Genomic DNA, 72,089 nt, shown 5'->3' with positions numbered 1-72,089 from the left:
CAAGCTGAAGAGTTCCATAAAATATTCCAAGAGAAGATGGCAGATTTTCCAAAAGAGCTGTTCCCATGGGAATAATGTTCAGAACTCTCCAAATTTTGTAGAGATCTTTTATATGTTCTGTTGTCTTTCAACTTGTGTATGGCTTAGGATCATAGCATAAAACCTACTGTTTCATCCAGATCCATTAATTATCAAATCTTGAGTTGGTGAGATGGCTCAGTAGGTAAAGGCATGCCGACCAATTCTGTGTACATAAATTCAATCTTGACAGCAACATGATTGGAGAGAATCAACAAGATAAAGTGGTCCTCTAATTTCAGTAGATACACTAAGATGGCACTCCCTACAAAATAAATAAATTAATGTAAACTTAAAATATTATTGTTATTTCAATAATGATGAAAGAATGATACAATTATTAGTCCTAATTGCTTCAAAAAATTAGACAAGAAATAAAATAGAGAGGAAATGAAGGTGTTTTTCTACTCATTCACACATGATTTTACAACATTTGTTGAATGCTCTTCTGAGGGACGTAAGTCTCTCAGTTACTTTTATTCTCTTACTCTGTGATTTTTGAGATCAGTATGCATTTTGCCAGAGAATTGGCAGAGACAATCCATGCATTCCTGTTGGTAGAGATCCAGGAGTATCAATGGGGATGACCCTGTCTTCCTACAGAGGGGACACATTTGTACTCCATATTGAGAAAAGGATTTGGCACATGCAACTTAACAGCTTCCCATGTGCACACCAGTAGTGAGTTGTATGAGGCTTACACTTTAGTTTTTGAGTAGAGTATTCAGGGGCAAAAGTATTGGGGGACCAGTAGGAGATGTGGCCATCTTGGAAAAGAAGTCACTGGCTGTTGGCTTAATGTTTTAAAAGGCTAGTGTCAATAAGTTTCCTCGCTCTCTGACTTGTTGGATATGAAGACATGAGCTCTCAACTGTCCATACTCTCTTTCATCAGTTTTTCTAGCACTTGTTACATCAGCCAAATTATATCCTCTCTTATATAACTTGCTTGGTCATGCTGTTTTTACCTCAGCAATAAAGATTAACTGAAAAATTACCCAGTTACAGAATCAATGTAAATTTGTGGCAAATAAATAGAAAAATAAAATACAATATTTTTATCTATCTCTCTCTCTCTATATATATATATCTATTGGTTATTTACCTACGATTACTTCATCCATCCATCTTCCTTTCCATCCATGAGTCAACCAAAATCTTGGGAGATTGCAGAGCAGTGACACTGATACCTTCAGACAAATTACCAATATATTGTCTCAAAAATTGTTATAAATAATAATTGAGTATGAATCAATTGTATAGCAATGCCCATCATATGTGGGGACATGAGATCCATTCACACAATGAAAAAAATCAGCCACCACCTGCTACCAAGGCATCTTTCTCTCTTAGCTAGCAATAGGACTCATATTGCTGACACACCCACAGAAATCACCCTCACACTTGCTACCCTCTGTTGGGTATTTTGAAACACAGACTTGTATTCTTGACTTCCTCTTCCTTCCTCTGTGAGCACTTTGGTTCAAAAAGTCTGTTAAATGTTGACCTGAAGAGTTACTCATCTAATAATAAAATGAATAAATTAAAAATCCAAGTGAAATTCTTGGTTATGGAACAAGAAACAAAATTAGAATAAATCAGGCTGGAAGCTGAGGCTGAGTGTCCTATCACCCACATAAAGAAGAATAAAAGTTCAATTATATGCAGTATATTGTGTCTTTAAGAACATACCTTACCACAGACTAATTTCACAGGGCAACTTGCCATTCATTACCTTACAATGAAGTGTTCAAATTTATATGTGAAATTACCTTTCTTATCCACTTGACACCTTTCTTCTTTGTGAGACCTTATCAATCAGTAAATAAAAAGATAAATTAATTCAGAGAAAGTGTTCATTGTACAATACCATTCCTAGCATCAGTTGCTGAGGTCTTACTGAAGATAAACAAGATGCTATATACAATGTCCTTAGTCTGACTGCTATCTGGTTTCCTTTCTATTGCTGTGCTAAAATTCCTGACAGCAACAAAGAGGGGGAGTTATCAGGCTATAATTCCATGTTACAATTCATCATTATAGGGGGAGAATCTAAAATAGCTAGTCATATTTGGATGCAAGAGGAAAGCGAAATCTATGAATAAATTGATGTTTGCTGCTCAGCATGTTTTCAATTGCTCTACGCAGTCCTGGATCACAACTCCAAAACTGGTGCCACCTACTTTCAGGATCAATCTTCTATCATCAATTAATGTGATCTACATCATCTCAAGTAGGCATCCCTATGGGATAAACTGATCTACAAAATTCCACATTCTTCTCTCCATGATATTCCATATTATGTTATCCTGACAATTAAAATTAACCACCACTGAATGAGCCCCTTTCTACACATGGTTGTTTCTTATTTTATTGCACCTCATTTTACTGTATTACCAGATCTTGATTTTTATGATTTCAAAACATGTTCCTGTCAATTCCCAAGTAAATAACTCTGTGGACAATAATTTTCCACATAATTAATATTTATATTAGAAATTTATGACAATGTATTTTTAAAAAAGTGAAGGATGATTATAGACAATGCTGCTGCATAACAGATGAACAGTGTAAACTTGTCTTTTACATGCTCCAGGAATCAGAATCTTGTGACCACTTGTATTGCAGCATTGGCATTATTGTAATGTTCTTACACTGACAAATTATGTTTCCATGGCTGTCCTGAAACCAGAGTATTGCTTGTTTTGCTTCTATTGTCAGTTTTCTAGTGGAAATACACCACTGTTTTTCATCAGGCTTGGTTCAAGGACTTATCACCCAAGCCCAAATCTAATGCCAGCGTACAGAGCAAACCCAGGTTTGTCTACAGTCACTGGATGAATGATCTCTGGCATGAATGTTTTTATTTCACCTTGGGGAAAGAGGGGGACTAAATTACAGGATACTCAAACTTTTGGATTCATAGATAAAACTAAATTGGAACACAGCAATTCTTGTGCATTTCTGTCTGATTGCTCGCTACTATTGCAGTGAAGTTGAAACAACAGGGTATTCTGAAAGGGACTGGATTTTCCAACTGAGATAACCTTAAGGCTTCTGCCATCAGAGAGCTCACTGAGAGACAACATCTTCAGGATTTTAATGTATTTCTTCTTCATGGGAATACTCTCATTCTCTAAAAGTCTAAAACAGAATCTTCCTATTATTATCAATATCACAATGGAAGAATTGAATATTCTTATGGACTGCATGGCTTGCTAAGGTTTTACTTGTTATTAGTTCCTTGCTGAGAAATGCTTTACCACCTCTAATACAAGTCATAAGCTGACATTTGAGCTTCCACTATTCATCCAAGTCATCCCTTATAATATTCAGGACTTGGTCCATTCTTTCTGGATGATCTGACTCTGCATGGGTACATTATTCTCATTTCCATTTTATTATAATTGCTGATTCATTAAAACAGAATAAAGAAAGAATATTAAGAGCAGCCAAGGAAAAAGGCCAAGTGACCTATAAAAGTAAACCCATCAGAATAACACCTGACTTCTCAATGGAGACTTTGAAAGCCAGAAGGACCTGGACAGATGTAATGCAGACACTAAGAAACCATGGATGTCAACCCAGACTAATATACCCAGCAAAACTTTCAATCATCATAGACGGAAGGAACAAGACATTCGAAGACAAAGCCAGATTTAAACAATACCTATCCACAAACCCAGCCCTACAGAAAGCACTAGAAGGAAAATTCCAACCGAAGGAAGTCAGATACACACTCGAAAACACAGGCAATAGATAAAGCCACAACAGTAAACCCCAAAGAAGGGAAGTACACACACACTACCACCAAAAATGACAGGGATGAAGAATCACTGGTCGTTAATATCCCTTAATATCAACGGACTTAATTCACCTATAAAAAGACATAGACTTACAGAATGGATACGAAAGCAGAACCCAACTTTCTGCTGCATACAAGAAACACATCTCAAATTCAAAGACAGACACTACCTAAGAATAAAAGGCTGGGAAAAGACTTTCCAATCAAATGGTCTTAAGAAACAAGCAGGGGTAGCCATACTGATATCCAACAAAATAGACTTCAAACTAAAATCAATCAAAAGAGATAAAGAAGGACATTACATATTCATCACAGGAAAGATCCACCAAGATGAAGTTTCAATTCTGAACATTTATGCCCCAAACACAAGGGCACCCACATATGTAAAAGAAACATTACTAAAGCTTAAACCACATATAAAACCCCACACATTAATAGTGGGAGATCTCAACACCCCACTTTCACCACTGGACAGATCTCACAAATCGAAACTTAACAGAGAAATAAAGGACTTAACTGATATCATGACCCAATTGGACCTAATAGATATCTACAGAACATTCCATCCTAACAAGAAAGAATATACATTCTTCTCAGCACCCCATGGAACTTTCTCTAAAATTGACCACATACTTGGCCACAAAGCATATCTCAACAGATACAAAACAATTAGAATAACCTCCTGTGTTCTATCAGACCACCATGGGTTAAAGTTAGATCTCAACAACAACAAAAACTACAGAAAACCTACTTGCTCATGGAAACTGAATAATGCTCAACTAAATCACCAATGGGTTAAGGAAGAAATAAAGAAAGAAATTAAAGACTTCCTAGAGATCAATGAAAATGAAGACACCACATACCCAAACTTATGGGACACTATGAAAGCAGTGCTAAGAGGGAAATTCATAGCACTAAATGCACACATAAAGAAGTTGGAGAAATCTCACACTAGTGACTTAACAGCACTCCTGAAAGCTCTAGAACAAGAAGAAGCAAATTCTCCCAGGAAGAATAGACGCCAGGAAATTATCAAAGTGAGAGGGGAAATTAATAAATTAGAAACTAAGAGAATAATACAAAAAATTAATGAAACAAAGAGTTGGTTCTTTGAGAAAATCAACAAGATAGACAAGCCCTTATCCAAACTAACCAAAAGACAGAGAGAGAGAATCCAAATCAACAAAATCAGAAATGAAAAGGGTGACATAACAACAGACATTGAGGAAATCCAGAGAATTATAAGGTCATATTTCAAAAACCTCTACTCCACAAAACTGGAAAACCTAAAAGAAATGGACATTTTTCTGGATAAGTACCACATACCTAAGTTAAATCAAGACCAGATAAACTATTTAAATAGCCCAATAACCTCTAAGGAAATAGAAACAGTCATTAAAAGTCTCCCAACCAAAAAAAGCCCAGGACCAGATGGTTTCAGCGCAGAATTCTACCAGATCTTCAAAGAAGAGTTAATACCAATACTCTCTAAATTGTTCCACATAATAGAAACAGAAGGAACATTACCAAACTCCTTTTATGAGGCTACAATTACCCTGATTCCTAAACCAAACAAGGATACAACAAAGAAAGAGAACTACAGACCGATCTCCCTCATGAACATTGATGCAAAAATACTCAATAAAATATTGGCAAACAGACTCCAAGAACACATCAGAACAATTATCCACCATGATCAAGTAGGCTTCATCCCAGGGATGCAAGGGTGGTTCAACATACGAAAGTCCATCAACGTAATACACCATATAAACAAACTCAAAGAAAAAAACCACATGATCATCTCACTAGATGCAGAAAAGGCATTTGACAAAATCCAGCACCCCTTCATGATAAAAGTCTTGGAGCGATCAGGAATACGGGGAACATACCTAAACATAATAAAGGCAATATATAGCAAACCAACAGCCAACATCAAATTAAATGGAGAGAAACTCAAAGCAATTCCACTAAAATCAGGAACGAGGCAAGGCTGTCCACTCTCCCCATACTTATTCAATATAGTACTTGAAGTTCTAGCCAGAGCAATAAGACAACATAAGGAGATTAAGGGGATACAAATTGGAAAGGAAGAAGTCAAGCTTTCCCTATTTGCAGATGACATGATAGTATACTTGAGTGACCCCAAAGATTCCACCCAGGAATTGATAAAGCTTATAAACACCTTCAGCAACATAGCAGGATACAAGATCAACTCAAAAAAATCAGTAGCCTTCCTATATACAATGGACAAAGAAGATGAGAAGGCAATTAGAGATACATCACCCTTTACAATAGCCAAAAATGACCTAAAATACCTTGGGGTAACACTAACCAAGCAAGTGAAGGACCTATATGACAAGAACTTTAAGTCCCTGAAAAAAGAAATTGAAGAAGATGTCAGAAAATGGAAAGATCTCCCATGCTCATGGATAGGCAGGGTTAACATAGTAAAAATGGCAATCTTACCAAAAGCAATATACAGATTCAATGCAATCCCCATCAAAATACCAACACAATTCTTCACAGACCTGGAAAGAATAATACTCAACTTCATATGGAAAAACAAAAAACCCAGAATAGCTAAAAGAAACCTGTACAATAAAACAACTTCTGGAGGCATCACAATCCCTAACTTCAAGCTCTACTATAGAGCTACAGTAATAAAAACAGCTTGGTATTGGCATAAAAACCGACATGTGGACCAATGGAATCGAATTGAAGACCCTGACATTAACCCACACACCTATGGACATATAATTTTTGACAAAGAAGCCAAAAGTGTACAATGGAAAAATAAAGCATCTTCAACAAATGGTGCTGGCATAACTGGATATCAACGTGTAGAAGGCTGCAAATAGATCCATATCTGTCACCGTGCACAAAACTTAAGTCCAAGTGGATCAAAGACCTCAACATAAATCCAGCTACTCTAAACCTGCTAGAAGAGAAAGTAGGAAGTAATCTTGAACGCATTGGCATAGGAGATCACTTCCTAAATATAACACCAGTAGCGCAGACACTGAGACAAACAATCAATCAATGGGACCTCCTGAAACTGAGAAGCTTTTGTAGAGCAAAGGATACGGTCAACAAGGCAAAGCGACAGCCTACTGAATGGGAAAAGATCTTCACCAACCCCACAGGTGACAGAGGACTGATATCCAGAATATATAAGGAACTCAAGAAATTAGACATCAAAACGACAAACAGTCCAATTGAGAAATGGGCTTTAGAATTAAACAGAGAATTCTCAACAGAGGAAACCCAAATGGCTGAAAGACACTTCAGGTTAAAAACACTGCTTTGCTGGATACTGTTGTTTATATGAACTTTTTGAAAGACAATGTCCTGGGACAGTATCTCTAGAGAGAGGGTGAAAGAGGGGGAAATTATACCCTACAGCTCAAATATTGGTGAATCCATTGCTGATCATGTTTTTTCTTTTCTTTAATATAACAAGTGTTGTTTTATTATTTATGTGTTCATGTTTTTTTCATAACTTTTTACATTTGTGAAGATGCCCATACAGTCCAGAAGAGTGCATTTAATCCCCTGGAGTAATAAGAGTAAAATTGCAATAGAAAATCAATGTGTGTGTAACTGTTCATATGTCCACCTCACTGCCTGTGTCACAGTTGGTGTCCTATCATTCTCACAGCAAAGCATATCTATCCTCTCTCGCTGTCCTGCATGTGAAGAACAAAAATAAGCGCATATCTAAGGAAGGTTTGCACCAACTCAGATCTGCCCACAAGACAGAATTATTTGCCTTTAATAAGTTAGCCTTGAACAGTGATGTGCATTGTTTTCCAAAGTCCCAATTTCAGTTTTCTTCCTATGGTCTAATATAAAGTCTCCAGCTTTAAATTGTTTAATAGGTTCTTAAATACAATCCTTTATATGCTTTTGAGAATTTCCTACGTAAATATTGTAGTTGTGGCACTCTCTTTTGCCACTTGTATACTTTTTCTGTTATCCAACTCTCTCAATTTCAGAACTTCCTCTTACTTAATTATTGTGGCATACATGTTATACCTCTGTCTATGTATCTATCTATGTATCTATGTATCTATCTATGTATCTATCTGTCTATCTATCTATCTATCTATCTATCTATCTATCTATCTACACATACACATATATACCTGTATCTAAATATATAATGTTATATTTGTATTTATATGTAGATATATAAATATATTTATATAAATATATAAGTATTATATATATATATATATATATATATATATATATATATATATTCATGTGGAGATTTGAAAGAAAATGTTCCTCACAGACAGTGGTGCTATGAGAAATTGTGGGGTTTTTTTTTGAGTAGGTATGGCCTTGTTAGAGAAATTATGTTATTCTGGCAGTAGGCTTTGAAGTCTTATTATTGGTTATAAATGATTGGCCTTATCTTCTGATTGTCCCCCTATCTCCTATAACTTATTTAAACCTTGTTCTCTTCATCTACATTTTGCCTAAGGGTTTTTTTACCTATGTTTCATTCTATACATACTTTTGTGCTTCATCTGTGTCTGGCCAGCTGGCAGCTGCCTTGCTGGCCTGGGCATTACCTTCTTTTTCTCCCTCATTCTCTTTTCTCCTTTGAGCCTAGATTCCTCCTCCTACTTATTCTGTCTGCCTGGAAGCCTTGTCAATGCCTCTACTGCCTAGATATTGGCTCTTCAGCTTTTTATTAAACCAGTCAGGTACGTTAGGCAGGCAAGGTGAAACAAATGCAACACATCTTTACATAGTTAAAAATTATTCTGCAACACAAACAAATGCAACACATCTTTACATAATTAAACAAACATTCTATCCCAAAATACAGATTAGCAGACTTCAACTCTAGTGTTCAGTAGATTATTATAATTTTCTTATCTTTGTAGTTAAGAAGCCAGTATTAGTTTACAGATACATCGTGCCATGTGCGTGAATCACCCAAAGCAGAGTTTCTCATAGGAGAAGCAGCTTGTCATTTCATTAGTGCTCAAATCATAGGTATTTTTCTACAATCATGGCTCATATGTAACCACTGTTTCTTGCTGTGTCGGTCTATTGAGATCACAACCACATTATTCTACCATGTCACTGATAGAAGTTTACTAGAAGGGATCAGAGATATCCAGGTTCTAAGCTCACAAAGCTCCTTGTTAGTTTGAACATTTGAAGTGGCTCAGCCATGGAATCTAAAACTATTTAATGCTTAATCTACAAATTCAAAGAGAAAATGATCTCTCTTGAAAATGTCACATGAACTTATGAACATTCACCAATTTGCACATATTTTATTTATACTTAATAAATGCTTGAATGCTGACATTAAGGCCTAAAGAGCTCTAGAATAATGTCAAAAAGGGCATGGATACAAAACATAAAATTCCTTTTATTGAAAACACTTATTTTTAATTTATATTTCTTTAATTTCTTAAGATTGTAATTACATCATTTCCCATTTCCCTTTCCTCCCTCCAAACCTTCCCATATATGCCTTGTTTCTCTCTTTCAAATTTATGGCATTTTCCCTTTTATCTCTTATTACAAACATATATGTATATTAGTGTTTGTCCCTGGAACCTTAAGTACAACCTACTCAGTCTGTTCAATGTTATTTGTATGTATGTATTCAGGGCTGAACATTGAGTATTGGAAACATAAAAACTTGTTGTGCTTTTCCCAGGGGAAGTCTATGTTTACTACTCTCAGAATTATTTATTTACCTTTATGTCTTTGTGTTCACCACTATGGAATGAAACATTGACTTTAAGCTTTTCATCATGATTCTTTTGAAAGCTGTATTTGGTAGTTACAGTTACAGAAACCGATCAGTTTGTCCTTTTGCAGACAGATTTAGTATAGTCCTCATCACCCTGGTTATATAAGATGTTCTTTTATACTGGGTGGCTGGTCTGTATAAATGTAAGATACTGATCTTTAAAACTGTTGAATCAGTTCTATTTTCATTAGTTTGTTACTGTTTTGTTTTGTTTACATGATTAGTTACCTCAGTCATTTTGCAGTTCCATTTTTGTAAATAAAATGAAAGTATAAAAGAGGAATTGGCCTATTTGCATCATATATATATATATATATATATGTTGTTCAAATAAAACTAATAAATATTTTAAAATATCCCATTAATGGCCCACTAATCTCTTCTTCTGTTCCCACATTTGCTGATCCTTTTAAACTCCCAAGTCGCTCTCCTTTCTTCTTTCATGTTCCTTTTATTATGTGTGTTTGTGACTCAAGAAGTTCCATTGGTGTTGCTACAGGAGCAGAAAGGAAGAGTCATTTACAGGAACATGGTCAACGTATCATTGTCTACTCTAATGAAAAGTTACCTCTTTTACACTAGCAACCAGTAACTACCTAGAAACCTAGGAAGGATAGGGTCTCATGAGCCCTTCCCCAAACTTCTATTGACTATTATTGCTCAAAGAATAGGTGGAAGTTTGGTAGCACCTCCCCACTATATGAGAGGTTATTGATAGGTCCAATTTTGTCCACGCCTTGTGCAGCAATCACAGATACTGTAAGTTCACGTGGGCTATGGCCATGTCATGTCTAGAAGATAATACTCCACATCATTCTACCTCATCTTCAGGCTAGTACATCATTTCTATACTTTCTTCATTGATAATTCCTAGACATGGATGTGGGGGAAATGTTTCATTTACTGTGAGCATTGAACAGGTACTAATGCTCAGCACTTTGTCAAGATTTGAGTATCATTAATTACCACTGCTCATTGAAAGAAGAATCATCATTGACCATGATGATTGTAGTAGTATATAAGGACAAAGATAGCCATTGAGAAGACAAATTAATATATACATCATGCCCATTTACCAGAACAACAGCAATGGCTTTACCACTGGGACCTTTTCCTTCCTCTGTGTGGGCTTTTGACCATGTTGTCAGCACCAGATTTGAAGTCTTCTCATGTAGAATGGATCTCAATACCAATCACGAAATCATTGGTTACTTCCATACCATGATCGCCATTATTTCACCAATGACCATATCTTGTAAGGCTGAAGTATAGATCACATTTTCCAAAGTTGAGCAAGATTATTATCGGCAATATTCCACAGGCAGCCTACATAACACCTTCTAAAACTATGAGGGTTTTTCAGTAGATAGGAATATTTTAGATCAATCTCAGGTTGTTTTCTTTATATTTTGTACCAAGTATATAAGGAATCATTTAACAATCAGCTCTTACCAACTAGTTTCTATGGAAAATTGAGAACAGTTTCAATCGCCTATATTATTTGGATCCTCAGGTACTTTCCAGGAAGAAACTTCTACGGTGGCCTCTAAATCCTAGCATTGGAGTTCTCATTTAATAGCCTATGATTTCTGGAAGCAGTATTGTCCACCCATGCAAAGACTTAAATTCTTTTACATTTTTTAAAGAGCTTTACAACTAGTTAGTTTCAATAAGGCATTTTTATACACCCTTGGTTTTAATTAATTCCACCGCTCACCTTCCTGCTCTGTGTTTGTGTAGACACTCTTACTGTCATATTCTCTTCCTCGATTTTCATATCACAGGTGTTTTATAACTTCCTTTCCCATAACATCATTAAGAATTTTTAGTACCCCTCTAATGGCTTCTTTCTAGCTTTCTGTGCTCTTTATGAACTTCAAGTTAGATGCAAGATGAATTTGGATAGGATACACATATGAGATAAAATATGTAATGAAACATATTTCCTGTTCCATACATTTCACTATGAATTAAAGAGTTTCATTTTTGTAGCTAAAGAAAATTCCATTTTAATATATTTTATAATTTAATTATCTATTATTTAGTTGATAGGCAGCTAAGATCAACCTATTTCCTGCGTGTTGTGAATAGAATTGCAATGAAGACACATGTGTACGTACATATATAGTACTATATACTTAAGAAATATATATATATATGTATATATAATATACATACATACACACATATAGCACACACACACACACATACAAATAAAACTACATAGTTATTAAATACCTAAATCCATATTGGTATATACATAAGGAGTTTGAGTATTTACCTAATAGTGGATAGCTGAGTCATATGTAACTTTTGTTTTTGGCTTTCAGATAAATTCCACAGCGATTTCAATAGTGTCTGTGCCAGTTTGCACAGTCACCAGTGGTTTGTTTTCCTCACATTTTCTTCTTTAAATTTTAAAAATTAAGCTTTATACTAAGAAAAAAATCCCTTGCAAATAAATAAAAACAAGATGCACCAAAAACAGTGGACTCAAGGCCTAAACAACTTAAAACACTTGTATACAGTTAGAATTGATATTCAAAAGGGAAGCTGTGAAGCTTCACATTAAATGTTACACTTTCAATATCACTTATGTTTTAGCCACTTACCAAATGCCAAAACCAAATCTTCATGACATGACAGACTTAGAACCAGAGCAATAATTAACCTTAGATTCCTTAATCACTCTTGTCAATTAAATGCATCTACTTCTTTCTTAATTCTTTATATGACTTTCTTTTGCACACATTTTCAACTTTTGTTGTCATTTGTTATCTTGATAATGCCCATTCTGACTGAGGTAAGATTAGCTCTCCAAGTAGTTTTTATTGATATATTCCTGATGGTTAATGATATAGAACACTGTAAAAATGCATATGAGATATTTGTCTTTATCTTTTGGTAACATGGTTTAGTTCTTTAGCCCAGGTTTGGCTCCATTTGTTTATTTTCTTAGTGTTGAATTTTTGTTTTTGAATTCTTCATAGGTTTTGGGGACATACTGTCTCTTAGTTTATAGCTGTTGGGGATTCTCCCCCCACCCCAGCTAGAGTTTTCCTGCCTTGCCCACCTTGCCCACAGTTAGGACAAATCTCTTTCACCCGCCAGTCCCACAGCTGCTCAGACTCAACCAAGTAAACACAGAGACTTTTGTTGCTTATAAACTGTATGGCCATGGCAGGCTTTTTGCTAACTGTTCTTATAGCTTAAATTAATCCATTTCTATAAATCTATACCTTGCCACATGGCTTGTGGCTTACTGGTGTCTTCATATGTGGCCTGTCATGGTGGCAGCTGGCAGCTTCTCTGACCTAGCCTTCCACTTCCCAGATTTCTTCTCCTCCTTGTCCCACCTATACTTCCTCCCACCTGGCCACTGGCCAATCAGTATTTTATTTATTGACCAATCAGAGCAACAGATTTGACATACAGATCATCCCACAGCACTTCCCCTATTTTTTTTTCAAAAAGGAAGGTTTTAACTTTTACATATCCCCAAAGCCAGCTTGGTATATTTGGGAATTTGGGCATAGCTTCTCTTACTACTTCCTGCTGGAGGGTGGCACTGTATCTTATGGGGACACAAAGAAAATTTAAGGATCATGGAGTAGTCCATGAGGCTGTATCGTCTGAGCCAGTTGCCTTGAAATGATTCTGGATGTTGGATCATCTGGGCCATGGTGTCATCAGAGACCTTTCAGGGGATCTCGGCTGGTCAAACCTGATGTATCTTAATCTGGAACAAATCCATAGCCTCTGGCTTTCTGTGGAGACAAAAGCAGAACCTCTTTTCCAAAGCAACATATCCTTACATCCAAATTTTAAAGTCAAGATACCTTTAAAATATACATTTTGACATAACTCAACAGCTTTTGCAATCAAATGTTTTTCTTCAGTTACAAATATCAAAGAGAACATAATCCAGATTCTCTATGTGATAGCCATCTTTATGTGGCTTATTTTTTTAATATTACTTTAAGCCTATTGCTTTAAACTGCAGCCTTTTAAGCCTGAAACGGGGCTGTGGCTGCTGGATCCGCCCACTTTAGCTTCCCAACATGGCAATGGTACGTTTTCCACCAGCTCTGGGAGCCATCAACTCTCAGAAATAGTGGGTCTATGCTTCTATCAAGGCAGCGTGTAGCCCAGAAACCTCTTTTTTTTTTTTGCACTAGCAAAGGCTAAATCCACCATGCAGCTTAATGTGCCACTTGCAGAGGCCTCATTTCCTCCATACTGCAGGTCGAGCGAACACACCAGGAACCCGCCATAGTAGCTAGTAGCTCAAACACGCATGCTGCCGTTAACTTGAAAGAGACAACTAGGAACTGTTTTTAGCTCCATTTTAGAATCTTTTTACTCAGGTTTTAGGTGGAAACTCTTGCCAACACGTTGGGCACCATTTGTAGCTAGAGTTTTCCTGCCTTGCCCACAGTTAGGACAAATCTCTGTCACCCGCAAGTCCCACAGCTGCTCAGACTTAACCAAGTAAACACAGAGACTTATACTGCTTACAAACTGTATGGCCGTGGCAGGCTTCTTGCTAACTGTTCTTACAGCTTAAATTAATCCATTTCTATAAATATATACCTTACCACATGGCTTGTGGCTTACCGGTGTCTTCACATGTGGCTTGTCATGGTGGCAGCTGGCAGTTTCTCTGACTCAGCCTTCCACTTCCCAGAATTATTCTCCTCCTTGTCCCACCTATACCCACCCCCCCATTCTGTAAGATGCTGATTCACATGATTAATGATTTCCTCAGGTCTACACAAGCATTTTAATTTCACAAGGTTCCACTTGTTGAATATTGGCCATATTTTTTGACTGAAATAATTTCTATTAAGCAAAGCCTTACCTCTATTTCAACGTGTAGTCCTCATTTTTCCACTGGGTGTTTTAAAGTTTTGCATGTTCTGCTGATGTTCTTGATGTATTTGGTATTGGTGGTGGTGGTGGTGGTGGTTGTGTGTGTGTGTGTGTGTGTGTGTGTGTGTGCGTGCATAATAAGGTATTAAGATATAAATTCCGATAGATGGCAGTGGTGGATGCCTTTAATCAAAACACTCGGGAGGCAGAGCCAGGCAGAACTCTATGAGTTCGAGGCCAGCTTGGTCTACAGAGTAAGATCCAGACAGGCACCAAAACTATGGCAAAGCCCTGTCTCAAAAAACAAGAAAAAAAAGATAAATTGCTTCTTCAATATTAGCTATCCAAATTCCAAAGTATCATTTACTAGAGATTCTGTGTTACTTGAATTAAGGCACATTTTTTTTTCACTAAAATACTGTGTGAGTTTGTGTGCTTTCATATAATTTATTACTGAATTTGTTCTTTGCAAATTTGATATACGTATATGAAAAATGTATAAAATAGATTCTGATTATGGAAACCTTCACTCTGTAATTCCCTTCTCATTTCTATTAACATCCATTCTCTTCAGTGCCCATTTGAAACATTTATGTCTCTATTTGTGATGCATTTGGTTTAACTGTAATTAAGATCATTTGAAAGACTGTGATTTTTAAACTACTTAGTAAAACCTGGTACATACCTAAGTGGGTATACAACTGAAGACAGTGACTGCCTATTTATCACCCAGAATACTTAAGTATCCAGCTCTTCAGCAGGGAGTAGTAAAGTCATATTAGTCTCTTCCACAACCCGTGATTGACTGGTGATGGGCCAGTATTGTCAAGGCCAGTTGCAGGCAGGCTCAGTCAGTTTGACATCATGACTACACTAGTGACTACATTAGCTCTATTATGCCCATAAGTCATCATTTAATTTCATACCTCCTCTCTTTGTCTCCCTGTCTCTCTGTCTCTGCCTGTTTCTCTCAGTCTCTCAATCTCTCACTCTCCCAACTCTTACATTCTTTACTCTCCTTTATCTACAATAATCCTTGAGCCTTAGAGGTGTTTGCATAATGTCCCATTCAGGACAGTGAAAAACCATCTTGTGGAATCTGAAATTCTTTGTTCTGTGAATATGACACTGAAATGTTCAGGGTGAATTTGCACACTGCTTTTGATAGGATACCCATTATCCTCACATCAATTATTCTAGTACATGATCATGAGAAGACTTTACATCTCCTTATGTCTGTTTCAGTTTCTTTCTTCAGTGTGTTGAGGTTTTCATTATATAGGATTTCCCATCCTTGGTACAGATGTTACTTTTCTCTTGCTGTGATAAAACATCATGAAAAAGGAAACTCATATAAGGAATTATGTTTGACATTTGCAGTTTCATAGAGGTAAGAGTACATCATCATCATGGCAGGAATCATGCATCCAGAGAAATAAACAGGGCACTGGAGCAGCAGCTGGGAATTCACACCTCAATCCACACACAGGAAGCATAAAGAGGGCACTCAAAATGTTGTCAGCCTTCTAAACACCTACAGAAAAGACACCTCCTTACTTTTGTCAAACTTCCACCAACTTGGAACCAAAGATTCAAATGCCTAAAACACACAAGAGACATTACACTCTAAGTAGCACACTTATTTCTCTGATTTCTTTCTCAGTTTTTTGAGATTATTATATAGTAAAAGTGCTGGTGGTTTTGTGTTAATTTTATATCCTGCTGCATTAATAAAAGAATTTTATCAGATCTAAGTGTTTTCTAATAAACTGTTTCAGATATCTTATTAACAGAATGGTATTACCTAAAAATAAAAGTACTTTGACTTTTTGTATTCCTTTTGTCTTTTTGCTCATGCTTAGATTCTAATACTGTGTTGGAAAAGAGTACAAAAATGTGTATACTTGCCAGGTGGTGGTGGCACATGCCTGTAATCCCAGCACTCGGGAGGCAGAGGCAGGTGGATCTCTGTGAGTTCGAAACCAGCCTGGTCTACAGAGCTATTCCAGGACAGGCTCCAAAGCTACAGAGAAACCCCGTCTTGAAAAACCAAAAAAAAAAAAAAAATGCATATACTTGTCTCCTTCCTGATTTTAGTAGAAACGCTTTGGATTTTTTCTATGTAGTGGAATATCAACTATAGTTTTGTTTCCTATAGTGGATATTATGTTGAAATATGTTCCTTCTGTTCTAAGTTCTTCAAGGCTTTGTTCATGAGGTGGTGGTAGATTTTTTCAAAAGAATTTTGTGTATTTAAACAGAATACAATGTGCTTTCTGCTCTTGTGTTAATTTATGCTATTTAATTTACAACATTTACTGATTTTTGTGTTTTAAGTAGTCCCTCACTCTATCTCTGGAATAACATCAACTTGATCATAGTGAAGGGTTGTTTCATTTGATGTGTGTGTGTGTGTGTGTGTGTGTGTGTGTGTGTGTGTGTGTGTGTGTGTTTGTACATGTGTGGGGTTTGAATGAAATTGGCTCTTTTAATCTTATAGGGAGTGGCACTATTAGGAGCTGTGACTTTTGGAGTGCCTATTGCCTTGTTAGAGGAAATGTATCACTGTGGGGGCAGAAATTGAGATTTTCTATTCTCAGGATTCCACAGAGTGATAGTTGATTTTCTGCTGTCAGTAAGATCTAGGATTACCAGCTATTATCATGGTGCCTTTTCATAGCATTAAGAACCCTAACTAAAACAGAAGTTTATACCAGTGCCTGGGGTATAGCTGTAAGAGGCCTGACCATGTTTTGGTTTGGAGGAATAAGAACTTTGGTACTTTGGATTAAAAAAAGCAGTGAAATGCTTTAAGTACTGCTCAATGGGCCATACTAGTAGGAGTGTGGAAGCAGAGGTGCTAAGTGTTATTTGAATTATTGAGTGAGTCAGGGACTCACTCAAGAAGTTTCAGAAGATTGAAATTTTGTGTGTTGCCTATAGATCATTCTTGTGATATTTTGGTGAAAAAAGTGGCTGTCTTTTCCCCTTGTCCTAAGAGTCTGTGTGAGGCTAAAGTGAAAATTTTGTATGAATTCTATTGACCAAAGAAATCACAAGAGAGCCTAATATAAACTCTGTAGTATTATTTCTAGTGGTAAATCTAATGAAGATTTATAATGAAAAAGATCAAGCTGAGCAGGGTAAATACAAAAAGGAAATATTGAGGATAAAAAGGAGTGCTAAGGGGTAGAATGGAGCTAAATCCTTTGTTCAAGGAGATGCATGGATTAGGAAACAGAATAAAGTAAGTGGTGACATCAGGTCAAGATCCCATCCAGCTAATTTTGCAGCTTGTGCAAAGAAACTAAAGAAAAGCTTAGAGTCAGGTGTAGTGGAGCACTCCTTTAATCCTAGCACTTGGAAGACAGTAGCTGGTAGATCTCTGAGACTGAGACCATCCTTGTCTACAGAAAAAGTTCCTAGACATCTAAGCTCAGGCAGTGAAAGACAGAAAGCTGGTGAAGATGTAACTGAATGAAGGTCCATGTTCTAGCCATAGTAAACAACAGAACTTGGCAGCTTTTCCATGTGGTTATGGTTTTAGAGTTAAAGATATAAGTAAGGATTATGGAACAAAGCTGCCAAGGCTAGGCATGTATCAGGGATGTCCCTGAATGAAGGCTTAGTAGAAAGGCCATTGTATGAATCCATGGAGTTGAAGCCTAGATTGCCTTGGAATACCCAATATGTTAGAGATGCCAGAGTCATGGGGAACTTCCTGAATAGAGCTGCAAACAGCAAGGGGAACCTACCCAAGAAAATTAAGTGTGTTATAGTCAACAAAGCTAAACAGAGTTGTAGATCTGAAGAATGCTTTGAAATCATATATGGACATGCAGGGTTTGGAATTTGCCCAACTTGTTTTCAGTCTTCCTTTGTTCCAGTATGTCTTCACTATGCTGACTTCTCTATGTTTTGTAATGGCAGTGCATATCCTCTGTCATTGCATGATGGAATGATGTGATTTTTTAAAAAATTTATTTTCTAGGGGATTAGTGTTAAAAGATTGCCTGAATCCCACAAGATACTTTGCAGTTTAGAGTCCAAAACATTGTTGAGACTGTGAAAGACTATGGGGACTGTTGAAGTTGGACTAAATACATTTTTATGTATGATATTGTCACGAGCTTATGGGGGCCAGGGAGTGGAATGTGGTGATTCAAATGTAATTGACCACCATAATCTCATAGGCAGTGGCATGCTTAAAACGTGTGGCTTTGAAGGAGTGGCTATGGCCTTGTGGGAGAAAGTGAATTACTGTGAGGGTGGGATTTGAGATTTCCCACCTTCAGGATGCTGCCCAGTGACAGACAATTGACTTCCTGTTTGCTGCACAATGGAGGGCTTTAAGCTATTTATCTAGCAACACATCTACCTGCACATAATGTACCCCATCATTATTATAATATACTGAACCTCTGGAAGTGTAAGCAAACCACTTCACTTAAAGGTTTTTCTTTATAAGAGTTGCCATAGTCATGGAGTCTCTTCACAGCATTACAAAACATAACTAAGACAACATGTATGTATATGTGTGTCAGAAGATGTACTTGAATGTTCAGTAGAATGCAGAAGACAACTTGCAGGAATGTGTTCTGTCTTCCAATTATGTTGGTTTAGGTTATCAGAATTGATGGAAAACACCTTTACCTGTTGAGCTATTTAACTACCTTTTAATGTCTTCCTGAATTTGATTAGAAAATATTTTGTTGAGGAGTTAAACATCTAAATTCAACATGGATAATGGTCTGTAATTTTCTTATTCGTTTGTTGAATATTTGCTGTTTGTATCAAGATTATAGTTGATAAAAATACTGTTGTAGTATGCCTTTTTCTCTTTCTTTAATGGAATTGTATAATCTTTGGTGTTCTCTGATGGCTGGTATAATTCTTCTGTGACTGAACATGTTTTTTTTTTTATTTTAGGTTTGTGATTTTTAAGTACATTTGCAAACTCATTCCTTGTTATAAGCCCTGCCTAGTTTAAGATTTATTTATTTTATGTGCAGAAGTATTTGTTTTGCATGGATGTGTGTTTTCTGCATGTGTGTTTAGTCCTCTAGGCTGGAAGAGGGTATTATGAGCTACCAGGGGATATGGTACTTTTGATAACTGAATTCTGGTCCTATGGAAGAACTGTGAATACATTTAACTACTGGCCTTCTCTTTATTCTTATATGTCTAATTTTTTAAAATGTCAACTTACTTTAATTTGGTAATTTTTAACTATGTAGAACTCCATCCGTATTTTTTATATTTACCACTTTAGTGGAATAAGATTTTAAGGTAAACTCTAATAATTTTTAGTAATTTAATGGTGTCAATTCACTGACACCATTTTCAAGTATTACTGTATTGTTTGGGTCCTTCCTTCTTTTTGTTGGTTAGTTTAGCTAAAATTTTGCAATATTGTTTATATTGTGGAGAACTAACTCTGTTTCATTGACTCTATGTTGGTTTTGTTGCTGCCCCTGTTTCCATCCCAATAATTTATACATTGATATCAATATTTGCTATCAAGGTATTGATTTTGTTGTTTGCCTTGTTCTTTTTCCAAAGCACAAAGGTGAACCCTTAGCTAATTTATTACAGATCTCTTTTATTTCTTTTACTTTTTTATTTTTTATAGGAGATTTTCTAGTCGTTTTACAATTCAGCCACGGATTACCCTGTCCTCCCTCTTTCCCCTCCAACTGAACCCCCATTCCCTCCGCCTGCAAGGCAAGGTCTCACCTGGGGAATCAGCCCAGCTTGGTACATTCAGTTGAGGCAGGCCCAATCCCCTCGTCACTGCACCAAAGTTCCTCAGCATAGGCCCTAGGTTCCAAAATGCCAGCTCATGCACCAAGGAAAGGTCTGAGTCCCACTGCCTGGGGGCCTCCTAAACAGTCCAAGCTAATGAACTATCTCACTTATCCACAGGGCCTAGTTCAGTTCCATGGGGGCTCCTCAGCTATTGGTTCACAGTTCATGTGTTTCTGCTAGTTTGGCTATTTGTCCCTGTGCTTTTTCCAATCATGGTTTTGATATCTCTTGCTCATATATTCTTAATTATCAGGGAAATGCAAATCAAAATTACTCTGAGATACAATCTTACACCCATCAGAATGGCTGAGATAAAAAACCACTGAAGATAGCTTATGTTGGAGATGGTGTGGAGCAAGGGGAATACTCTTCCACTGTTGGTGGGAATGCAAACTTGTACAGCCACTTTGGAAATCAATACGGCACTTTCTTAGAAAATTGGGAATCGATCTCCCCCAGGACCTTGTTTTACCACTCTTGGGCATATACCCAAGAAATGCTCAATCATACCACAAGAGCACTTGCTCAACTATGTTCATAGTAGCATTATTTGTAATAGCCAGACCTGGAAACAACCTAGATGCCCTTCAACTGAAGAATGGATAAATAAAATGTGGTACATATACACAATGGAATACTACTCAGCAGAGAAAAACAATGGCATCATGAGGTTTGCAGGTAAATGGATGGATCTAGAAAAAATCATCCTGAGTGAGGTAACCCAGACTCAGAAAGACAAATATGGTATGTACTCACTCATAGTAGGATACTAGATGTGGAACAACGATGACTAGACTGCTACTCACATCACCAGTGAGGCTACCTGGAAAACAGGACCCCAAGAAAGACACGGTGATCACCCAACAATGGAGAAATGCATAAGATCTACATGAACAGCCTGCACATGAGTGGGAGCAATGAACAGCGAGTGTTGAGGGAAAGAGAGCGGGAGATCCCAGCTGGATCAAGAACAGAGAGGGAGAACAAGGAATAGAAGACTATGGTAAATGAAGACCACATGAGAAAAGGAAGAAACAAAGTGCTAAAGAGGCCCACACAAATCCACAAAGATACTCCCACAAAAGACTGCTGGCAATGGCAGAGAGACAGCCGGGACTGACCTACTCTGGTGATGGGATGGCCAAACACCCTAATAGTTGTGCCAGAAACCCTATCCAAGGACTGAGTAATCTGGATGCAGACATCCACAGCTGGGCCTCCAGGTGGAGTGCTGGGAGTCTAATTAGTGAGAAAGAGGAGGGTTTATATGAGTGAGAATTGTTGAAACCAAGGTTGGATAAAGGACAGGGACAAATAGCCAATCAAATGGAAACACATGGACTATGAACCAAAGGCTGAGGGGCCCCCAACTGGATCAGGCCCTCTGAATAGGTGAGGCAGTTGATTGGCTTGATCTGTTTGGGAGGCATCTAGGCAGTGGTACCAGGTCCTGGACTCGTTGTATGAGATAGCTGTTTGAAACCTGGGACTTATACAGGGACACTTGGCTCAGTCTGGGAGAAGGGGACTGGACCTGCCTGGACTGAGTCTATCAGGTAGATCTCAGTCTTCGGGGGTGGCCTTGATCTGGAGGTGGTGGGAATGGGAGGTGGACTGGGGGGAAGGGGAGGGGGGTAGGAAGAGGGAATACAAGGGAATCTGTGGCTGTTATGTAGAACTGAATAGTATTGTAAAATAAAAGGAAAATTAAAAAAAAATCCCAAAGACAACACACACACACACACACACACACACACACACACACACACACACACACACAAAAAAAACCCACTGAAGATAGCTTATGTTGGAGATGATGTGGAACAAGGGGAATACTCCTCCACTGTTGGTGGGAATGTAAACTTGTACAGCCACTTTGGAAATCAATATGGCACTTTCTTAGAAAATTGGGAATCGATCTCCCCCAAGACCCAGTTTTACCACTCTTGGGCATATACCCAAGGAATGCTCAATCATACCACAAGGCCACATGCTCAACTATGCTCATAGTAGCATTATTTGTAATAGCCAGACCTGGAAACAATCTAGATGTTCTTCAACTGAAGAGTGGATAAATAAAATGTGGTACATATACACAATGGAGTACTACTTAGCAGAGAAAAACAATGAAAGCATGAAATTTGCAGGCAAATGCATGGAATGAGAAAATATCATCCTGATTGAGGTAACCCAGACTCAAAAGACAAACATGGTATGTACTCACTCATAAGTGGATACTAGATGTAAAGCAAAGGATAACCAGACTGCAATTTACAACTTCAGGGAGGCTACCTAGTAAAGAGGACCCGAAGAAAGACACAGGGATCACCAAGCAACAGAGAAATGGATGAGATATACATGAGTAAACTGGGGGTAAGGGGGGTAATGGAAGGCAAAGGTCAGGGGAAAGAGAGCTTAAGGGAGCCAGATGTCCTAGCTGGATCAGCAACAGAGTGAGTTAACAAGGGAAGAGATACCATGATAAATGAAGCCTCCACAAGAATAAGAAGAAGCAGAGTGCTAGAGAGCTCCCCAGAAATCCACAAAGATGATTCCAGTATAGACTATGGGCAATGGTCAAGAGAGTGCCTGAGCTGACCTATGCTGGTGATCAGAAGAATGCATATTCTAACTCCAACAAGGTCATACATGTTAATAGGGCCACTCCCTTTGAAAGCCATCTTCTTTTAACCACCACACCAGCTATGAGGAAAAGTCATTATTCATTGGTTTCTGAAACATATTTTAAAGACTCATTCTTGGAATAAATAGGTCTTATATAAGAGAATTGGTGTCCTTCAGTGAAAAGAGAAATTATTCAAATACAATGTCATTAAATATTTGGTTTTTTTGGAATTATCTTTTTGTAAAGCTTCAATTACACATTATTGTCTTTTCCTATGTCATTAGATGCTCTTGAATTATTTTTCATATTTTTTATTTCTTTAACATACTGCTTTTATTCTTTGAAAATTTTATGGATGAAAATAATCTATCTTTATAAAGTAGACTAGCCAAACCCACTTTGAACACTCTATAGATCTCCCACCATATCTATATCACAAATTTAAATGTGTTAAAAACATAACCCATTTAGGCTAATTTGTGATGATCCTATGTTCATGGGTGTAAGGCCAACCATTTGTGCATGAGAAATCTAACAGTTATGATATATTCAGAAGAGAAAAAATATCTCTGCCAGCTGCTAAAAATTGTAATAGGTATTTACTCAAGTGTGAGGCCTCACAACAAACTCTCTCATTCACAGTGGAATCTTTTTTTAAAGATTTATTTATTATGTATACAATATTCTGCTTGTACATATGCCTGCAAGCCAGAAGAGGGCACCAGATCTCATTATAGATGGGTGTGAGCCACCATGTGGTTGCTGGGAATAAACCAGAAGCACTTTATGCTTCTTGGTCCCTTCATTGATATATTTAATAATAATGTCATAAAACCTTGATCCATATCTTCATTTTATGTGAGCCAAAAATTTGCTATATTGATGGGAATCTTTCTAACACTATATAAAATAGTATTCCTCCCAATTCTGCTATTGAATTTTTTCCCTATTACCCCACAATAGAGGGCAGGTACTTCCTGTCTGCTTATTGAACATGATTCTCCACTAACACGTGGATCCTGTGGTTAGTTGCTGTTGGATCTAGGGTATAGGTCTTGTCACTTGCAACATACCCATTAAAGTACAACAAATAACAAATAGCCAGGTTGAGTATGATGGTTCAAGCCTTTAATCTCAGAATACATGGAGTACAGAGAAGGCTATCGATAGTTCAAATTCATCCTTGTCTACAAAACAAGAATGGAGCTAGCCTCATTGACATTTCCTTTGTAATTCTTGCCTCAAAACAAACAGAAGTTTTGTAACCATTTCTATGGCATAACCACTATTAATTATTATTATAGCTGAATTATTAAGCAGTCTTATTAAATAAGGAACACAGAGCCAAATATAGGGTGAAAGCCTTAGAGATCAGAGAAATAGTGAGAGCCATAACCTTACCTCACCAGCTCTGCATGTCCCCAAAGTGAGCTACTTCTTATCTACCTGTGCCTTTATGGCCTTGCTGTTCTGCCCTCTCATTGGCTCTTAGCTCAGCTACCCCATTTCTTTGTCACTGCCTGTCTGTACAGACCTCCAGGTCTCTATGGTTGATACTAGGATTAAAGGCATGTGTCACCATGCTTGGCTGTTCCCTAGTATGTCCTTGAACACACAGAGATCCTGCCTGCCAAGTGATCAGATTAAGAGCATGTGCTACCCCTGCCTGACTTGTGTTGATGGCTTGCTATTTCCTCTGATCACCAGGCAAACTTTATTTATTAACATAAAAATAAAATATCACCACATTTCAGCACAAATAAAATGTCACCACATATTATATAGATATATCATTGATATATTTCGGGAGTCTACACTAACATGCTCTTCACTCTTTTGTTTCTTTCAAGACAGGAAATGGGTGATTCCAGATGGGCGACATATTCATTAAGTACCTGAAAATGATATTGAAATTCTGAATGTCTCTTATGTCTGTCTGAGTGTTGGCATAACATATATATGCCACCACTTTTGGCTTGGCTTTTAGCTTTTATTTTCACGTGTGTATATATGTGATTTTTTGATGTTTGGATTGCAAATGTTTGTGAGCATGTGCATGCTAAAGCCTGTGTTTGATTGTGAAATTCAGAAGACTACATCTGCCTATAGAGAATCACCATCACTATATTCCAGTGTCTTTAGTACAGGAAGACTGATTGAGGGACCCACAGGAAGTTGAAGGGACAGGCATTGAGTGCGAAGAGACTTGTTAGAGGTAGGAAAAAAGAGGCTTCTGGGACATCAAATGAGGAGGATGATCAGCTAGGTGCTTTCTCTGCCTCTCTGAGCTAGCAGGCTTTCATTCTAGCATCTGGCTCCCAGGTCTTTATTGGAAAAAACAGTAATTGAGATTTTGTAAAACAAACAAACAAACAAAAAACCCAAAAAAACCTTTGGCACCAACGGGAAGTATGACAACATGTGGACCAACTGAGAAGCCATTAAATTGGTAAGACATGTGGAGCGTCCTCAATGAGATACTTAAGTAACATAAAAGAAAAGTTTTTCCCACATTGAGACTGGAAAATGTTCTAATATAGAATGTTAGGATACTGTATAGTGCTATTTTAGATGACTTGAACATAAAGACAGAAATCTAAAAAATTAATAATTTAAGTGAAATTGACATAATACTAATTATAATTACTATCAATCTGGTAATTGGTAATTCATAGTTTATTCTTAATTGCTACAGTGTTTTCTTGTGCCAAATATAAAAAGTGGTTTGATAATTGTGCCAATATGAAGAGAAGAATGATAAGATGTAAACCTTAGAAAGAATTATAAATGAAAGTAAGAAGTATATTTAGACACAGACAGAGGAATTTTGACAAGAACTTATTGTGCCACAGCATAATTAAACTGCAAAGAAGTATCTCAAAGCTGTTAGATACCAACTTTATTTTATTCAGTTACTATATAAGACCAACTAGCATATGATAGATATCCAGAAGGTTATGAAGAAGTTCAATGGAATTTAAGATCTGAGGCAATTTAGATAAGTAGTTGTTTTATATGATTTGCATTCATCTTATATGAAGCAGATATTAAATTCTTGGGCAACTCAGAACAGATTTATTCCCCAAGACTCAAAGATTTGACAAGAGCAATATTGGAAGCTGCTCCTCAGTTACAATGGCAAATATGGTGAACAGAGGAAGCTAGGGGTATAGAACAACAAATTAGGGCCAGAAATATTAATTTTTCCCAAGACCAGTTTTTAAGTGAAGGTTCATATTCTGAGTTTCAAAGGCAGTTTAAATTTAAGATCACAACTTGGTGCTCAGTTGTTTACCAGCTTTAAATAAATACTTGGGACAAAGTTGAAGAATAAGAAAAAAGGTCTGTGTCTGGGTTAGAGTTTACTATTGCTGTGAAGAGACACCATGAACACCACAACTCTTATAAGGAAAACATTATTGAGGGTGGTTCACTTGACAGTTTCAAAAGTTCAGTACATTATTATCATAAAGTGAAGCATGGCTGAATGGAGACAGATGTGGTGCTGGAGCTGAAACTCTTACATTTTGATGCAGAGGCAACAGGAAGTCAACTGACTGTTGCACTGAATGAAGCTTTAGAAAAAGATCTCAAACCTGCCCCCACAGTGACACACTTGCAATGGAATGTGGGTCCCAGATTAAAAGTGTCCTCTAGACTCAATTAATAGTTTCCGTCATCCAGCCACCACCACATTTTCAATAACAAGGATACACCTCCTAATAGTGCCACTCCCTATGAACGTATGGGGGCCAAATACATTCAAAGTACCACAATCTGAGTCATTGACTAATTTATACAAGACCCCAAAGAAGCCTTTATTGATATTTTTGCAAAGATTAACTTCAGCTGTAAATACAATAGCATAAAATTCAGAAGTCATATATATGAATCAAATTTTGGCTTTTTCAAATGTTAATTCAGAATAAAAAGGGTGATTAGAACTTTCAAGGCAAGATAAGCAAGAATATATGAATTGATTAGACATACAGCTGATATTAGATCTCACATTTATGATGCTACTCAGATAAAGTCTTTTCTAAATGTTTTAAGACAAATCAAAATGACAAAAGTTTTCATTTTGTTAAGTGAGGTTATTTGAAAAGGTATTATATGCAAGGAGTTCCTAAAGACAGAACAGCTGGTTTAGGGACAGCTAAATGCTTAAATTACTGAAGAATCACTTAGTCCTTGGAATTCTGTATTTATCATTAAAAACAAATCTGGAAAATGGAGAATGTTAACAGATTTAATAGCCATAAATAAAGAGACTCATCTAGTGGGTGCTTTAAAACCTAGAATTACCTTGCATTCTGTTTTACCTGTCTTATAGTTTTTAATTTAGAAGACTGTTTTTTAAATATACTTTTACAAGTACAGGGTAAAGAAAAATTTGCCATTACAGAGCCTAATTATAATAATACTCAACCTGTTAAAAGGTATCATTGGGAATTTCTTCCACAATGTGTGTTAAACAGCCCACAATTATGTTAATTTTTGTACAACAGCCATTAGAAATAATGTATAAATAATTTTCTCATTCTAAAATCTATCATTATATGAATGATATCATACTTACTGATTCAGGTGCAGATACTATATGTGATGGTTTGAAAGATAATTGTCCCCAAAGGGAGTGGCAATAATAGGAGGTATAGCCTTGTTTGAAGAAATTGTGTCACTGTGGGCATGGGCTTTGATGTCTCTTTTGTTCAAGCTCCTCAGGGTGACTGCCAGTTGACTTCCTGTTGTCTGTGTTGTGAAAAGGCGTGTGAGAGGCTGTGGCAGGTTTAAGCTAAGGTGCCTGGTGGATGCACAGTGAGTGGCAGCATGGTGTGGTGGAAAGCAGCTCAAGCCATGCAGAGACATGGCATCAGTGAGGAAATTTTTATTATTAAAAGGTACGGGGAGTGGTACTTGAGAGAAGGAGAAAGAGAGAAAGAGAGGAAAGTTGACTGGGAAAGAGACTAAGAGAAAGAGAAAAGGAAAGCAGCGGTACACATAGCCTCAAGAAGAGATAGGGAGAGAGGAAGGAGAAAGGAGAGGGCTTTCTCTTAAAGGGAAGTTTATATAAGATGACATCAAGATACTGGGTTGGTCCTAGCATTCCTCCCTCTTTGATTATTATAAAGAGGTGAGTGGGTTGGAGAGATGCCTCAGAGGTTAAGAGCACTTGTTGTTCTTTCAGAGATCATGAGTTCAATTCTCAGCAACTACATGGTGGCTCACAACCATCTATAATGAGATCTGGTGCCCTCTTCTGGCTTACAGGAATACATGCAGGCAGAATACTGTATACATAATACATAAATACATCTAAAAAAAGAGAGGTGAGTGATGGATATCAAGTGGTGGGTGAGGGTGCCAAATTCGGGAGACTGCTTCCTGCTGATTTGTGAGCAAAGTGGGATGGGGGAAGTTGGGAGTCACTCACAGTGAGGGGTATGAGTGAAGAAGTGTTCTGTTAGCTGTTATCCTAGAGACCCCTTGAGAGAGTTGAGAAAACAGGTGGCTGGGAAAAGATAGATTGTTTCACTGACCTCATAAGCATGGCTAGCCATGAGAAGAGTGATAACTGTCAGAAAAAATGGGATGGAGAAGTAACCTGGATATACAGAAGAGGCAAGGGTGGATGAGCCAAATGAAAGAGCAGATATGCACTTGAGTCTGGAGTGGTGGTACCAGCAGTGATATACCAGCTTGGGGAAGTAGCAGGCCAAATCAGGAGTACAGGAGCCATCACACTTTCTTAGGAGATGGGAAATGTTTCTATCCATCCTGTAAAATGTCAACAATAGGAAATAAAGGAGTTTTTATGCATGGGCATGTGGGCAAAGCTAACCAGCCAGTATTCTCCCAATTGGTGTCATCGGTTGGTGCAGCAGCTGATGATATATCTGGAGGGCCTTTGAGGCTTTGGCATTGAAGGAGTCTGGCAGGAGGGGTGGATCTGTGCAGGAACCTGGAAGTGTCTGTAAAACAACAGGAACAAATTTACATCTTAGTGTCATAGCAAAAGTTATGGCTTTGGGTTAAAAGGTGTGAACATTTTCTAGGGCCTGGGTTCAGCCCAATTAAATGTATCTTTAAATCTTTAACCAGAGGAATTTTTTTTTTACTCAGTAATATTCTTTTTCTTATTTTTTATTTTTTATTTTATTTTACAATACTATTCAGTTCTACATAACAGCCACAGATTCCCTTGTTCTCCCCTTTCCTGCCTACCCTCATTCCCCCCCAGCCCACCCCCCATTCCCACCACCTCCATATCAAGGCCACCCCAAGGACTGAGATCAACCTGATAGACTCAGTCCAGGCAGGTCCAGTCCCCTCCTCCCAGATTGAGCCAAGCGTCCCTGAATAAGTCCCAGGTTTCAAACAGCTATCTCATGCAGTGAGCCCAGGACCTGGTACCACTGCCTAGATGCCTCCCAAACAGATCAAGCCAATCGACTGTCTCACCTATTCAGAGGGCCTGATCCAGTTGGGGGCCCCTCAGCCTTTGGTTCATAGTTCATGTGTTTCCATTCATTTTAACCAGAGGAAATTTACTGAATGTAAGTGGTTGAGTGAGTGAAGAAGGAGGAGAGAGGCTTCCATACCCTCTCCAATGCTAACCTGACTCTAAAAGCTAGGACCGGTAAAACCCACAGTACTTTAAGGACCTTTAAAAACTGCTTGTAGATCCTGCCCCGGACTTCTTTTCTGGACCAGAGGTGAGTGTCCTAGCTTACCCAAGACCCCATCCCTGGGCACCAGCCACTCCAGGGAAGACCTACCCAACTTGGCCCCAGGTTCTGGCCACTGGGCAGGTTCCCTTCTACCGCATCAGGAAGGATCCCCTTGTTCAAGACCCCAGCAAACCCTGCAATCTCCACACCCTGCCCCCACACCCATCCACCCGAGACCCCAGCCACTTTCTGAGACTTAGAGACCGACCCCCAGCTCCCATCCTGCCCCAGACTTCCCTTCTGGACCAGAGAGGGCTCCCATCCTGCCCCGAACTTTACTTCGAGACCAGAGAGAGCTCCCATCCTGCCCTGGTCTTTGCTTCTGGACAAGAGCTGCCATCTGAACAAGAGAGAGAGCCCTCCTGAATCTGTCAGCTCTGTCTGAAATAAGTGCACTGATAAGACCAAGAACAAACCACAAGGAGATGGGCAGACATCAAGGCTTTAGAAGTACATACAACAAAATGAAGAGCAATACAGCATCAACAGAACCTATCCTGCCTCCAACATCTAGACGTGAACATCAAAAATTGGAAGAAGCAGCAGAAAACAGCCTCATGAATAACATCATGAAGAAGGTAAAGGCTTGTGTAGAGGAAAAGACAAAAAAAATGGGAAGAACACTATAAGCAAATAGAGGAAAGGGCAAACAAATTAGAAGAAAACAATAAAGCCCTGGAAGAAAACAATAAAGTACTGAAAGAAAATAATGAAAAATCAATGAAACAAATAAAGGAAACAGTCCAAGACCTGAAAAGGGAAATAGAAAAAATGAAAAAGACACAAACAGAGGGAATGCTGGAAGTAGAAAATCTGAGTAAATGATCGGGAACTTCAGATGCAAGTATAAACAACAGAATGCAGGAGATGGAAGAGAGGATCTCTGGCATCGAAGATACAGTAGATGAAATAGATTCATCAGTCAAAGAATACACTAAAGCCAATAAAGTCATGAACCAAAATGTTCAAGAAATTTGGGACACCATGAAAAGACCAAACCTATGAATAATAGAGATAAGAAGAAGGAGAAGAATACCAACTCAAAGGCACAGAAAATATATTCAACAAAATCATAGAAGAAAACTTTCTCACCTTAAAGAAGGAAATGCCTATGAAGATACAAGAAGCCTATAGAACACCAAACAGGCTAGACCCCCCAAAAAAGTCCCCTCACCACATAATAATTAAACTACTAAATGTACAGAATAAAGAAAGAATATTAAGAGCAGCAAAGGAAAAAGGCCAAGTGAACTATAAAGGCAAACCCATCAGAATAACACCCGATTACTCAATGGAGACTTTGAAAGCCAGAAGGACCTGGACAGATGTAATGCAGACACTAAGAGACCATGGATGTCAGCCCAGACTAATATACCCAGCAAAACTTTCAATCATCATAGATGGAATGAACAAGACATTACAAGACAAAGCCTAATTTAAACAATACTTATCCATAAACACAGCCTTACAGAAAGCACTAGAAGAAAAATTCCAACCTAAGGAAGTCAAATATACCCTCAAAAACACAGGCAATAGATAAAGCCACAGCAGTAAACCCCAAAGAAGAGAAGTACACACACTACCACCAAAAATAACAGGGATGAAGAATCACTGGTCATTAATATCCCTTAATATCAACGGACTTAATTCACCTATAAAAAGACATAGACTTACAGAATGGATATGAAAGCAGGACCCATCTTTCTGCTGCATACAAGAAACACATCTCAAATTCAAAGACAGACACTACCTAAGAATAAAAGGCTGGGAAAAGACTTTTCAATCAAACGGTCTTAAGAAACAAGCAGGGGTAGCCATCCTGATATCCAACAAAATAGACTTCAAACTAAAATCAATCAAAAGAGATCAAGAAGGACATTACATCCTCATCACAGGAAAGATCGACCAAGATGAAGTTTCAATTCTGAACATATATGCCCCAAACACAAGGGCACTCACATATGTAAAAGAAACATTACTAAAGCTTAAACCACATATAAAACCCCACACATTAATAGTGGGAGATCTCAACACCCCACTTTCACCATTGGACAGATCTCCCAAATTGAAACTTAACAGAGAAATAAAGGACTTAACTGATGTCATGACCCAAATGGACCTAATAGATATTTACAGAACATTCCATCCTAACAAGAAAGAATATAATTTCTTCTCAGCACCCCATGGAACTTTCTCTAAAATCGACCACATACTTGGCCACAAAGCAAATCTCAACAGATATAAAACAATTGGAATAACCTCCTTCATTCTATCAGACCACCATGGTTTAAAGTTAGATTTCAACAACAACAAAAACTACAGAAAACCTACAATCTCAAGGAAACTGAATAATGTTCAACTGAATCACCAATGGATTAAGGAAGAAATAAAAAAAGAAATTAAAGACTTCCTAGAGATCATCGAAAATGAAGACATCAATACCCAAAATTATGGCACACTATGAAAGCAGTGCTAAGAGGGAAATTCATAGCACTAAATGCCCACATAAAGAAGTTGGAGAAATCTCATACTAGTGACTTAACAGCACACCTGAAAGCTCTAGAACAAGAAGAAGCAAAGTCTCCCAGGAAGAAGAGACACCAGAAAATTATCAAAGTGAGAGGTGAAATCAATAAAATAGAAACTAAGAGAACAATACAAAAAATTAATGAAACAAAGAGTTGGTTCTTTGAGAAAATCAACAAGATAGACAAGCCCCTATTCAAACTAACCAAAAGACAGAGAGAGAGAGAATCTGAATCAACAAAATCAGAAATGAAAAGGGGGACATAACAACAGATATTGAGGAAATCCAGAGAATTATCAGGTCATATTTCAAAAACCTCTACTTCACAAAACCGGAACACCTAAAAGAAATGGACAATTTTCTGAATAGTTACCACATACCTAAGTTAAATCAAGACCAGATAAACTATTTAAATAGTCCAATAACCCCTAAGGAAATAGAAACAGTCATTAAAAGTCTCCCAACCAAAAAAAAAAAGCCCAGTACCAGATGGTTTCAGCGCAGAATTCTACCAGATCTTCAAAGAAGAGTTAATACCAATATTCTCTAAATTGTTCCACACAATAGAAACAGAAGGAACATTACCAAACTCCTTCTATGAGGCTACAATAACCCTGTTTCCTAAACCAAACAAGGATACAACAAAGAAAGAGAACTACAGACTGATCTCCCTCATGAACATTGATGCAAAAATGCTCAATAAAATACTGGCAAACAGACTCAAAGAACACATCAAAACAATTATCCACCATGATCAAGTAGGCTTCATCCCAGGGATGCAAGGGTGGTTCAACATACGAAAGCCCATCAATGTAATACACCATGTAAACAAACTGAAAGAAAAAACCACATGATCATCTCACTAGATGCAGAAAAGGCATTTGACAAAATCCAACACCCCTTCATGATAAAAGTCTTGGAGCGATCAGGAATACAGGGAACATACCTAAACATAATAAAGGCAGTTTACAGCAAGCCAGCAGCCAACATCAAATGAAATGGAGATAAACTCAAAGCAATTCCCCTAAAATTAGGAACGAGGCAAGGGTGTCCGCTCTCCCCATACTTATTCAATATAGTACTTGAAGTTCTAGCCAGAGCAATAAGAAAACTTAAGGAGATTAAGGGGATACAAATTGGAAAGGAAGAAGTCAAGCTTTCCCTATTTGCAGATGATATGATAGTATACTTGAGTGACCCCAGAGATTCTACCAAGGAACTGATAAAGCTTATAAACACCTTCAGCAACATAGCAGGATACAAGATCAACTCAAAAAATTAGTAGCCATCCTATATACAATGGACAAAGAAGCTGAGAAGGAAATCAGAGATACATCACCCTTTACAATAGCCACAAATGACCTAAAATACCTTGGGGTAACACTAACCAAGCAAGGGAAGGACCTATATGACAAGAACTTTAAGTACCTGAAAAAAGGAATTGAAGAAGATGTCAGAAAATGGAAAGATCTCCAATGCTCATGGATGGGCAGGACCAACATAGTAAAAATGGCAATTTTACCAAAAGCAATCTACAGATTCAATGCAATCCCCATCAAAATACCAACACAATTTTTCACAGACCTGGAAAGAATAATACTCAACTTCATATGGAAAAACAAAAAACCCAGGATAACCAAAAGAATCCTGTACAATAAAAACAACCTCTGGAGGCATCACAATCCCTGACTTCAAGCTCTACTATAGAGCTACAGTAATAAAAACAGCTTGGTATTGGCACAAAAACTGACATGTGGACCAATGGAATCGAATTGAAGACCCTGACATTAACCCGCACACCTATGAACATATAATTTTTGACAAAGAATCCAAAAGTGTACAATGGAAAAAGGAAGCATCTTCAACAAATGGTGCTGGCATAACTGGATGTCAACATGTAGAAGGCTGCAAATAGATCCATATCTGTCACCATGCACAAAACAAAAGTCCAAGTGAATCAAGGACCTCAACATAAATCCAGCTACTCTGAACCTGATAGAAGAGAAAGTAGGAAGTAGTCTTGAATGCATTGGCATAGGAGATCACTTCCTAAATATAGCACCAGTAGCACAGACACTGAGAGAAACAATCAATCAATGGGACCTCTTGAAACTGAGAAGCTTTTGTATAGCAAAGGTTACGGTCAGCAAGGCAAAGTGACAGGCTAAAAAATGGGAAAAGATCTTCACCAACCCCACATCTGACAGAGGACTGATATTCAGAATATATAAGGAACTCAAGAAATTAGACATCAAAATGACCAACAGTCCAATTAAGTAATGGGCTATAGAACTAAAAGAGAATTCTCAACAGAGGAAACTCAAATGGCTGAAAGACATTTAAGGAATTGCTCAACATCCCTAATCAATTAACTTCCCATTAATGTATAAGTACAGATTTAGACACTTCAGAATATAAAACAGTTACCCATTGAAATACTGAATATGTATCTATGATATTATACAAATACTTCAGTTTTTTTCATTTTTATTTACTTATTTTCCTATCATCAGCTTGATACAGTACAAATTCTTATCCTAATAGTGAAATGTTTCATTGAGGCTTGTCCAGTGATTGAGTAAAGCCAAAACTTATTATAAGCCAGTCATCCTAGGGTCCCCCCTGCTATGTAGCCTCCCTGGTTCTGTGGGTTGCAGTCTGCTTGTTCTTTGCTTTATATCTAGTATCCACTTATGAGTGAGTACATACTATGTTTGTCCTTCTGAGTTTGGGTTACCTCACTCAGGATGATATTTTCTAGTTCCATCCATTTGCCTGCTAATTTCATGCTGTCATTGTTTTTCTCTGCTGTGTAGTACTCCATTGTGTATATGTACCACATTTTCTTAATCTGTTCTTCAGTTGACGAACATCTAAGTTGTTTCCAGGTTCTAGCTATTACAAATAATGCTCCTATGAACATAGCTGAGCATGTATAAAGAGGTGAGTGGGCTGGAGAGATGGCTCAGAGGTTAAGAGCAATGGCTGCTCTTCCAGAGGTCCTGAGTTCAATTCCCAGCAGTCACATGGTGGCTCACAACCATCTGTAATGAGATCTGGTGCCCTCTTCTGGCATGCAGGCATTCATGCAGGCAGAACATTGTATACATAGTAGATAAATAAATCTTACTTCAGTTTTCTAAATGCTGCAAAATGAAACACACACATTTGCCAAATTTTATTTCTTTGGGTATCTTTGGGGACATTACCTGCGAGTAATAGATTTTGGTTATTCAAGGAACAATTACTTATAATTTCCTTGGCTTATGCCAAGTGATAGAACAATCTTTCTCCAAACTTTTGCTGTTAACATAGTGTTTCTTATGGAATTCTGATGATTATAGCATATTTCCTATTAATAGCTGATCAGTTTCATCATTACCTTGTGCTAGAGGGCCTGGTAGAGCTGTATGGGATGTAATATGTTATACACAATGGTGATTTCTATTTCTAATTACTTGTTATAGCTGAATAAAGAATAAAGGGAAATTAATTCTGAATCATCTGGAAGAACTCTTTCAATATGTAAAACAACTTTTTTTGCATATTGAGACTCAGTAACTATATTAAAATATTCAGGGAAATTTAATAATATCATAAGAATGGCATAACACTGATTTTTAAGCTGAATCATAAAGGCTTTGAATCACTTCACATATTTTTCCTAGTGTATAACCCACCTTTCCTGATTTATTTGCATCACTATAGAACATAAGGGCTTCATAAGTTGGTGTCCATTTTACCATATGAGGGAGAATCCACTATTCATTTTTATAAACTAAAGTTTCCTGATTTGAGGACATTTGTTGTTAATGTTGCTCAGGAAATTACTTAAAGCTCTTTACCAGTGTTCATTTTCTCCCTATAATGAGGCACTTTCAGCATTTATAAAAGGTACCACAATTTATACATAGTCTATTCCTGCTAATTGACTAGGTCTCATTTTTTTTCCTTTTAAAAATGATTCAGAAATCCTTTCTACATAATTCTTTAATTTTTTTCTCTATTTGTATGCTAAACATATATATTCTAATGTATTACTTTCTCCCTGCATAAAAATTTGTTGGAGAAGGAGTAGAAGGTAAAATAACTAAAGTGCAATCAAGCTTTGGATCCAAGCAATCCACATATGCATCCTGTAAATTGTTTTCAGGCAGAGCCCATTTTCTCTTACCCACAGCTGATAATTTTCTTGGAATATTTAAGTCCCTATCGCCTTTTTAGTTTTGAAAATAATTACTTAGCTTTTAAGTAGTTAATCCAATTGTGTGCCATAGCCGGTTAATAACTCCCAACAATGTTTGAAATTCATTAACAATTTATAATTGATCTTTCTTTCTTTTTTTTTCAATTTTCCGGAGCTGAGGACTGAATCCAGGGCCTTGTGCTTGCTAGGTAAGCGCTCTACCACTGAGCTAAAATCCCAAGCTCTTTCTTTTCTTTTCTTATTTTTAACTTTTTTAAAAAATATTTAATTATGTATAGTGTTCTGTCTGCATATATGCCTGCAGCCCAGAAGAGGGCACCAGATCTCATTACAGATGGTTGTGAGCCATCATTTGGTGGCTGGGAATTGAACTCAGAAACTCTGAAAGAACAGTCAGTCCTCTTAACCTCTGAGCCATCTCTCTAGCTTTTCTTTTTTTTGTTAAGAGTTATTTATTATGCATGCAGTGTTCTGCCTACATGCATGCCAGAAGAGGGCACCAGATCTCATTACAGATGGCTGTGAGCCATCATGTGGATGCTGGGAATTGAACTCAGGTCCTTTGGAAGAGCAGCCAGTGCTCTTAACCTCTAAGCCATCTCTCCAGTTCTCTCCAGCCCTAATTGATCTTTCTTGATTTGTACTTTCTGTGGGTGAATTTCCTGCAAACCTATCTTATATCATAGATAACTGACAGAATCTCTTCTTTGTATTTTATCAGGAGTAATTTATAATCCCAAGGAACTCAAAATTCTCTTTATTTCATCAATCATTTTTTTCTAAGATGTGTTAGGATTACTATTGCTATGAAGAAACACCATGACAATGACAACTCTTTTTTTTCTTTTTTTGAAGCATTGCATACTTAATTCTTTATTCTCATTAATTTGAATTTCAATGTTAATATTCCTCATTCATTATACAGTCCAAAAGTTCATAACATATAAATTTAACAAAATACAAGGAAAATCTATCTTCTGCTGAAAATGATTACTGCCTAAAGAAACAGAGAAATGAGTGGGGTGAGTGAGAAGCCTGCTCGTTAGCCCCCGCCGAAGGCAGACACACTGAAATTACACTCAAAGGTACTCAAATAACTGCATTCAAGGAGGGTGGGAGGACATAAAGAACTGCTCCATTTATTAACCCCCCAAAAATAGAAAAGGCAAGAAAAATCACTATCTTTTGGGGTGTGTGGGTGAGTGGAGTTGAGACAGGGTCTCATTTATTCCAGGCTGGTCTTGAACTGGCTATGTAGCAATGGTGTCCTTGACAGCTTCCATTTCCCAAATTGGGGTTATAAGCGTGTGCCTAACTCCCTCTTCCTGTCTCTCCTTTCCTCTCCTAGAGGGTCAAACTCAGCCCCCTGAACATGTTGGACAGACACTCTACCTCTGAGCTCTATCTTCAGCTCTTTACTACAGTTTTTTGAGATATGAAGCTGTAGGACTACTGGGACCTGGAAGGCTCATAAATCACTGGCTCAGAAAGGCTCCTGTATGCTGTTAGAGGTGTTAAATTAATGGTGGGCTGTGTGCAGTCTGAGCAAAGAGCCAAAGACTACATAGCTCAGGGTACTTTTAAAGCAAAAACAAAATACCTAGGCCTACCATTAGCAAACTGGTCTTTTCTGTTCAACACTGAGTAAACAAAAATATTATACTTGCTCTCTTGTGATCTTTAAGAGAACTGATAAAAGTATATTTCTTTTTTTTATGCTGAATGCTGTTTATTGAAGAGGGAAGAGGTCTTAAATACAGGCTTACAGCACAATGCGAGAACCCCAGAGGGCAGAAGTTCGCTACTGATGTTTTACAATCTTGCATCTAAGCTGTTAGGCCCGACAATGACAACTCTTATAGAAAAAATATTTAATTTGAGTGGCTCACTTACAGTCTTATAAATTGAATATACAATCATCATGACTGGGACCATAGTAGCAAGCAGGCAGACATGTTGCTGGAGCTGAGAGTGCTATATTGTGCAGGAAACAGGAAGTCAACTGGCAATCACAATGAGGGAAGCTTGAACAAAGGAGACCTTAAAGCCTGCCCCCACAGTTCCTCCAATAAGGCCATACATTCAAGTAGTTTCACTCCCTTTGGGGGCCATTTTTTTCTCAACTATCACATTTCACTCCCTGGTCCACAAAGTCTTATAACCATATTATAATGAAAAAAAATACATTAAGTCCAGTTTCAACAGACCCAAAACAGTTTATATAACAGTTTCAAACTTGTTTCAAATTCTAAAGTCCAATTGTTTTTTTCTGAGACACATGGTAATCTCTTAACTATAATCCCCCTGGTAAAACTCCAAATAAGAAAACAGGTCATGTATTTCCAATATATAATGTCACAGGATATACATTACCATTATAAAATGCAGGGAGGGGAATATAGTGAGGAAATACTACACAAAAGCAAGAAAAAATAAGCTTGACAAACTGAAAACTTTGTAGTTCCGTGTCTGATATGAAAACACTCTTCATATCTCCAATTTTGTTAATCTTTATAGACTGCAACACACTTCTTCCTCTTAGGCCGGTTCCAATACCCATTAAAAGATTTCCTCAGCAGGTTTCCCAAGATTCTGGCATCATTAGCTTTTTAGGTTCTCTAAGAAAATCCAGGCTTCAACTTCCCAGCTTCACTCAATAGCCTTTCTCCTGGATCTCCATTCAGTGACACCCCCAGCACGTGCCTGGTCTCAGTGGCTTTCTTCCATAACTCCTTCCTTCTATGGTTAACTCTAAACTTGGCCAAAACTGCCAAGTTCTGATGCTTCCTGGGGCTGTAACATGGTCACTTTGTTCAATTACATCTTCACTCAATTTCTGTCTTTCACTACCTAAGCTTGGATGTCCTGAAACTTGCTCTATTGACTAGGCTGGCATCAAATTTGGAGATCCGCCAGCCTCTACCTTCTCAGTGCTGGTATTCAAGGTGTGGTCCACCACACCAAGCTCTAAGCTTTTCTTTAGTTACTCTCCACTAGTTGGAAACTGACATGAGTGAAATCGTTCCCCTAGGTTACCACTCCCTATATTCAGTTTATTAATTTGTTTATCTCCTAGAACAAAGAATTTAGCTCTGTTCCCATTCCTGGTGCTGTTTTTCTCTTCAGATTTTTTGTTTTGTAATTTACTTTGCTCAGCTTGCTCCTTTTCATTATAAGTCTTCACTAGACTCACTGCTAAAAATCACACAACAGAGTCTATACTAGGCCATTTGGAGATTTCCTCTGCCAACTGAATTAATCCACAATTTTCCATTTTGTCTCTCACAGACTTCAGACAAGTACAAAAGACATCCACTTTCTTTACCAAAATATTCCAAGAAAGAACTCTAGGCAACATTCTAAAGTCTTCTCCTCTGAAACTGCTTCAGTGAGCCACCCATAGTTCAAATAACTCTTTTGTCTTTTTTTTTTTCAGAGCTGAGGACTGAACCCAGGGCCTTGCATCAAATAACTCTTAGCACTGCTCTCTTCAGTACTCATACTAGTTTGGCCCACTAAACAGTGTTTAAAGCATCCCATTGCTTTCCAAACACAATATTCCTAATGTCCAAATTCCTCCAAACAAACACATGATCAAGCCTATCAAATAACCCAGACCCTGGTACCAACTGGTATCATATTTAGGGTTATGGTTGCTCTTAGGAGACACCAATACCATGGCAAATCTTATTTAAAAAAACATTTAATAGGGTGGCTCATTTACATTTTCAGAGGCTCAGTACATTATCATCATGATGGAGAGCATGGTGGCACGTAGGAGGATGTGGTGCAGGAGCTGAGAATACTACATCTGTAGACTCTTAGGATCGGCCCAGTGTCCTGGCATCATCTTATGTAAAGTCTCCTTTAAGAGAAAAACCTTCCCCGTTCTCTTTCTTCTTCCTCTCTCCCTCTCTTCACAAAACTGCACCTCCGCTTTCCTTCTCTCTCTCTCTCTCTCTCTCTCTCTCTCTCTCTCTCTCTCTCTCATCTTCACTCTCTCCGTGTCTCTCTCTTCTCCCTCTCTCCTCTGTCTTCCCTCTCCCCTTCCCCTTAATAATAAAAGTTTTCACATGGATTTCATGTCTGCATGGTGTAAGTAAGTTTTCCCCATGCCACACTGCTGCTCATTGCATCTGCATGGCTTGTCTCTCACCCACCAAGCACTTTGGCTCAAACCCACCAAGGCCTCTTGCATGCAGTTTCACATGCTGCATGACTTGTCAGCCCCCCTCCTCTGGCACCAGAAGCACCAGCCACAGTAAAATGCAGCAGGCTGAGATCTAGGAGGTAGGCTATGTACATGCTGCCAAAGTTGGGACCAAGGAAGTAATCCACAACGATAATAAACAAATCCCTGGGGTTAAACTTTAGATTATTTGAACTACTGTAGCTAGATTGTGGTTATGCTCTGTTTTCTCTCTCTTAAAATAAAGGAAAGTACTTTATTTTTGATGTTGCAGGAAGATATTTGAGAGATTTTAAACCTTTTCTTAACAGTTCCACACATTTAAATGTATAAGGCTATGTCCAACTTGTCAGCTCAATATGTATATATTGAGTCAATAGGTATATAAGTGAGTCAAGCCTCACTTCTTCTAAAACTACTAGGTCTCCTGATTAAAAAAATGTTCTAAGATATGAAAATCCATGCAAGCTTTGAGGGTTTCAGAAAATGATACAGGATACAAATACCAGCTACAAAGGTATAAATAGATGATTTAAATGCTTCAGATTACTTTCCCCTTCTATGATATTCTTATATTAAGTTTAAATTTTATTTATTTAAATTTTAAATATTCTTATATTAAGTTTAAATTTTAACGTTGATTCTGATGCTGTTTTCATTATAAGCTCAAAAGTTTATATTTTTTGGTTGTCTTATAAATACAAAGGTATAAGTTTATTCCCACTGTTTTAAAAATAGATTCCCATTACATACTTTTCCATGATACAGCTTGAGTTTTCTCTACCTGTCCAATTACTAAGACTATGGGCCTAAAAGGTCAGAATATGCTCATAAATTTTAACTTCTGTTCCTGGTTTAAATTTGTCTCAACAGGTTTCCACTTGGCTGGCAGACACATCCAAGCATTAGTTGCTAACTGCAACCTGCTAACTTTAATCTGTGAGCCATTGACTTACTAAAAGCTGATATGGACAATCTAGCCAATATAAATGCTCCTTGTTGCCAACTTGGTCAAATCAGATGCTTCTGAGAAATGCCCCATTATCCAAATTCCCTCCTTAACTTTGATTAGCCTGTCAACCTTGTTGGGCTCTGACCATCTGCATGCATCCCATTTCAGCTTCAAGCAGCTATAGAAGAAAGTACATTGTCCCTGCTCTCAAAACAGGCTGAAAGCAAAACTCCCTCACATAGGGGACAAAATAGCTACATACTAGGAAACTGGGCACAGAGTTGTCAATTAATAGATTTATTGACTCAAATGGTTCTTCAGTACGATAAGACACTTGACCTTCTTCATGGAAAACAAATGAGGTATTATAGGACCTTAAGAAATGATTGTTTCTATATAAGTCATTCAGGATTATAATCTGGCTGTACTCAAAGATCAGAACTATAGAGCCTAAAACATGATAGCACAAGAATGTGTGTCTAGCCTTCTTGTCTTTATTAATTTTGTTAATCTATAACTAATTGGAAAAACTGTATGTCCAGATTTAATGTATATAAACTCTCAAAGTTAAGCCTAAATAACATTTGATTTTGTTCTCCAACCTCACTGTGATGCAGACTGCCACGTGGCTGGAAGCCATAAAAATACATTTAGTTCTAGTGGTCTCTCTGTTCATTTTATCTCCTTCTAGATTAAGGAAGTAACAAGTATCAAATAACTTGGGTTGGTAAAAAAATTTATTCATTCAGATTAACAAAAGCTAACTTAGAGATTTACACCTGTCTTTGCCAAGTGTCTAATACCAAGCTTCTAGAGGATTTAAATGAATGGTGACATAGGTTTAATAATAAAGGTATTTGTTAAACAAAATATATATTCTATAATGGAGTTTCTGGTCTCCAGAGAAGGTCTTTTTCTCAGAGTTGGGCCACACCTCAACACACAAGCCCCTTTTCTCCTGTTCCCATTTGGCCGTGGGATCTTTCCCCTGTTACTCTTTTTTGCTTTCTTAGGAGACAGTAAGTCCTAGTCTTATGAAAGTTGCTAACATATTAGAGACTGTTAAGGAACATAAGCTGATAGCCATCCGTAACTAATGAACAGACAGTCCTCAAATGCTCAGAGATATGCAGAATATGGTATTTAAAAATCTTCAATTAAATATCTTTTTTTGTGATAGAGAGACATGCTAGCTTCTGACAGCACCTTTATTTACTCCAAAGAAGATGGATGGGCGCAGGAGAACCTCCACATGGAACTTGCTCCAGAGTGACAGCATCAGCAACTGAGCTGACCACAGAAGAGTCTTCACCCAGAACTTGCTCCAGAGGGGCAGCACCAGCCACTGAGCAAAAACTGCCCTTTACCTCAACTACTTCCTTTGATGTCAATTGCTGCCAGGGTCTTCTTCGGACCTTGGATGACAGGAGTCTGGGAATCCATTACCTCTCTTTTTCCTAGACAAGGTAAGCTGGTCCTTCCCACCTGTCCCTACCCCACAACTTTTGAATCTTCTGAGGCCTGGAAGGCCAAGGCTTGGCAGATGAATACTGATGTTATTTCCCTGAGACCTGTGCCCTCAATGATCATGGATGTCCCTGGGGTGGCCATCTAGGTAGTCAGCATGTAAGTCTCTGTCACTTTCAGCACTAACTCAGGTAAAATTTATTTTTCTCAGATCTCTAGTGTCATTTGAAAACTAGGTTTTGTCAGTTCCAAAGCTTTAGGATTTTTTTTTATGTGAAGATAAGAAAGCTGTCTCACTTCTGTTCACTCACTTATCCTCAGATCTGATGATGTTTGCCAGTTTTAGGTCTCTCCCACAACTCCAAGACTACAAGCATCTTGGGAGCTCATTAGTAAGTTTCCTGATAAAAATACAGACAAGTATGACTCATTCATAGACTTCATGGTACAGAATGAACCAGTTTCAGATGCAACTTTGGAGTTTCAAAGTTTTAGTATTGATAAATGCACTTCTATTAAACTGACAGAGCACTGATTACAAGCATTATTTTTTATTTTTTTCATTTTTTAAATTTATTTATTAAATTTAATTTTACATATCAGCCATGGATTCCCTTGTTCTCCCCCTCCCCCCAACTCTTCCTGCTCCCCTCTACCTTCCCCCCAGCCCACCTCCCATTTACATCTCCTTCAGGGTAAAGACTCCCCTGAGGATTGAGTTCAACCTAGTAGATTCAGTCCAGGCAGGTCCAGTCCCCTCCTCCTAGCCTGAGCCAAGTGTCCCTGTATAAGCCCCAGGTTCCATACAGCCACCTCATGCGCTTAGGACAGGACCTGGTCCCACTATCTTAATGCCTCCCAAGCAGATCAAGCTAATCAACTGTCTTATTACCCGGAGGGCCTGATCCAGTTAGGGGATCCTCAGCTATTGGTTCATAGTTCATGTGTTTCCTTTCATTTGTATATTTGTCCCTAGCTTTTTCCAAACTTGGTCTCAACAATTCTCGCTCATACAAACCCTCCTCTTTCTCACCAATTGGACTCCTAGAGCGCCCCCTGCGGCCTGACCGTGGATCTCTGCATCCAGTTCCCTCAGTCATTGGATGGGGTTTCTAGCACGACAATTAGGATGTTTGGTGTAGATGTAACCAACCGTCTTATTAAATAAGAAACACAGAAACAATGTAAAAGAGAAAGCCAAGAGGTCAGAGCTCAGAGCTAAAATCTCACCCTTCCTCCTCTGTGTCCCAGCTTCTCGAAAAGAGAGCTATTTCCTTGTGTGTCCATAGGTTCAAAGTCATTCTGCCTACTCATTGATTGTAAACCCAAACACGTGACTGCCTCGTCACTGTCTGTATGTACAACCCTCTAGGTCTTAAAGACGTATGTCTCCAATGCTGGCTGTATCCCTGAACACACAGAGATCTATGGGATTAAAGGCGTGTGCCACCACCGCCATGCTCTTTCTATGGCTCTGATAGCTCTGACCCCCCGGGCAACTTTATTTATTAACATACAATCAAAATCACATTTCAGTACAATTAGAATACCACTACAGTTTGGCCAGGGGGCCTTCGAATACTTCAGAGATCTATTCAGAGGGCCTGATGCCTTTGGGGACCAATCAGCCTTTGGTTCATAGTTTATGTGTTTCTATTCGTTTGGATATTTGTCCCTGTGCTTTATCCAACCTTGGTTTCAACAATTCTCACTCATATAAACCCTTCTCTTTCTCGTTAATTGGACTCCCGGAGCTCCACCCAGAACCTAGCCATGGATCTCTGCATCCGGGATTCCTCAGTCCTTGGATAGGGTTTCTGACATGACTATTAGGGTGTTTGGCCATCCCATCAACACAGTAGGTCAGTTCTGGCTGTCTCTCGACCATTTCCAGCCGTCTATTGTGGGGGTATCTTTGTGGATTTCTGTGGGCCTCTCTAGCACTTTGTTTCTTCCTTTTCTCATGTGGTCTTCATTTACCATGGTCTCCTATTCCTTGTTCTCCATCTCTGTTCTTGATCCTGATCCAGCTGGGATCTCCTGCTCCCACAGGCTCTCTTTCCCTCGACCCTCGCCCTTCATTACTCCCACTCATGTCCAGGTTGCTCATGTAGATCTCAGCCATTTCTCCATCATTGGGCAATCCTCGTGTCTTTCTTGGGGTTCTATTTTCCAGGTAGCCTCCCTGGTGATGTGAGTAGCAGTCCACTCATCCTTGTTCCACCTCTAGTATCCTCCTATGAGTGAGTACATACCATATTTGTCTTTCTGAGTCTGGGTTACCTCACTCAGGATGATTTTTTTTCTAGATCCATCCATTTGCCTGCAAACCTCATGATGTCATTGTTTTTTTCTGCTGAGTAGTATTCCATTGTGTATATGTGCCATAATTTATTTATCCATTCTTCAGTTGAAGGGCATCTAGGTTGTTTCCAGGTTTTGGATATTACAAACAATGCTGATATGAACATAGGTGAGCAAGTGCTCTTGTGGTATGATTGAGCATTTCTTGGGTATATGCCCAGGAGTGGTATAGCTGGATCTTGGGGGAGATTGATTTCCAATTTTCTAAGAAATCGTCATATTGATTTCCAAGGTGATTGTACAAGCTTGCATTGCCACCAGCAGTGGAGGAGAGTTCCCCTAGTTCTACTTCCTCTCCAGCATAAAGTGTCTTCAGTGTTTTTGATCTTAGCCATTCTGACAGGCATAAGGTGGTATCTCAGAGTTGTTTTGATTTGCATTTCCCTGATGATTAGGGATGTTGAGCAATTCCTTAAATGTCTTTCAGCCATTTGAGTTTCCTCTGTTGAGAATTCTCTTTTAGTTCTATAGCCCATTTCTTAATTGGACTGTTGGTCGTTTTGATGTCTAATTTCTTGAGTTCCTTATATATTCTGGATATAAGTCCTTTGTCAGAGGTAGGGTTGGGAGAGATCTTTTCCCATTTTGTAGGCTGTCGCTTTGCCTTGTTGATCATAACTTTTGCTCTACAAAAGCTTCTCAGTTTCAAGAGGTCCCATTGATTGATTGTTTCTCTCAGTGTCTGTGCTACTGGTGCTATATTTAGGAAGTGATCTCCTATGCCAATGCGTTCAAGACTACTTCCTACTTTCTCCTCTTCTATCAGGTTCAGAGTAGCTGGATTTATGTTGAGGTCCTTGATCCACTTGGACAAGTTTTGTGCACGGTGACAGATATGGATCTATTTGCAGCCTTCTACATGTTGATATCCAGTTATGCCAGCACCATTTGTTGAAGATGCTTTCTTTTTTCCATTGTACAGCTTAGGCTTCTTTGTCAAAAATTATATGTTCATAGGTGTGCGGGTTAATGTCAGGGTCTTCAATTTGATTCCATTGGTCCACATGTCAGTTTTTGTGCCAATATTAAGCTGTTTTTATTACTGTAGCTCTATAGGAGAGCTTGAAGTCAGGGATCGTGACGCCTCCAGAGGTTGTTTTATTGTACAGGATTCTTTTGGTTATCCTGGGTTTTTTGTTTTTCCATATGAAGTTGAGTATTATTCTTTCCAGGTCTGTGAAGAATTGTGTTGGTATTTTGATGGGGATTGCATTGAATCTGTAGATTGCTTTTGGTAAAATTGCCATTTTTACTATGTTGGTCCTGCCCATCCATGAGCATGGGAGATCTTTCCATTTTCTGACATCTTTTTCAATTTCTTTTTTCAGGTACTTAAAGTTCTTGTCATATAGGTCCTTCCCTTGCTTGGTTAGTGTTACCCCAAGGTATTTTAGGTCATTTGTGGCTATTGTAAATCGTGATGTTTCTCTGATTTCCTTCTCTGCTTCTTTGTCTATTGTATATAGGAGGGCTACTGATTTTTTTGAGTTGATCTTGTATCCTGCTATGTTGCTGAAGGTGTTTATAAGCTTTATCAGTTCCTTGGTGGAACCTTTGGGGTCACTCAAGTATACTATCATATCATCTGCAAATAGGGAAAGCTTAACTTCTTCCTTTATAATTTGTATCCCCTTAAAATCCTCATGTTGTCTTATTGCTCTGGCTAGAACTTCAAATACTATATTGAATAAGTATAGGGAGAGCAGACAACCTTGCCTCATTCCTGATTTTAGTGGAATTGCTTTGAGTTTATCTCCATTTCATTTGATGTTGGCTGTTGACTTGATGTAAATTGCCTTTATTATGTTTAGGTATGTTCCCTGTATTCCTGATCGCTCCAAGACTTTTATCATAAGGGGGTGTTGGATTTTGTCAAATGCCTTTTCTGCATCTAGTGAGATGATCATGTGGGTTTTTTTCTATGAGTTTGTTTATATGGTATATTACATTGATGGACTTTTGTATGTTGAACCACACTTGCATCCCTGGGATGAAGCCTACTTGATCATGGTAGATAATTGTTTGATGTGTTCTTGGAGTCTGTTTGCAAGTATTTTATTGAGTATTTTTGCATCAATGTTCATGAGGGAGATCGGTCTGTAGTTCTCTTTCTTTGTTTTATCCTTGTTTGGTTTAGGAAACAGTGTAATTGTGGCCTCATAGAAGGAGTTTGGTAATGTTCCTTCTGTTTCTATTGTGTGGAACAATTTAGAGAGTATTGGTATTAACTCTTTTTTTATTTTTACCATCACCTTTATTATTCAAACACCAACCAAATTGTCATCAGTTTATTTAGGTTTTAACCAAGAAATCCACAAAATGCAAACCTGACAGTCAGTGCTTCATAAAATGGGTGCCCCCACCCCACTGTGGGGCTTTGTGAAACAGGATTTCATGGTGCTTACAACAGCTTCAAAACTTGCCATGTAGCTGAAGATGGCATTAAACTCTGATCCTCTTTCCTCTTCCTCCCAAATGCTAGATTACAAACAAGCCTCCATGCCCACCCTAAATTTTTCAACAGTTTAGCTTATACATTTTAATTATGGGGATTTGATGGCCTCAGGCTGGTTCTCATTGGTCCATGTGCTAAATATCATACAACCAAGCACACACATGAAAACAGTAAAATATTACATAATCAAGAAGATGCCTAATTCTCACAGGCATACTGCAGAGCAAGTAACACAGAGATAGCCACAATTCATAATGCATATGGAGAACTAAAGTTGGAAAAAAAGGGCTATGTTCTGGGATGCAGTGAAGGGACATTCAGAAGCTTCACAGACGAGATGGCTACCCCAGACTAGGCAGGGAGTGGACGTCAATGCGTGTGCCCAGGGATTCAAGGCTCCAGAAAACAAAATGGGCAAGATCAAAAACAAGCTGGAGATGCACTGACTGTTCAAGAGGTATAGAATATTTTGTTTTGAGTAAAGAGAGGTACTCTACTCTGAAAAAAAATAAGTAACAAGCATATAAAACTCAGACAATCCAAGCCAGCCTTTTGCCCTCAGACCTCACCTGTGCCTTCCTGCGACTCCATTCCTTACACTGACCATCACAGCACATGCTCCTGATGTGTGTGCCTTCAAGACAATGAAAAAGGACCCAGAAAACGCAGCTTACCGCAGATAAAACCCAACATTAAGGTAAGCATCCTCCTGTAATAAAATATGCCCGTGGCAGCATATTTTAACCACTTTTGACACACATGCAAAAAATGCTCACCCTGTGCCCCTCTGGAAGCATGGCATTGTTGAGTCAGATTCCTTGTGAGGTAGTTCAAAGTTTTGAAACAGCAAATCTACAGATTTGCCTATACTACCATGGGTGGTTGTTAAGGTTGACACCAAACTCTATATCCCCTGACTTCTCAAACTATTATAAATCTTTTCCTTCAGGCTGTACCAAATTCACAACTAAAATAAGCCAAAGAGATGAAGGCACAAAATGACAAATGTTGTCAAAACAAATGGCAAAGGCCTTGTGAGGATGTGTGTGATCACCCTCACAGTCCAAACTTCCCTAAAGAATTAAAAACCAAACCAACAAACTTTACTTGGTTTATCAATGCTTCAGGTATTTTATAAAGTAAGAGAACTAGAGAAGCTGAGGCAGGGGAATTGTAGGTTCAAGGTCAGCCAGGGCTTCCTATTTAAATCATACCTTATAAATAATAAAGAAATCATAAAAATGGGAAGAACATAAACTAACACCATGGCACTACCCCAGAGTTTCTCCAGTACAGCATGTCTAGAAGGAAAGATGCCTGGCAGGATCGCAAGGCTGCATGGCAGCCCAGTGTGCTCTCAGGTCTGCTTCAGGGGTGCAGGAATATTGGCAGATGCTTGCTCAAGGAAGGCCAAGGAGCCCTGTGGCATTTCCGCCAGTTTCATTGATGTTGTCCAGCATCTGCTGCCAATGCCTCAGTTTTGTCAAGTGCTTCTGGACCAGCGCATCTTTCCACTGCAGTTCACTCCTTAATTCTGAGACATCCTCTTTGATAACTTGATCCGGTTTCTGGACAGACAACTGCAACCTTTTTGTAAGAAAAAACCTTCTGTCTGTCTTGCAATGTCCAAAAAGTTCTGAATACACTGATCAACACCAGTTGGAATTTCTTCCTGATCAGTTCCATTGACGTAATCCTGACTCACAAGGGAAGCAAAGCAAGTCTCTGCTGTTGGACGATCTCAAGGCCCCAGGTGCTGCCTGCAGAAGCGATGCCTGGTCTGGGAGCCCCGTTGGGGGAGGCGGGGGACTGGGTGGCTGCCCGGAGAACATCCCGCCAAGAGACCCTGCCATCCCTGCAATGGTGGGCGGAAACCGATATTAACTCTTCTTTGAAGATCTGGTAGAATTCTGTGCTGAAACCGTCTGGTCCTGGGATTTTTTTTTGGTTGGGAGACTTTTAATGACTGTTTCTATTTCCTTAGGGGTTATTGGACTATTTAAATAGTTTATCTGGTCTTGATTTAACTTAGGTACGTGGTAACTATCCAGAAAATTGTCCATTTCTTTTAGGTTTTCCAGTTTTGTGGAGTAGAGCTTTTTGAAATATGACCTGATAATTCTCTGGATTTCCTCAATGTCTGTTGTTATGTCCCACTTTTCATTTCTGATTTTGTTGATTCGGATTCTCTCTCTCTGTCTTTCGGTTAGTTTGGATAGGGGCTTGTATATCTTGTTGATTTTCCAAAGAACCAACTCTTTGTTTCATTAATTTTTTGTATTGTTCTTTTAGTTTCTATTTTATTGATTTCACCTCTCACTTTGATAATTTCATGGTGTCTGTTCTTCCTGGGAGACTTTGCTTCTTCTTGTTCTAGAGCTTTCAGGTGTGCTGTTAAGTCACTAGTATGAGATTTCTCCAACTTCTTTATGTAAGCATTTAGTGCTATGAATTTCCCTCTTAGCACTGCTTTCATAGTGTGCCATAAGTTTCGGTATGTGGTGTCTTCATTTTCATTGATCTCTAGGAAGTCTTTAATTTCTTTCTTTATTTCTTCCTTAACCCATTGGTGATTCAGTTGAGCATTATTCAGTTTCCATGAGATTGTAGGTTTTCTGTAGTTTTTGTTGTTGAAATCTAACTTTAAACCTTGGTGGTCTGATAGAACACAGGAGGTTATTCCATTTGTTTTGAATCTGTTGAGATTTGCTTTGTGGCCAAGTATGTGGTCGATTTTAGAGAAAGTTCCATGGGGTGCTGAGAAGAAATTATATTCTTTCTTGTTAGGATGGAATGCTCTGTAGATATCTATTAGGTCCATTTGGGTCATGACATCTACATTATTTCTCTGTTAAGTTTCAATTTGGGAGATCTGTCCAGTGGTGAAAGTGGAGTGTTGAGATCTCCCAGTATTAATGTGTGGGGTTTTATATGTGGTTTAAGCTTTAGTAATGTTTCTTTTACATATGTGAGTGCCCTTGTGTTTGGGGCATAAATGTTCAGAATTGAAACTTCATCTTAGTGGATCTTTCCTGTGATGAGTATGTAATGCTTCATCTCGGTGGATCTTTCCTGTGATGAGAATGTAATACTTGCATCTGAATTTCCTGATCGTTTACTCAGATTTTCTATTTCCAGCATTCCCTCTGTTTGTGTCTTTTTCATCTTTTCTATTTCCCTTTTCAGGCCTTGGACTGTTTCCTTTATCTGTTTCATTGCTTTTTCATTATTTTCTTTCAGTACTTTATTGCTTTCTTCTAATTTGTTTGCCCTTTCCTCTAGTTGTTATAGTGTTCTTCCCATTTTTTGTCTTTTCCTCTAAACAAGCCTCTACCTTCTTCATGATGTTATTCATAAGGCTGTTTTCTTCTGCTTCTTCCAATTTTTGATGTTCACGTCTAGATGTTGGAGGTGGCCTAGGTTCTGTTGATGCTGTATTGCTCTTCATTTTGTTGTATGTACTTCTGCCTTGACATTTGCCCATCTCCTTGTGGTTTGTTCTTGGTCTTATCAGCGTACTTGGTTCAGACAGAGCTGACAGATTCAGGAAGTCTCTCTCTCTTTTCAAGATGGGAGCTCTTTTGTCCAAATGGGAACTCCGGGGCAGGTTGGGAGCTCTTGTCCAGACAGGAAGTCCGGGCTAGGATGGGAGCTCTTGTCCAGAAGTGAAGACCGGGGCAGGATGGGAGCCCTCTCTGGTCCAGAAAGGAAGCCCAGGGCAGGATGGGAGCTAGGGCCGGTCTCTAAGTCTCAGGCAGTGGCTGGGGTCAGGATGGGCGTGGGGGCAGGGCATGGAGATTGCAGGGTCTGCTGGGGGTCTTGGAGAAAGGGATCCTTCCCAGTGGGGCTAGAAGGGAACCTTCCCGGTGGCCAGAACCTGGGGCCAAGTTGGGCAATTCTTCCCCAGAGTGGCTGGTGCCCAGGGATGGGGTTCTTGCTAAGCTAGGACACCCACCTCTGATCCAGAAGGGAAGTCTGGGGCAGGATGGGAGCTGGGGGTAGGTCTCTAAGTCTCAGGAAGTGGCTGGGGTCTCGGGTGGATGGGTGTGGGGGCAGGGTGTGGAGATTGCAGGGTCTGCTGGGGTCTTGAACAAGGGGATCCTTCCTGATGCGGTAGAAGGGAACCTGCCCAGTGGCCAGAACCTGGGGCCAAGTTGGGTAGGTCTTCCCTGGAGTGGCTGGTGCCCAGGGATGGGGTCCTGGGTAAGCTAGGACACTCACCTCTGGTCCAGAAAAGAAGTCCGGGGCAGGATCTACAAGCAGTTTTTAAAGGTCCTTAAAGTACTGTGGGTTTTACCGGTCCTAGCTTTTAGAGTCAGGTTAGCATTGGAGAGGGTATGGAAGCCTCTCTCCTCCTTCTTCACTCACTCAACCACTTACATTCAGTAAATTTCCTCTGGTTAAAGATTTAAAGATACATTTAATTGGGCTGAACCCAGGCCCTAGAAAATGTTCACACCTTTTAACCCAAAGCCATAACTTTTGCTATGACACTAAGATGTAAATCTCTTCCTGTTGTTTTACAAACACTTCCAGGTTCCTGCACAGATCCACCCCTCCTGCCAGGCTTGTGTCAATGCCAAAGCCTCAAAGGCCCTCCAGATAAATCATCAGCTGCTACACCAACCGATGACACCAATTGGGAGAATACTGGCAGGTTAACTTTGCCCACATGCCCACACAAAAAACTCCTTTATTTCCTATTGTTGACATTTTACAGGATGGATAGAGACATTTCCCATCTCCTAAGAAAGTGTGATGGCTCCTGTACTCCTGATTTGGCCTGACACTTCCCCAAGCTGGTATATCACTGCTGGTACCACCACTCCAGACTCAAGTGCATATCTGCTCTTTCATTTGGCTCATCCACCCTTGCCTTTTCTGTACAACCAGGTTACTTCTCCATCCCATTCTTTCTGACAGTTATCACTCTTCCCATGGCAAGCCATGCTTATGAGGCCAGTGAAACAATCTATCTTTTCCCAGCCACCTGTTTTCTCAACTCTCTCAAGGGGTCTCTAGGATAACAGCTAACAGAACACTTCTTCACTCATACCCCTCACTGTGAGTGACTCCCAACTTCCCCCATCCCACTTTGCTCACAAATCAGCAGGAAGCAGTCTCCCGAATTTGGCACCCTCACCCACCACTTGATATCCATCACTCACCTCTTTATTTTTTAGATATATTTATGTATTATGTATACAGTGTTCTGCCTGCATGTATGCTTGCAGGCCAGAAGAGGGTGCCAGATCTCATTATAGATGGTTGTGAGCCACCATGTAGTTGCTGAGAATTGAACTCATGATCTCTGGAACAGCCAGTGCTCTTAACCCCTGAGCCATCTCTCCAGCCCACTCACCTCTTTATAATAATCAAAGAGGGAGGAATGTTAGGACCCACTCAGTATCTTGATGTCATCTTATATAAACTTCCCTTTATGAGAAAACCCTCTCCTTTCTCCTTCCTCTCTCCCTATCTCTTCTTGAGGCTATGTGTACCTCTGCTTCCTTTTCTCTTTCTCTTCATCTTTCTCTTTCCCTCTCAATTTCCCTCTCTTTCTCTTTTTCTCCTTCTCTCAAGTACCACTCCCCCTACCTTTTAATAATAAAAATTTCCACACTGATACCATGTCTCTGCATGGCTTGAGCTGCTTTCCACCACACCATGCTGCCACTCACTGTGCACCCACCAGGCACTGCTGTGGGATGGTCTGTATGTCAAATCTGTTGCTCTGATTGGTCAATAAATAAAACACTGATTGGCCAGTGGCCAGGCAGGAAGTAGGTGGGACAAAGAGAGAGGAGAATTCTGGGAAGCAGAAGGCTGAGGCAGAGAGACACTGCCAGATGCCGCCGTGACCAGCAGCATTTGAAGACACCGGTAAGCCACCAGCCATGTGGCAAGGTATAGATTTATAGAAATGGATTAATTTAAGCTATAAGAACAGTTAACAAGAAGCCTACCATGGCCATACAGTTTGTAAGCAATATAAGTCTCTGTGGTTACTTGGTTGGGTCTGAGAGGCTGTGGGACTGGTGGGTGACAAAGATTTGTCCTGACTGTGGGCAAGGCAGGAAAACTCTAGCTACAATGCGCCTTAGCTTAAACCTGCCATAGCCTCTCACATGCCTTTTCACAACACAGACAACAGGAAGTCAACTGGCAGTCACCCTAAGGAGCTTGAACAAAAGAGACATCAAAGCCCATGCCCACAGTGACACAATTTCTTCAAACAAGGCTATATCTCCTATTAATGCCACTCCCTTTGGGGACAATTATCTTTCAAACCACCACATATGGTATCTGCACCTGAATCAGTAAGTATGATATCATTCATATAATGATAAATTTTAGAATGAAGAAATTGTTTACAAATTATTTCTAATGGCTGTTGTACAAAATATTAACATAATTTTGGGCTGTTTAACATACATTGTGGGAGAAATTCTCAATGATACCTTTTAACAGGTTGAATATTATTATAATTAGGCTCTGTGATGGCAAATTTTTCTTTACCCTGTACTTGTAAAGGTATATTTAAAAAACAGTCTTCTAAATTAAAAACTATAAGACAGGTAAAACAGAATGCAAGGTAATTCTAGGTTTTAAAGCACCCACTAGATGAGTCTCTTTATTTATGGCTATTAAATCTGTTAACATTCTCCATTTTCCAGATTTGTTTTCAATGATAAATACAGAATTCCAAGGACTAAGTGATTTTTCAGTAAGTTAAGCATTTAGCTGTCCCTATACCAGCTGTTCTGTCTTTAGGAACTCCTTGCATATGATACCTTTTCAAAAACCTCACTTAACAAAATGAAAACATTTGTCATTTTGATTTTTCTTAAAATATTTAGAAAATACTTTATCTGAGTAACATCATAAATGTGAGATCTAATATCAGCTGTATGTCTAATCAATTCATATATTCTTGCTTATCTTGCCTTGAAAGTTCTAATCACCCTTTTTATTCTGAATTAACATTTGAAAAAGCCAAAATTTGATTCATACATCTGACTTCTCGATTTTATGCTATTGTATTTACAGCTGAAGTTAATCTTTGCAAAAATATCAATAAAGGCTTCTTTGGGCATTGTATAATATTAGTCAATGACTCAGATTGTGGTAGTTTAAATGTATTAGGCCCCCATAAGTTCATACGGAGAGGCACTATTAGGAGGTGTAACCTTGTTAGCAGAAATGTCGTGGTAGCTGGATGGCAGAAACCATTAATTGAGTCTGGAGAACACACCTTTAATCTGGGACCCACATTCCATTGGAAGTGTGTCACTGTGGGGGTAGGTTTGAGGTCTTTTTCTAAAGCTTCATTCAGTGCAACAGTCAGTTGACTTCCTGTTGCCTCTGCATCAAAATGTAAGAGTTTCAGCTCCAGCACCACATCTGTCTCCATTCAGCCATGCTTCACTTTATGATAATAATGTACTGAACTTTTGAAACTGTCAAGTGAACCACCCTCAATAATGTTTTCCTTATAAGAGTTGTGGTGTTCATGGTGCCTCTTCACAGCAATAGTAAACTCTAACCCAGACACAGACCTTTTTTCTTATTCTTCAACTTTGTCCCAAGTATTTATTTAAAGCTGGTAAACAACTGAGCACCAAGTTGTGATCTTAAATTTAAACTGCCTTTGAAACTCAGAAAATGAACCTTCACTTAAAAACTGGTCTTGGGAAAAATGAATACTTCTGGCCCTAATTTGTTGTTCTATACCCCTAGCTTCCTCTGTCCACCATATTTGCCATTGTAAATGAGGAGTGGCTTCCAATATTGCTCTTATCAAATCTTTGAGTCTTGGGGAATAAATCTGTTCTGAGTTGCCCAAGAATTTAATATCTGCTTCATATAAGATGAATGTATATCATACAAAACAACCACTTATCTAAATTGCCTCAGATCTTAAATTCCATTGAACTTCTTCATAACCTTCTGGATATCTATCATATGCTAGTTGGTCTTATATAGTAACTGAATAAAATAAAGTTGGTATCTAACAGCTTTGGGATACCCCTCTGCAGTTTAATTATGCTGTGGCACAATAAGTTCTTGTCAAAATTCCTCTGTCTGTGTCTAAATATACTTCTTACTTTCATTTATAATTCTTTGTAAGGTTTACATCTTATCATTCCTCTTTTCATATTGTCACAATTATCAAACCCCTTTTTATATTTGGCCCCCCAAAAAACCACAGTAGCAATTAAGGATAAACTATGAATTACCAGATTGATAGTAATTATTATTAGTAATATGTCAATTTCACTTAAATTTTTTATTTTTTCAATTTCTGTTTTTGTGTTCAAGTCATCTAAAATAGCACTCTACAGTATCCTAACACTCTGTATTACAATATTTCCCAGTCTTAATGTGGGAAAAACTTTTCTTTTATGTTACTTAAGTATCTCATTGAGGACTCACCAGATGTCTTACCAATTCAATGGTTTCTCAGTTGGTCCACATGTGGTCATACACAGCATTGGCGCCAAAGGTTTTTTTTTTTTTTTTTTTTTTTACAAAATCTCAATTACTGTGTTTTACCAATAAAGGCCTGGGAGGCAGATGCTGGGATGAAAGCCTACTAGCCAGAGAGGCACAGAAAGCACCTAGCTGATCCTCCTCCTCATTTGATGTCCCAGAAGCCTCTTTTTTCTCTACCTTTAACAACTCTCTAGGCACTCAATGCCTGTCCCTTCAACTTCCTGTGCGTCTCTCAATCAGTCTTGCTGTACTAAAGACACTGGAATATAGTGATGGTGATTCTCTTCTGACTTTCACAATCAAACATAGGCTTCAGCATGCACATGCTCACAAACATTTGCAATCCAAACATCAAAAAATCACATACATACACATGTGAAAATAAAAGCTAAGAGCCAAGCCAAAAGTGGTGGCATATATATGTGATGCCAGCACTCAGACAGACATAAGAGACATTCAGAATTTCAATGTCATTTTCAGGTACTTAATGAATATGTCGCCCATCTGGAATCACCCATTTCCTGTCTTGAAAGAAACAAAAGAGTGAAGAGCATGTTAGTGTAGACTCCAGCAATATATCAATGATATATCTATATAATATGTGGTGGCATTTTATTTGTGCTGAAATGTGGTGATATTTTATTTTTATGTTAATAAATAAAGTTTGCCTAGAGATCAGAGGAAATAGCAAGCCATCAACACAAGTCAGGCAGGGGTAGCACACGCTCTTAATCTGATCACTTGGCAGGCAGGATCTCTGTGTGTTCAAGGACATACTAGGGAACAGCCAAGCATGGTGACACATGCCTTTAATCCTAGTACCAACCATAGAGACCTGGAGGTCTGTACAGACAGGCAGTGACAAAGAAATGGGGTAGCTGAGCTAAGAGCCAATGAGAGGGCAGAACAGCAAGGCCATAAAGGCACAGGTAGATAAGAAGTAGCTCACTTTGGGGACATGCAGAGCTGGTGAGGTAAGGTTATGGCTCTCACTATTTCTCTGATCTCTAAGGCTTTCACCCTATATTTGGCTCTGTGTTCCTTATTTAATAAGACTGCTTAGAAATTCAGCTACAATAATAATTAATAGTGGTTATGCCATAGAAATGGTTACAAAACTTCTGTTTGTTTTGAGGCAAGAATTACAAAGGAAATGTCAATGAGGCTGGCTCCAGTCTTGCTTTGTAGACAAGGATGAATTTGAACTATCGATAGCCTTCTCTGTACTCCATGTATTCTGAGATTAAAGGCTTGAACCATCCTACTCAGCCTGGCTATTTGTTATTTGTTGTACTTTAATGGCTATGTTGCAAGTGACAAGACCTATACCCTAGATCAAACAGCAACTAACCAGAGGATCCACGTGTTAGTGGAAAATCATGTTTAATAAGCAGGCAGTAAGTACCTGCCCCCTATTGTGGGGTTATAGGGAAAAAATTCAATAACAGAATTGGGAGGAATACTATTTTATATAGTTTTAGAAAGATTCCCACCAATATAGCAATTTTTTGGCTGACATAAAATGAAGATATGGATCAAGGTTTTATGACATTATTATTAAATATATCAATGAAGGGACCGAGGGGCATAAAGTGCTTCTGGTTTATTCCCAGCAACCACATGGTGGTTCACACCCATATATACTGAGATCTGGTGCCCTCTTCTGGCTTGCAGTCATATGTACAAGCAGAATATTGTATACATAATAAATAAATCTTTAAAAACAGATTCCAGTATGAATGAGAGAGTTTGTTGTGAGGCCTCACACTTGTGAATACCTATTACAATTTATAGCAGCTGGCTGAGATATTTTTTCTCTTCTGAATATATCATGAGTGTTAGATTTCTCATGCACAAATGGATGGCACTACACCCATGAACATAGGATCATCACAAATTAGCCTAAATGTGTTATGTTTTTAACACATTTAAATTTGTGATATAGACATGGTGGGAGATCTATAGAGTGTTCAAAGTTGATTTGGCTAGTCTAGGTTATCAAGATAGATTATTTTCATCCATAAAATTTTCAAAGAATAAAAGCAATATGTTAAAAAACTAAAAAATATGAAAAATAATTCAAGAGCACCTAATGACATAGAAAGAGACAATACTGTGTAATTGAAGCTTTACAAAAAGATAATTCCAGAAAAAAATAAATATTTAATGACATTGTATTTGAATAATTTCTCTTATCACTGAAGGACACCAATTCTCTCATATAAGACCTATTTATTCCAAGAATGAGTCTTTAAAAATTTGTTTCAGAAACCAATGAATAATGACTTTTCCTCATAGCTGGTGTGGTGGTTTGAATGAAGATGGCTTTCAAAGGGAGTGGCCCTATTAAGATGTGTGACCTTGTTGGAGTTAGGGTATGCATTCTTCTGATCACCTGAGTAGGTCAGCTCAGGCACTCTCTTGACCATTGCCCGTAGTTTATAGTAGAATTATCTTTGTGGATTTCTGGGGACCTCTCTAGTACTCTGCTTCTTCTTATTCCTGTGGAGTCTTCATTTATCATGGTATCTCTTCCATTGTTCTCTCACTCTGTTGCTGATCCAGCTAGGACATCTGGCTCCCCTAAGCTCTCTTTCCCCTGACCTTTGCCCTCCATTACCCCCCTTACCCCGAGTTTACTCATGTATATCTCATCCATTTCTCTTTTGCTTGGTGATGCCTGTGTCTTTCTTAGGGTCCTCTTTACTAGGTAGCCTCCCTGAAGTTGTGAATTGTAGTCTGGTTATCCTTTGCTTTACATCTAGTATCCACTTATGAGTGAGTACATACCATGTTTGTCTTTTGAGTCTGGGTTACCTCACTCAGGATGACATTTTCTGGTTCCATCCATTTGCCTGCTAATTTCATGATGTCATTGTTTTTCTCTGCTGAGTCGTACTCCATTGTGTATATGTACCACATTTTATTTATCCATTCTTCAGTTGAAGGGCATGTAGGTTGTTTCCAGATTCTGGCTATTACAAATAATGCTGCTATGAACATAGTTGAGCATGTGGCCTTGTGGTATGATTGAGCATTCCTTGGGTATATGCCAAGAGTGGTATAGCTGTGGCTTGGGGGAGATCGATTCCCAATTTTCTAAGAAAGTGCCATATTGATTTCCAAAGTGGCTGTACAAGTTTGCATTCCCACCAACAGTGGAGGAATATTCCCCTTGCTCCACACCATCTCCAACATAAGCTATCTTTAGTGTTTTTTTTTTTTATCTCAGCCATTCTGACTGGTATAAGATGGTATCTCAGAGTCATTTTGATTTGCATTTCCCTGATAATAAAGAATATATGAGCAAGAGATATCAAGACCATGATTGGAAAAAGCACAGGGACAAATAGCCAAACTAGCAGAAACACATGATCTGTGAACCAATAGCTGAGGAGCCCCCATGGAACTGGACCAGGCCCTCTGGATAAGTGAGATAGTTGATTAGCTTGAACTGTTTAGGAGGCTCCCAGGTAGTAGGACACCGACTTGTCCTTGGTGCATGTGCTGGCTTTTTGAACCTAGGGCCTATGCTGAGGAACTTGGGTCAGGGACAAGGGAAAATGGCCTGCCTCAACTGAATGTACCAGGCTGGGCTGACTCCCCAGGGGAGACCTTGCCTTGGAGGAGGTTGGAATAGGGGGTCAGTTGGGGGGGGGGAAGAGGGAGGACAGGGTAATCCATGGCTGATATGTAAAACGACTAGAAAATCTCCTATAAAAAATAAAAAATAAAAGAAATCAAAGAGATCTGTAATAAATTAGCTAATGATTCACCTTTGTGCTTTGGAAATAGAACAAGTTAAACAACAAAATCAATACCTTGATAGCAAATATTGATATCAATGTATAAATTATTGGGATGGAAACAGGGGCAGCAACAAAACCAACATAGAGTCAATGAAACAGAGTTAGTTCTCCACAATATAAACAATATTGCAAAATTTTAGCTAAACTAACCAACAGAAAGAAGGAAGGACCCAAACAATACATTAATACTTGAAAATGGTGTCAGTGAATTGACACCATTGAATTACTAAAAATTATTAGAATTTACCTTAAAATCTTATTCCACTAAAGTGGTAAATATAAAAAATATGGATGGAGTTCCACATAGTTAAAAATTACCAAATTAATCTAAGTTGACATTTTAAAAAATTAGACATATAAGAATAAAGAGAAGGTCAGCAGTTAAATGTATTCACAGTTCTTCCAAAGGACCAGAATTCAGTTATCAAAAGTCCCATATCCCCTGGTAGCTCATAATACCCTCTTCTAGCCTAGGGGACTAAACACACATGCAGAAAACACACATCCATGCAAAACAAATACTTCTGCACATAAAATAAATAAATCTTTAAAATAGGCAGGGCTTATAACAAAGAATGAGTTTGCAAATGTACTTAAAAATCACAAACCTAAAATAAAAAAAAAACATGTTCGGTCACAGAAGAATTATACCAGCCATCAGAGAACACCAAAGATTATACAATTCCATTAAAGAAAGAGAAAAAGGCATACTACAACAGTATTTTTATCAACTATAATCTTGATACAAACAGCAAATATTCAACAAACGAATAAGAAAATTACAGACCATTATCCATGTTGAATTTAGATGTTTAACTCCTCAACAAAATATTTTCTAATCAAATTCAGGAAGACATTAAAAGGTAGTTAAATAGCTCAACAGGTAAAGGTGTTTTCCATCAATTCTGATAACCTAAACCAACATAATTGGAAGACAGAACACATTCCTGCAAGTTGTCTTCTGCATTCTACTGAACATTCAAGTACATCTTCTGACACACATATACATACATGTTGTCTTAGTTATGTTTTGTAATGCTGTGAAGAGACTCCATGACTATGGCAACTCTTATAAAGAAAAACCTTTAAGTGAAGTGGTTTGCTTACACTTCCAGAGGTTCAGTATATTATAATAATGATGGGGTACATTATGTGCAGGTAGATGTGTTGCTAGATAAATAGCTTAAAGCCCTCCATTGTGCAGCAAACAGGAAGTCAATTGTCTGTCACTGGGCAGCATCCTGAAAGTGGGAAATCTCACAGTAATTCACTTTCTCCCACAAGGCCATAGCCACTCCATCAAAGCCACACATTTTAAGCATGCCACTCCCTATGAGATTATGGTGGTCAATTACCTTTGAATCACCACATTCCACTCCCTGGCCCCCATAAGCTCGTGACAATATCATACATAAAAAATGTATTTAGTCCAACTTCAACAGTCCCCATAGTCTTTCACAGTCTCAACAATGTTTTGGACTCTAAATTGCAAAGTATTTTCTGAGATTCAGGCAATCTTTTAACAGTAATCCCCTGGAAAATAATTTTTTTTTAAAAAATCACATCATTCCATCATGCAATGACAGAGGATATGCACTGCCATTACAAAACATAGAGAAGTCAGCATAGTGAAGACATACTGGAACAAAGGAAGGCTGAAAACAAGTTGGGCAAATTCCAAACCCTGCATGTCCATATCTGATTTCAAAGCATTCTTCAGATCTACAACTCTGTTTAGCTTTGTTGACTATAACACACTTCATTTTCTTGGGTAAGTTCCCCTTGCTGTTTGCAGCTCTATTCAGAAAGTTCCCCGTGACTCTGGCATTTCTAACATATTGGGTTTTCCAAGGCAATCTAGGCTTCAACTCCATGGATTCATACAATGGCCTTTCTACTATGCCTTCATTCAGGGACATCCCTGATACATGCCTAGCCTGGGCAGCTTTGTTCCATAATCCTTACTTATATCTTTAATTCTAAAACCATAACCACATGGAAAAGCTGCCAAGTTCTGTTGTTTGTTGTGGCTAGAACATGGCCCTTCATTCAATTACATCTTCACCAGCTTTCTGTCTTTCACTGCCTGAGCTTAGATGTCCAGGAACTTTCTCTGTAGACAAGGATGGTCTCAGTCTCAGAGATCTAACCGCTACTGTCTTCCAAGTGCTAGGATTAAAGGAGTGCTCCACTACACCTGACTCTAAGCTTTTCTTTAGTTTCTTTGCACAAGCTGCAAAATTAGCTGGATGGGATCTTGACCTGATGTCACCACTTACTTTATTTATTTCCTAATCCATGTATCTCCTTGAACAAAGGATTTAGCTCCATTCCACCCCTTAGCACTCCTTTTTATCCTCAAAATTTATTTTTTGTATTTACCCTGCTCAGCTTGATCTTTTTTCATTATAAATCTTCATTAGATTTACCACTAGAAATAACTCTGCAGAGTTTATATTAGGCTGTCTTGTGATTTCTTTGGTCCATAGATTTCATACAAAATTTTCACTTTAGCCTCACACAGACTCTTAGGACAAGAGGAAAAGACAGCCACTTTTTTCACAATATATCACAAGAATGAGCTCTAGGCAACATACAAAATTTCAGTTTTCTGAAACCTCTTGAGTAAGTCCCTGACTCACTCAATAATTCAAATAACACTTAGCACCTCTGCTTCCACACTCCTACTAGTATGGCCCATTGAGCAGTACTTAAAGCGTTTCACTACTTTTTTAATCCAAAGTACCAAAGTTCTTATTCCTCCAAACCAAAACAAGGTCAGGCCTCTTGTAACCAGTCACTGGTAAAAACTTCTGTTTTAGTTAGGGTTTTTAATGCTATGAAAAGGTACCATGAGAATAGCTGATAGTCCTAGATCTTACTGACAACAGGAAATCAACTATCACTCTGTGGAATCCTGAGGATAGGAAATCTCAAGTTCTGCTCCACAGTGATACATTTCCTCTAACAAGGCCATAGCCACTCCAAAAGCCACAGCTCCTAATAGTGCCACTCCCTATAAGATTAAAAGAGCCAATTTTGTTCAAACCCCTACACATGTACACACACACACACACACACACACACACACACACACACACACACACATCAAATGAAACAACCCTTCACTATGATCAAGTTGATTTTATTCCAGAGATAGAGTGAGGGACTACTTAAAACACAAAAATCAGTAAATGTTGTAAAGTAAATACCATAAATTAACACAAGAGCAGAAGGCACATTGTATTATGTTTAAATACACAAAATTCTTTTGATAAAATCTACCACCCCCTCATGAACAAAGCCTTGAAGAACTTAGAACAGAAGGAACATATTTCAACATAATATCCACCATAGCAAACAAAACTATAGTTGATATTCCACTACATAGAAAAAATCCAAAGCGTTTCTACTAAAATCAGGAAGGAGACAAGTATATGCATTTTTTTTTTTTTTGGTTTTACGAGACAGGGTTTCTCTGTAGCTTTGGAGCCTGTCCTGGACTAGCTCTGTAGACCAGGCTGGTCTCCAACTCACAGAGATCCACCTGCCTCTTCCTTCCAAGTGCTGGGATTACAGGCGTGTGCCACCACCACCTGGCAAGTATATGCATTTTTGTACTCTTTTCCAACATAGTACTAGAATCTAAGCATGAGCAAAAAGACAAAAGGAATACAAAAAGTCAAAATACTTTTATTTTTAGGTAATGCCATTCTGTTAATAAGATATCTGAAACAGTTTATTACAAAACACTTAGATCTGATAAAAATTCTTTTATCAATGATAGGATATAAAATTAACACACAACCATCAACACTTTTACTGTATAATAATCTCAAAAAAACTGAGAAACAAATCAGAGAAATAAGTATGCTACTTAGAGAGTAATGTCTCCTGTGTGTTTTAGGCATTTGAATCTTTGGTTCCAAGTTGGTGGAAGTTTGACAAAAGTAAGTAGGTGTGTCTTTTCTGTAGGTGTTTAGAAGGCTGACAACATTTTGAGTGCCCTCTTTATGCTTCCTGTGTGTGGATTGAGGTGTGAATTCCCAGCTGCTGCTCCAGTGCCCTGTTTATTTCTCTGGATGCATGATTCCTGCCATGATGATGATGTACTCTTGCCTCTATGAAACTGCAAATGTCAAATATATAATTCCTTATATGAGTTTCCTTTTTCATGATGTTTTATCACAGCAAGAGAAAAGTAACATCTGTACCAAGGATGGGAAATCCTATATAATGAAAACCTCAACACACTGAAGAAAGAAACTGAAACAGACATAAGGAGATGGAAAGTCTTCTCATGATCATGTACTAGAATAATTGAAGTTAGGATAATGGGTATCCTATCAAAAGCAGTGTGCAAATTCAACCTGAACATTTCAGCGTCATACTCAGAACAAAGAATTTAAGATTCCACAAGATGGTTTTTCACTGTCCTGAATGGGACGTTATGCAAACACCTCTAAGGCTCAAGGATCATTGTAGATAAAGGAGAGTAAAGAATGTAAGAGTTGGAAGAGTGAGAGATTGAGAGACTGAGAGAAACAGGCAGAGACAGAGAGACAGGGAGACAAAGAGTGGAGGTATGAAGTTAAATGATGACTTATGGGCATAAAGAGCTAATGCAGTCACTAGTGTAGTCATGATGTCAAACTGACTGAGCCTGCCTGCAACTGGCCTTGACAATACTGGCTCATCACCAGGCAATCACAGGTTGTGGAGGAGACTAATAAGACTTTACTACTACCTGCTGAAGAGCTGAATACTTAAGTATTCTGGGTAATAGATAGGCAGTCACTGTCTTCAGTTGTATACCCACTTAGGTATGTACCAGGTTTTACTAAGTAGTTCAAAAATCACAGTCTTTCAAATGATCCTAATTGCATTTAAACCAAATGTATCATGAATAAAGAGACATAAATGTTTCAAAAGAGGACTGAAGAGAATGGATGTTAATAGAAATGAGAAGGGAATTACAAAGAGTGAAGGGTTCCATAATCAGAATCTATTTTATACATTTTTCATATACATATATCAAATTTGCAAAGAACAAATTCAGTAATAAATTATATGAAAGCACACAAACTCACACACACATCCACTCACTTAAACACAAACACACAGCAGATAATCCAGTATTTTAGAGAAGAAAATGTGCCTTAATTCAAGTAACACTACAGAGATGGCAATAAAAACTCATTGCAGTGATGCAAAAACAGATGTAGATTAATGGAATAGAAAACCAAGACAAGTTCACACAGCTGTGGGCACCTGATTATTGACAAAATGCAGAAAAATGTACTTTGGAAAAAAGACAGAATCTCTACCAAATGATACTTTGGAATTTGGATAGCTAATATAGAAGAAGCAATTTATCCTTTTTTTTCTTGGATTTTTGAGATAGGGCTTCACTGTAGTTTTGGTGCCTGTCTGGATCTTACTCCGTAGACCAAGCTGGGCTCGAACTCATAGAGTTCTGCCTGGCTCTGCCTCCTGAGTGCTGGGATTAAAGGCATCCACCACTCCCATCCATGGAATTTATATCTTAATCCCTTATTATGCACACAACACACACACACACACACCACCACCACCACCACCACCACTACTACTAAATACATCAAGAACATCAGCAGAACATGCAAAACTTTAAAACACCCAGAGGAAAAATGAGGACTACACATTGAAATAGAGGTAAGGCTTTGCTTAATAGAACTTATTTCAGTCATAAAAATATGGCCAATATTCAACAAGTGGAACCTTGTGAAATTAAAATGCTTGTGTAGACCTGAGGAAATCATTAATCATGTGAATCAGCAGCTTACAGAATGGGAGGTGGTGAATCTACAACAGCTGTAGACTCAGAGACAGTATGTCCTCAATATCTATGAAGAATTCAAAAACAAAAAAGTCAACACCAAGAAAATAAACAAATGGAGGCAAACCTAGGCTAAAGAACTAAACCATGTTACCAAAAAGATAAAGACAAATATCTCATATGCATTTTCACAGTGTTCTATATCATTAACCATCAGGAAAATATCAATAACAACTACTTGGAGAGCTTATCTTACCTCAGTCAGAATGGGCATTATCAAGATAACAAATATTGAAAATGTGTGCAAAAGAAAGTCATATAAAGAATTAAGAAAGAAGTAGATACATTTAATTGACAAGAGTGATTAAGGAATCTAAGGTTAATTGTTGCTCTGGTTCCAAGTCTGTCATGTCATGGAGTTTTGGTTTTGGTGTTTGGTAAGTGACTAAAATATAAGTGATATTGAAAGTGTAACATTTAATGTGAAGCTTCATAGTTCCCTTTTGAATATCAATTCTAACTGTATACAAGTGTTTTAAGTTGTTTAGGCCTTGAGTCCACTGTTTTTGGTGCATCTTGTTTTTATTTATTTGCAAGGGACTTTTTTTAGTATAAAGCTTAATTTTAAAAATTTGAAGAAGAAAATGGGAGGAAAACAAACCATTGGTGACAGTGCAAACTGGCACAGACACTATTGAAATCACTGTGGAATTTATCAGAAAGCTAAAAACAAAAGTTACATATGACCCAGCTATCCACTATTAGGTAAATACTCAAACTCCTTATGTATATACCACTATGGATTTAGGTATTTAATAACTATGTGGTTATTAAATAACATAGTTATTAAACTATATATATATATATATCATATATATATGTGTGTGTGTGTTATATGTGTGTATGTATGTATATTATATACATATATATTTCTTAAGTATATAGTACTATATATGTACTTACACATCTGTCTTCATTGCAATTCTATTCACAACACGTAGGAAACAGGTTGATCTTAGCTGCCTATCAACTAAATAATAGATAATTAAATTATAAAATATATTAAAAAGGAATTTTCTTTAGCTACAAAAATGAAACTCTTTAATTCATAGTGAAATGTATGGAACAGGAAATATATTTAAGGAGTTGAACATTACATATTTTATCTCATATGTATATCCTATCCAAATTCATCTTGCATCTAACTTGAAGTGCATAAAGAAAGTGCATAACAGAAAGTTAGAAAGAAGCCATTAGAGGGGTACTAAAAAATCTTAATGCTGTTATGGGAAAGGAAGTTATAGAACACCTGTGATATGAAAATCAAGGAAGAGAATATGACAGTAAGAGTGTCTATACAAACACAGAGTAGGAAGGTGAGCAGAGGAATTAATTAAAACCAAGGGTGTATAAAAATGCCTTATTGAAACTAACTAGTTGTAAAGCTCTTTTAAAAACATAAAAGAATTTAAGTCAAGGCACTTTGCATGGGTGGATAATACTGCTTCCAGAAATCATAGGCTATTAAATGAGAACTCCAATGCTAGAATTTAGAGGCCACCCTAGAAGTTTCTTCCTGGAAAGTGCCTGAGGATCCAAATAACATAGGCGATTGTAACTGTTCTCAATTTTCCATAGAAACTAGTTGGTAAGAGCTGATTGTTAAAGAATTCCTTATATACTTGGCACAAAATATAAAGAAAGCAACCTGAGATTGAGCTAAAATATTCCTATCTACTGAAAAGCCCTCATAGTTTTAGAAGGTGTTATGTAGGCTGCCTGAGAAAGATTGCCGATAATAATCTTACTCAACTTTGGAAAATGTGATCTATACTTCAGCCTTACAAGATATGGTCATTGATGAAATAATGGCGATCATGGTATGGAAGTAACCAATGATTTCCTAATTGGTATTGAGTCCGTTCTACATGAGAAGACTTCAAATCTGGTGCTGTCAACATGGTCAAAAGCCCACACAGAGGAAAAAAAAGGTCCCAGTGGTAAAGCCATTGCTGTTGTTCTGGTAAATGGGCATGATGTATATACTAATTTGTCTTCTCAATGGCTATCTTTGTCCTTATATACTACTACTATCATCATGGTCAATGAAGATTCTTCTTTCAATGAGCAGTGGTAATTAATGATACTCAAAACTTGACAAAGTGCTGAGAATTAGTACCTGTTCAATGCTCACAGTAAATGAAACATCTCCCCCACATCCATGTCTAGGAATTATCAATGAAGAAAGTATAGAAATGATGTACTAGCCTGAAGATAGGGTAGAATGATGTGGAGTATTATCTTCTAGACATGACATGGCCATAGCCTACTTGAACTTACAGTATCTGTGATTACTGCACAAGGTGTGGACAAAATTGGACTTATCAATAACCTCTCATATAGTGGGGAGGTGCTACCAAACTTCCACCTATTCTTTGAGCAATAATAGTCAACAGAAGTTTGGGGAAGGGCTCATGAGACCCTATCCTTCCTAGGTTTCTAGGTAGTTACTGGTTGCTAGTGGACAAGAGGTAACTTTTCATTAGAGTAGACAATGATACATTGGCCATGTTCCTGTAAATGACTCTTCCTTTCTGCTCCTGTAGCAACACCAATCGAACTTCTTGAGTAACAAACACACATAATAAAAGGAACATGAAAGAAGAAGGGAGAGATACTTGGGAGATTAAAAGGATCAGCAAATGTGGAAACAGAAGAAGAGAGATTAGTGGGCCATTAATGGGATATTTTAAAATATATTACTTTTATTTGAACAACATATATATAATGTATATGAAAAATACAAATAGGCCAATTCCTCATTTATACTTTCATTTTATTTACAAAAATGGAACTACAAAAGGACTGAGATAACTAATCATGCAAACAAAACAAAACAGTAACAAACTAATAAAAACAGAACTGATTCAACAGTTTTAAAGATCAGTATCTTACATTTAGACAGACCAGTCATCCAATATAAAAGAACATCTTATATAACCAGGGTGATGAGGACTATACTAAATCTGTCAGCAAAAGGATAATCTGATCGGTTTCTGTAACTGAAACTACCAAATATAACTTTCAAAAGAATCATGATGAAAAGCTTAAAGCCAGTGTTTCATTCCATAGTGGTGAACACAAAGACCTACAGGCAAATAAATAATTCTGAGAGTAGCAAACATAGACTTCCCCTGGGAAAAGCACAACAAGTTTTTATGTTTCCAATACTCAATGTTCAGCCCTGAAAACATACATACAAATAACATTGAACAGACTGAGTAGGTTGTACTTAAGGTTCCAGGGACAAACATTAATATACATATATGTTTGTAACAAGAGATAAAAGGGAAAATGCCTTAAAGTTGAAGAGAGAGACAAGGCATATATGGGAAGGTTTGGAGGGAGGAAAGGGAAATAGGAAATGATGTAATTACAATCTTAAGAAATTAAAGAAATAAATTAAAAATAAGTATTTTTAATGAAAGGAATTTTATGTTTTGTATCCATGCCCTTTTTGACATTATTCTAGAGCTCTTTAGGCCTTGATGTCAGCAGTCAAGCACTTATTAAGTACAAATAAAATACGTGCAAATTGGTGGATGTTCATAAGTTCATTGTGACATTTTCAAGAGAGATCATTTTCTCTTTGAATTTGTAGATTAAGCATTAAATAGTTTTAGATTCCATGGCTGAGCCACTTCAAATGTTCAAACTAACAAGGAGCTTTGGGAGCTTAGAACCTGGATAATTCTGATCCCTTCTAGTAAACTTCTATCGGTGACATGGTAGAACAATGTGGCTAGTGATCTCAATAGACAGACACAGCAAGAAACAGTGGTTACATATGAGCCATGATTGTAGAACAATACCTATGATTTCAGCACTAACGAAATGACAAGCTGCTTCTCCTATGAGAAACTCTGCCTTGGGTGATTCACCCATAGGGCATGATGTATCTGTAAACTAATATTGGCTTCTTAACTACAAAGACAAGAAAATTATAATAATCTACTGAACACTAGAGTTTGAAGTCTGCTAATCTGTATTTTGGGATAAAATGTTTGTTTAATTATGTAAAGATGTGTTTCATTTGTTTGTGTTGCAGAATAATTTTTAAGTATGTAAAGATGTGTTGCATTTGTTTCACCTTGCCTGCCTAATGTACCTGACTAGTTTAATAAAATGCTGAAGAGACAATATCTAGGCAGTAGAGGCATTGACAAGGCTTCCAGGCAGACAGAATAAGTAGGAGGAGGAATCTAGGCTCATAGAAGAAAAGAGAATGAGGGAGAAAAAGAAGGTAATGCCCAGGCCTGCAAGGCAGCTGCCAGCCGGCCAGACACGGATGAAGCACAAAAGTATGTATGGAATGAAACAGAGGTAAAAAGCCCTGAGGCAAAATGTAGGTGAAAAGAAAAAGGTTAAAATAAGTTATAGGAGATAGTGGGACAATCATAAGATAAGGCCAATCATTTATAACCAATAATACGACCTCAAAGCCTACCACCAGAATAACATAATTTCTCTAACAAAGCCATACCCACTCAAAAAACCCCACAATTTCTCATAGCACCACTGTCTGTGAGGAACATTTTCTTTCAAATCACCACATGAATATATATATATAATGTATAATATTATATATAATATTTATATAAATATACTTATATATTTATATATAAATACAAGTATAACATTATATATTTAGATACAGGTATATATGTGTATGTGTAGATAGATAGATAGATAGATAAATAGATAGATAGATAGATAGATAGATAGATAGATAGATAGATAGATAGATGATAGACAGAGGTATAACATGTATGCAGCAGCAATAATTAAGTAAGAGGAAGTTCTGAGTTTGAGAGAGTTGGATAACAGAAGTATACAAGTGGCAAAAGAGAGCGCCACAACTACAATATTTATGTAGGAAATTCTCAAAACATAAAGGATTGTATTTAAGAACCTATTAAACAATTTAAAGCTGGAGCCTTTATATTAGACCATAGGAAGAAAACTGAATTTGGGACTTTCGAAAACAATGCGCATCACTGATCAAGGCTAACTTATTGAAGGCGAATAATTCTGTCTTGTGGGCAAATCTGAGTTGGTGCAAACCTTCCTTAGATATGCGCTTATTTTTGTTCTTCTCATGCAGGACAGTGAGAGAGGACAGATATGCTTTTCTGTGAGAATTATAGGACACCAACTGTGACACAGGCAGTGAGGTGGACATATGAACAGTTATACACACATTGATTTTCTATTGCAATTTTACTCTTATTACTCCAGGGGATCAAATGCACTCTTCTGGACTGTGTGGGCATCTTCACAAATGTAAAAAGTTATGAAAAAAACCATGAACACATAAATAATAAAACAACACTTATTATATAAAAGAAAAGAAAAAACATGATCAGCAATGGATTCACCAATATTTGAGCTGTAGGGTGTATTTTCCCCCTCTTTCACCCTCTCTCTAGAGATACTGTCCCAGGACATTGTTTTCAAAAAGTTCATATAAACAACAGTATCCATCAAAGCAGTGTTTTTAACCTGAAGTGGTTTTAATGAATCAGCAATTATAATAAAATGGAAATGAGAATAATGTACCCATGTAGAGTCAGATCATCCAGAAAGAATGGACCAAGTCCTGAATATTATAAGGGATGTCTTGGAAGAATAGTGGAAGCTCAAATGTCAGCTTATGACTTGTATTAGAGGTGGTAAAGCATTTCTCAGCAAGGAACTAATAGCAAGTAAAACCTTAGCAAGCCATGCAGTCGATAAGAATATTCAATTCTTCCATTGTGATATTGATAATAATAGGAAGATTCTGTTTTAGACTTTTAGAGAATGAGAGTATTCCCATGAAGAAGAAATACCATTAAAATCCTGAAGATGTTGTCTCTCAGTGAGCTCTCTGATGGCAGAAGCCTTAAGGTTATCTCAGTTGGAAAATCCAGTCCATTTCAGAATACCCTGTTGTTTCAACTTCACCGCAATAGTAGCCAGCAATCAGACAGAAATGCACAAGAATTGCTGTGTTCCAATTCAGTTTTATCTATGAATCCAAAAGTTTGAGTATCCTGTAA

General features: G+C 38.0%; 1 protein-coding gene and 1 pseudogene across 1 annotated transcript in view; one reads left to right on the top strand and one right to left on the bottom strand.

Moving 5' to 3' along the window:
- LOC114703954 (bile salt sulfotransferase-like) overlaps window positions 1-1,142 on the top strand; it is a 20,630-nt gene extending 19,488 nt beyond the window's left edge. The window contains exon 7 of the mRNA XM_028884999.2: window positions 1-1,142. This exon is cut by the window's left edge and continues 38 nt beyond it. Within this exon, the coding sequence (XP_028740832.1) occupies window positions 1-75 (75 nt within the window). The 3' untranslated portion in view covers window positions 76-1,142.
- Window positions 1,143-49,194: 48,052 nt separating this feature from the next.
- On the bottom strand, window positions 49,195-49,718 carry LOC114703955 (annotated as a pseudogene).
- Window positions 49,719-72,089: the final 22,371 nt, after the last annotated feature.

The sequence above is a fragment of the Peromyscus leucopus genome, chromosome 1 (assembly GCF_004664715.2).
Source record: "Peromyscus leucopus breed LL Stock chromosome 1, UCI_PerLeu_2.1, whole genome shotgun sequence".
Taxonomy (NCBI): Eukaryota; Metazoa; Chordata; class Mammalia; order Rodentia; family Cricetidae; genus Peromyscus; species Peromyscus leucopus.
The sequence above is the reverse complement of the archived record's forward strand: the minus strand, read 5'-3'. Positions and strand labels throughout refer to the sequence as shown.